Below are 67,988 nucleotides of genomic sequence, written 5' to 3'. Positions count from 1 at the left end.
AAGCCACGTGGGTCCCCAGGGCAGGTCACATGCTGTGATTCCATGCAAGCTCTTCAGCTGGGGAAACTGGGGAGGCTTCTCAGTGGAGGCGTCCTCAGCTCACTGTCTTTGCCTGGCACCCTCGATGGCTACTGTGCTCCCAGAGTCTAGGCCAGGGAGTCCTCAGACTTGGGTGGGTATCAGATTCACCTGGGGACCTTGGTAAATAAAGTGGCCAGGCCTCTCTCCTCCAAGAAACCTGGGCTTCCAGACCATTCAGCTGCACGCTGAAGTTTGACAAGGTCACCTCTGTATAGGTAAGTCCCCTGTCATAACTTGTCCAAACTCCACACCTCCTCATCCCCAGCTGCTCCCAGGCTCCTGGCACTCAGGACAGCTTTGAAAAGTCCACACGGAACTAATCCTACCTGTCGTGTCCCCAGTTTCTCCCCCGCTCGTGATTACAAACTGGGGCGGGCTGGGGGAGGCACCTGACCCTGGCTCCAGGCCTCAGAGTCTGTCTAGCACCAGTGCCCAGGGATTTCTGGGAAGGGAAGTATCTTGAAATGGACCCTAATTGGGGCGCCTCGGGTGGCTCAGTGAGTTAAGCGTCTGACTCTTGATTTAGGCTCAGATCATGATCTCACGGTTCATGAGTTCAAGCCCCACGTCAGCGCAGAGCCTGCTTGAGATTCTCTGTCTCCCTCTCTCTCTGCTCCTCCACCACTCATGTGTGCACTGTCACATGAGAGAGAGAGAGAGAGAGAGAGAGAGAGCGCACAAGCGAGGGAGGGGCAGAGAGAGAGGGAGACACAGAATCCGAAGCAGGCTCCAGGTGCTTAGCTGTCAGCACAGACTCCAACGTGGGGCTCAAACTCTTGAACTGTGAGATCATGACCTGAGCCGAAGTCCAAAACTTAACCAACTGAGACACCCAGGCGCCTCAATAAACATTTTTTCTAAATGGACCCCAAGGATCAGGAACCTGTAGGTTCCTCTTATTCTTAGCACTTTAGAAATGAGTGCAGGAGGGGAGGAGAAGAAAGGGAGAATGGAGAATGCTAGATAAGAAATGTATAACTTCACTGGGGTGTCTGGGTGGCTCAGTCAGTTGAGCAGCTGACTTCGGCTCAGGTCATGATCTCCTGGCCTGTGAGTTCGAGCCCTGCATTGGGCTCTGTGCTGATGGCTCAGAGCCTGGAGCCTGCTTCGGATTCTGTGTCTCCCTCTCTCTCTGCCCCTCCTCTGCTCACACTCTGTCTCTCTCTCTCTCTCTCAAACATAAATAAACATTAAAAAAATATTTAAAAAAAGAAATGTAACACTTCATAAAATGTCATTTGTGTGTCTGTAGGTGTGTATAGTTCTATAAACCTTTGTAAAGTTACATAAAGTTAATAATTGAGTTAGTTGGTCATGGTAACGAGTGGCAGAAGAGGACTGTTTCTGGTGTCAGCTTTCATATTTGTTCCTAAGGGACCTGGATGCCCTGGTAGGAGAAGGAAGTTCTATCGCCACTTGGTCCGGTGCCACAGAGAGGCAAGCGGGTGCCCCCAGGAGAAACAGGGGTGCCCGGGCTGGCACAGGTACACACAGGTGCATTCCTCATGCAGCTCTCAGGAGGGGCCCGGCAGTGTAAGCGCCTCTCAAGGGCTTGGGGACAAGCACACACACATAGACTTGCGAAACTGTAGAGCACGCTGTGCGCTCAGACACGCATACCAACGGCTGTAGTGGCCCCTCCACACGGGCACACAGCCGAACACCCCCGCACGCTGCGGCGGAACAGTGAGGTGGCCCCCACAGGAAGTACCAGCAGCCACGCCCACGCCTCCCAGGCTCACCTCCACAAAGAAAAGCTCCCAGATCCTGCTCCAGCGTTTTGACTCGGTGAGGGCACCGTGTGTGGCCAGGTGGCTGCCCTTGACCGTGAGCGTGTAGTGGCACACACCCAGGATGATGATGCCCAGTGCAAGGACGAGGACATTCTCAGAGCGCAGGCTTAAGAACCCTGTATAGAGGAAGGAGAGTGGGGAGAGGGGGGGAGGGGGCAGACAGGGCCTTTCTCCAGCTCCTGGAGATCTGGGTCCAAACACCCGGGTCCCCACCGCTGGAGACCAGGCCAAAGTGGGCCCAGGGCCAGGGGCGGGGTGGGGGTGGGAGGCTGCCACAGGCGGCGGTGGGGCAGGTCCCGACCAGGAGAGGTCCAGGGGAAACCCCATCCCTGGTGTTCCCCCCATAGAACATACTCCCCTCCCCCAGTCCCTCTCCTCCCTCTCAACCTTCCCCTCCACCGCCCTTCATGCCATCAGGCCTTCTCCCTCCTCCAGCGCCCCGTTCTCTGGGGACACAGGGCAGGACACTGCAATCAGACTTTCGGATCTGGGGTGTACCCCTCCTTCCGGGGTCCCGGGCACGGGCCATGTCCCCCACGCCCCAGTCCCCAGCCTCTCCCCCACCCTACCCCGCACCCCCTTCCCCAGCCGCAGCGCCGCCCTCTGTCCCCCTGTCCCGTGCTCCTCACCGGCCGGCACCGAGAGGAGGCTGAGCGCGAGGATGGCGCAGTCCACACCGTGGCGCTCCCACCAAGAGCTCGTCCTCACCACGTCCTGAACCAGCGTCTCCAGCTCACCCAGCAGCGCCTCGCCCCCGCCGTGGCCCCGGGGAGCGCCGGGTGCCGGCTCCATGAGGGGCCGCCCGGGCATCCCAGGAGGACTCGGGACGGTCTGCGGCGCCCTGCGAGGCGCTTAGTGCGGGCGGGGGTGGGCAGGGGCGGAGTCACGCGCTGGCTGGGGACACCCGCCCTCCGAGTCACGGTGCGTGCAGGGCACCCGAGCGCCTCCTGCCGCTCGCGGCGTGGGGGGGGGGGGGGGGGGTGGGAAACGGGGAGCGACCCGGCCCGGCCCCCGGGGGCGCCCTCGGGGCGGGAGGGAACAGAAAAGCCGCAGGAGGAGCGGGCAGGTCCGTGCGGGTAGGGAGGCCACCCTGGATGGAGAACCAGCCCGGGCTAGAGGGAACTCGGGCGGAGAGTGCCGCGGAGACCCCCTTGGAGAGGCGCCCACCCCACCCTCCAGACCCTTCTCGGACCGCCTGACCTCAGATCCCTTCCTCGCGTCTCCCGTCCCCGCAGCCTCTGGAGTTTGCTGTAGCATTTTTAACTCCTGGCCTGTGTATTTTTCTCAGTAGCACTTTGCAGACGCTCCCACGTGTGACCCGGGCACGTCTGTCTCCACCAACAGACTGGACGCTGGGTGCCGGCGGGCGTTACCTTGACGCCTTTGCTCAGGCCTTATCTTTAGTAGCTAGAACAGTGCTTGGCACATAAACCTTTTTGAATTCGTGGGGCAGAGAGTTCAAGGACTCACTCCATCCAGACAGATGGGGAGTGCGGGTCCCTCTGGTCCCAGCCTTTAGCAATGGTGACCCATGGAGAATTGGCTCTCCAGCCCAGCGATTTTTGGAATGAGAAGCTCCAAAAGGAAGAACCATCGAGAAGGGGATAACCATAGAGAAAACACACCCAGAGGTCACCCAGAGTGGGGTTCTGCAGTTCCAGTCGCTCAAGGGCGCCCACGGTCATGGCAAACAGCACCCACCCCCCTGCCTTGGGAGCAACACCATCCTGGCCCCTTTCCGTCAGTGTAGCCCCAACCCGGAGCTGCTGGAAGGTCTCCCGTCACAAACCACCGTGCTCTACAGACTCCCTTGTCTGCGTCTGAGGGTCTATTCTCTTTTTTCCTTGGTTTTTGCATTCCCCTTGGTTTCACATTGAAGTCCCTTTCTTTTTTTTTTTTAATGTTGATTTATTTTTGAGAAAGAGAGACACACACACAGAACAGGGGAGGGGCAGAGAGAGACACAGAATCCAAAGCAGGCTCCAGGCTCTGAGCTGTCAGCACAGAGCCTCATGCAGGGCTTAAACCCACAAACCACGAGATCATGACCTGAGCGGAAGTTAGACGCTTAACCCACTGAGCCACCCAGTCGCCCCTGAAGTCCTTTTCTAAAGGAGGTCTGGCACAGCGAGGGCTGCATTTCCAGAGGGGATCTTTGGGAAGGAGGAAAAAAAGCACGAGGAGAAGGAGGTGGAGAAAAGAAATGGAGGAGAGCTTTGTGAGGAGGTTAGGGACACTAATGACTGATTCCTCTGTCTACGGCGGCATCTTCAGTCATGAATTCTTATGAGCCAATCCCTCCAATCCTGTATAAAAGGGTAAGACTTCTTTATCAGGTCAGTATTCTAAGGGGCTTACAATCTAATAGACCAATTCTCACCTCACACACGTGCGCGTCCACACACACACCCACATCTGGCTCCTTGTAGTTTCACCACTGGTTTCCATACCCTTATTAGGTTTTGTGTTTTTCCCACAACCCCACAGGGTGGCATCATCCCCATCTGACCCACAGAGGCACAGAGAGATGAACAGATCTGCCCAACACCCACCCCAAAGTTACTAAATGGCAGAACAAGAACTCAAATCCAAATCTGTCTACTCCAAACTCAATTATCGTTTGTTTCTATCGATCCTTTTTCTTTTAATTTTTTAAAAGTTTATTGACTTTGGGAGCCCCTGGGTGGCTCAGCTGGTTAAGTGTCCGACTTCGGCCTAGGTCATGATCTCACTGTTCCTGAGTTCGAGCCCCCCCGTGGGGCTCTGTGCTGACAGCTCAGAGCCTGGAGCCTGTTTTGAATTCTGTGTCTCCCTCTCTCTATCTCTCTGTCTCTCTCTCTTTCTCTGCCCCTCCCCCATTCACACTGTTTCGCTCTCTCTCTAAAATAAATAAACATTAAAAAAATATTTTTTTAAGTTTACGTATTTTAGAGAGAGAGAGAGAGAGAACGCACGCACACGCACACACACACAGGCATGCACATGAGCGGGGGAGGGGCAGAGAGAGGGAGAGAGAGAGAGGGAGACAGAGAATCCCCATGGGTGGGCTGGGCTGGCAGCCTCCCTGGAGAGAGACAGACTTCATTTAGAACAGACTTAAACCCGCGTGAGAAGGAAGAGAACAAGATATTCTGGGTCTTCAAGACGTGGAGCAGGAGTGGGGCTTGGGAGACTGTGAGGAGAGGCAGGAGAGAAAGGCTGGGGGACCAGGAGCCGGAAGTACAGACAATGGCAGGCTGAGAAGTCTGGGCTCCCATCCTGCAGCCTTGGGGAGCCCTAGCAGCCTTTAGAGCCGGGGAGCGCCTTGTGTGATGTGTTCAGGAAGGGTCGCCCGGCACAATGGAGCAGGCACTGAGTGCAGGAGACTAGTTTGGAGACTGTTTCAGTACCCTAAAACAAGAGGGTACTGGGGATGTAGGTGGCAGGGGAGGGACGCTGCAGGACGGGAAGAGGGCGAAATCAAAATCAGGAGGCGATGGACGCACGACCAGTGAGCCTGGGAAAAGATGCTTCACATCTTTAGCCTTTAGGGAAATGCAGATTTCACCCCCCCTCAATGAGGTAGCCCTTCCAACCCACTGTACTGGCTAAAATTAAGCAGCCAGGCGACACTAAATGTGGGCAACGGGGTGTGGAGAAACTGACCTCTCATTCGTGGCTGACGGGAGCACAAGGTGGTTCCACCCCTTTGGAAAACACTTTGGCAGCTTCGTGTGAGGGTAACTACAGGCTTACCCTGTGACCCAGCCATTCAGCTCCGAGGTATTCAACCAACAGAAATAAAAACATGTGTCCCCATAAAAACCTGTGTCTCGCTGATCGTAGCAGCGTTGTTCATGACGGCCAAACTGGAAACAGCCTGAATGTCCGCCGACAGAAGAATGGATGAGCAAACGGATACATTCACGCGGCACGTGTATAAAGGAGGTTCCAGCAACAGAGCAGACGAGCGGTAGAGATGAGCTGAAGCGATCCCACGGGCCAAATGCTGAGGGCACGAAGCCAGACACAAGCAAGTAGTCACTCTGTGATTCCATTTATAGGAAGTTCGACAACAGCAGGACTAGTATATGGTGATAGAAATCAACTCAGTAGTTGCCCTGGAAGGGGTGGGTGGGGAACAGTAATTGCAAAGGGACACTGCGAAGCTTTCTGGAGGGGATGGGAGCGGTCTGTGTCTTGATTGTGCACACGTTTGTCTAAAGTCGTGGACCGACACACTTGAAATGGGTGCATTTTACTATAGTTAACGATACCTCAATAAAGCTGATTAAAGCAAAAACAAAACAGGAAGGCAGATTCTCTCTTTATTTTTTTTAAATATTTATTTATTTTTGAGACAGGGAGAGACAGAGCATGAATGGGGGAGGGTCAGAGAGAGAGGGAGACACAGAATCCGAAACAGGATCCAGGCTCCGAGCTGTCAGCACAGAGCCCGACGTGGGGCTCGAACTCACGGACCGCGAGATCATGACCTGAGCCCAAGTCAGATGCTTAACCGACTGAGCCACCCAGGTGCCCCCAGATTCTCTCTTTAAATGGAAAGAGCTTTATTAGAGCTGAACACAGGCATGCCCTGGGTATATACTCAGCAGAAATGCAAAGAAATATACAAAAATGTTCGTAGCCACAATACTCAAAATAGGCCAAAAAAAAAAAAGTGTTGGGGGGGGGAACAACTCAGGTATCTCCCAACAATAGAATGATAAATAAAATGTGAAATGTGGATGCCAGGGTGTGTTAGACAGCCCAAGCCTAATGTTGAGTAAACCGAGCGAGACACAACAGAGCACAGACTTCGTTTGACTCCATTCCTACAAAATTCAAAAACAGGCTTAGGATGGCCATTACTGATAGAGGTAGTCACAGAAGGGGGTACATAGGGGTTTCTGGGGGCTGCTGAGTGTTTTTGTTTCTTGATCTGGGTGTTACCCTTTGTAAAAATTCATCATGCTACTATTATGTGGGCATTTTTCTCTATGTATGTTCTGTTTTATAAATGTTTAATGTTTATTTATTTTTGAGAGAGAGAGAGAGAGAGAGAGAGATCACACGAGCAGGGGAGGGGCGGAGAGAGGAGATACAGAATCTGAAGCAGGCTCCAGGCTCTGAGCTGTCAGCACAGAGCCCAACATGGGGCTCAAACCCACAAACTGTGAGATCATGACCTGAGCTGAAGTCGGATACTTAGCCTACTGAGCCACCCAGGTGCCCCTGTATGTTCTATTTTAATTAAAACATTTGTTTTATGTTTCTAGCTGGTAAGAAGTTTTTGTTTTTGTTTTTGTTTTCTAAGAGATAAAAATCAGGGGCACCTGGGTGACTCAGTCAGTTGAGCATCCGACTTCGGCTCAGGTCACGATCTCATAGTTTGTGGGTTCGAGCCCTGCATCGGGCTCTGTGCTGACAGCTTGCTCAGAGCCTGGACCATACTTCAGATTCTGTGTTTCCTTCTCTCTCTGCCCCTCCCCTGCTTGCGCTCTCTCTCTCTCCCTCTCAAAAATAAATAAATGTTAAAAAAAAAAAGAGATAAAAGTCAGGAAGTAGACATCATCTGTAAATCCAGCAACAGTGAAGCGTGGGAAAGCAGGTTGGGGCTGGTATCTCCGTTCTCCTGGCCATGGGGGTTGGCAGCTGGGCATGTGGGGTTGGGAGAAGCACCTGGTCTGCCAGACTCTGTCCCATTCCTCTCTGGACCCCACACACACCTTCCTTATGTTTCCTGAGCTTCCTCCATAACCTTCAATCATACTTACACACCCATCACGCCTGGCTGATGTTTACCAGCTGATGGACAGACCAGTGTGAGTCAAAACAGGTTGCCCGAAGGAGAAGGGGCTGGGGCTTGGCACACAGACAGTCCCTCCTGTTCTCTGGATGACACCCATTCCCTGGGGTCTCACACAGTGGGTGGCACATAGTAAGTATTCAGTAAACATTGGTTGAATAAATGAATAGATGCATGAGTGGAAAGATTAGGAAGACAGGCTCAGGAGAAAGGAAGGAGGAGATCAAAGTTAAAAAAATTAGATGATGGGGGCGCCTGGGTGGCTGGGTAGATTGAATGTCCGACTCTTGATTTCAGCTCCGGTCATGATCTCATGGTTCGCAGGTTCGAGCTCCGCATCAGGCTTCATGCTGACAGTGCGGAGCCTGCTTGGGATTCTCTCTCTCTGCTCCTCCCCTGCTTGTGCTGTCTCTCTCTCTCTCAAAATAAATAAATAAACTTAAAAAAGACACGGGTCCTAACTTGAGACGGGTGAGCCCTCCTCCCAGGCCCCAATGGGCAGGGTGCCAGGGGACCTACCCAGGCAAAACTGGGGGGCAGGGGGGCTGTATAGGGATGGTGTTAGAAGATGCTGGTTTTGGCCTTCCAGGGACCTCTGGAGTTCCCCACCCGGGGGCAGCTATGATTCCTCCCTTTTGCAATTCACATATTTATTTGCTGGGGTTCATTGGGGTTAATTATCATTGTGGTTGGGGTGGGGTGGGAAGGAGCCTTGCCCCAGCCCCAGGGCCTGGAAGGGGATCGTGAGAATCAGAGATAGGTTTGGAACCTGGAAGGTGGGTACTGGGAGGCTTGGGGTGGGGGTGGGGGGGGCCATGGGGTGGATTAGAATGGCACCTCCCACCAGCAATGCACCCATTTCTAGGCTCCAGGCCTGGGTGGCTGGATCTGTAAGCCTTCCTTGTCTTCCGCCCATTCATGCTACCCCCCCAAATCATCAAAGCCCAGCGAGGCTCGACTCCAGGAGGCAAGCGGCATTATTCACAGGGGTGGGGCCGAGCACTCTGGAGGACAAGTGGCCAGGCCGGGGCTCAGATCTTGATCGGCTGAGAGTGGGACCGGCATCCCAGGTGCCCTTGGCTCCAGCAGGGCAGTGCCACACCGATGGACTGTCAGCATCAGCCTCACCTCCAAGGACCCTAGCCCTGGCCCGCCACAGCTGCCTGTACTGTGCATCCCACGTTCTAGGCCACCAGCCGCTCTGCAGGGACGAAGCCAGGTTGGTGATGGCCCAGAGGGGCAGGCCAGGGAGTGAGACAGGTGAGGGAAAGGGGGCCAGCCTCGAGCTGGTGGGGATGCTGCTAAGGCTCTGAGACTGTCAGCCTGTCCCCACCTGGCGGGAAAGGACACTGAGACCCAGGCCACCTTTCCAAGTTATAGAGCAAGCTAAGTCCTTGAAAATCCAAGGCTGGAATTGTTAGCAACCCAGACTCCCGACCGGTGAGGTTTTCCAAGGATCCCTTGGTCCCTCTCACCATGTCAGGTCAGCACCACAGTCCAGTGTGTGTGAGTGACTTTGGGGCATAGATTAGCCTGAAGGGTGTGTTGTTGGGCCTGGTGGGGCCAGCGCCAGGGCTGGAAAAGGAATGAGGGCCACGATTCTTACACAGTGTGGAGGCGACTGAGAACAGTCTACTGTCTGCTACAGCAGGGCTCTGGACTCAAACACACCCATGTTTGTTCTTGCTGTGTGACCTTAAGTGAGTTGCTTGACCTCTCTGAGCCTCAGGTCTCTGACAAGGTGATTTGCAGTGGATGAGGGTGATACTACCTAGCTTACTGGGTCGCTGGAGAGAGTAATAAGATCACTTCTGTACTACGGATATCAATGGACCATAGGGCCAGTGCTCACGGTAATGGCATCGCTAAGCCATTCCTTGTGCTATGGTAATTATAACATTATTGTAATGCTGAATATTGATATGACTGAAATCTAACATCTATTGGCTGGGGTTCAGGGGCATGATGCCTCCTCCCACTTCTGTTCTACGATACTGAACCGGCTGTACAGAAGGTGTGGAGACCAGGGAAGAGGGAGTTGCGGACAACCCGGCATGTGGGTTCTCGGTGCTTCCAGCTCAGGGATGCCCAGGCCTGGCTGATGCCCACCGAGCCCTCCCCATCCCCAGATTCCTGTCGACCAGGTCCTCCGCCTACAGGGTGTCACGACCTGAGCTAAGGGCTTCATATAGTGTAGCCTCCCAACAGGCCTACAACGTGGGGTTTGGTTAACTCCACTCACAGGTGGAAACTTGGAGGCTTGGAAAGGCAGCTTAGCCTTCCCAGCAAGTGGCACAGCTCAGCATCCCAACTGGACACCCCGGCTCAGGGGAAGTTGCCCACCCAGGCCCCTGGGGTTCTGACCCCCAGCAAACCAGTCACCCAGAGAGGGTTTGGGGAAAGTTTGGTGGGAACCCCCGATTCAAGACAAGGGATGGGATGAGGACAGGTGGTGTGGGTGGCTGGGGCTTCAACCTTCCACTAAAGGAGCTGCAGCTCTAAATATAATAAGTGAGAGAAGGAGTTGAAATATAGACTGTAGACAAAGTCATGGAGTCCTCTGTGAGTGTGTATGCACATACGTGCACACACATGCACACACACACGTGCACATGCCCCTCTCCCGGGAAACTTGGCCCTGAAACAAAGATCAGCGAGCAAAACCACAGACACACACAAGCACGCTCAGCTCGCAGGAGAGCTCTGGGTCCACTGCACTCACCCTGGGCTTGCATAGAGTCAGTGCCCTCACGCCCATCACACACACACACACACACACACAGGCGCACAGGGGCACACAGTGGAAAGCAGTCAGGAGTAGATCTCGAGGCTGAGCAGGAGTGAGGTAAACAGGAATGGAGGAAGAGGGAGAGACAGTGAGTCCAGCCTGTCCCTCCTCCCCCCTCCCCAAATCCTGCCCGCTGAGCCCGTTCTGACCTGGGGAACCCACGAGCTGCCCTTGTGCCAGGTGAGAGCCTGGGGAGGTGGCTCAGGGAATGGGGTAGAAAGAACCAGGGTTTGGGGTTTGAATCCCACAGCCCTGACATTTGTGCTCTTAGGGGCTTGGAAAAATGACCTAACAGACCTGAGTCCTGGTTTCCTTACCCATGAGGCGGGGCAATGATGCTGTGCTCAAGGGTTTGCCGTGCCTGGTATACGAAAGTGCTAGATTTATGCTCTGAGAAGACAGCTAGCAGGGAGTTGCAGTGCAAATGCACCAGAATTGACACCCTGGTTTGGGCACTTGCTGGCGGGTCATTGGCTCTCCTGAATCTCAGTTGCCCCATCTGAGAAATGGGGCTAGTAAAGAATGCCTTCCTGCCCTTGCCCACTTGAAGAGACTGTGAGGGTGCTGTGACTCTGTGGAAAGGGGGCAGTGGTGTTGGGGGTCAGGGGTCAGACTGGCAGCTACTGTTGTCCCCGCCCCCTCTCCTCCCAGAGCAAGCCCCTTCCCCTGCTGACCAGGGCCCCATCAACTACTGTTCAGGGTCCAGAGGAAACACTTCTCAGGAGTGTGCATATTCAGAGCAGGGAGAGGGTCCCACAGCCCCCCAAAATGCCCATGCAGACCCACGTGGGCCCATGGAACAAAGAAGCCACAGTGAGAGAAGGTAAAAATGAAATTTGTAGCTTTAAAAGCTTTCCAGGGCTCACCACACTGGCACGCCCCAAGGGCCTTTCTCTAAAGACCAGGCATTAGGGGCTCTGAATGGACTTGCCAGAAGTTTCCCTACCTCGGTCTCCAAACCCCATCAGACTTAGTCATTCAGCTATAGAAACCCGGGGAGCAGCTGGTCCAGAGTGCAGCTATGCAGAGTCAGACAGACAAGGAGTCAGGCCCTGTGTGTGCTCTTACTGGCTGTATGAGCCACACAACAACCTAGTGTTCTTGAGTCTCGGTTTTCTCCTCTGTCAAATGGGTTAATTGACCCCCTGTAATTATTAAATGAGGCTGTCATGTGAATTCATAGCCATCACAGATGTAAAGTGCTGACATACAGCAGGTGCTCGATAAATGCTCACCATCATGATGAGACATGGCACAGACAGGAGCCAGCCTGTCTGGGTTGGAGCCCTAGCTCCACCACCGCCAGCCCTGTGAGCTTGGGCACGTTTTACAAACATCTCTGTGCCTTGGTTTCCTCATCTGAAAACAAGGAATCACAACAGCCCTGGAGACCATGTGACTAACACACTTGAAATGCTTGGGTCATACCGCGTGTTACTACTATTATGGATGGGAGGTGAGACTCAGGTCAGAGACCCGTGCTGTGTGCCTGCTGGGTGCCAGACAGCTCTCATACAGGACCCCCAACAGAGAACCCACTTCGCAGATGGGCCTGGGTGGCTCAGTCGGTTAAGTGTTCAACTCTTGGTTTCAGCTCAAGTCATGACCTCACGTTTTGTGAGAGTTCAAGCCCCACATCAGGCTCTGCGCTGACAGCACAGAGCCTGCTTGGGATTCTGTGTCTCCCTCTGTCTCTGCTCCTTTCCTGCCTTTGCATGTGCACCTGTGCAGTGTCTCTCTCTCTCTTTCTCCCCCACCCCTTAAATAAATAAACTTTTTAAAAAAAATGGGGGCACCTGAGTGGCTCAGTTGGTTAAGCATCCGACTTTGGCTCAGGTCATGATCTCGCTGTCCATGAGTTCGAGCCCCATGTCAGGCTCTGTGCTGACAGCTCAGAGCCTGGACCCTGCTTTGGATTCTGTGTGTCCCTCTCGCTCTGCACCTCCCCTGCTTGCATTCTGTCTCTCTCTTAAAAATAAATAAACATTTTTTAAAATTTTTAAATTTAAGGAAGGCCATTACACGTCCATATTAAGGAAGAAGAAACACAGCAGTTAAGTGACTTGACCAAGGTCATTGCTTTGCCATGGCAGGTCTGGAATTGAACCCATATGCATAGTCACTATGCTGCCCATGTAGTTCAGTCATGACTTCAGTGGTTTTAGCGCTGGGTTCCAGGAAGCCTTAGGGATCCCTGGGGGTGCCTCGGCCTGCTGAGTTTGAGGTGTGGGGTGAGGAGAGGAGGGGCCTTTAAGGACAGGCTGGGCTCCAGAGTTCTGGTTCAACCTGAGACACGACCAGGACCAAGATGGGGAGGGGGACAAGGAGCCTGAACGCATGGGAAGACAGATTGAGAGAAAGACACCAAATCTGCTCCTCTCCTCACACTTCTGACACCAAATGTGGGCTTTTCCCCACACCAACAACCAATTCTCCAACACTGGGCACCAACCAACCTGTAATTTGATTCCATTCTGAAGTTGACTACGGGTTAGTGTCAGACTCTACAGATCCCAGGGTTCGGTGCCACAAAGACACCCTCACTTCCTGGGTCCCCGGGCTACCTGCACTTCTGCCCAACTTGGCTACAAATTTGGGGGTTCCCAGAACCTACCCCTGAGCCTCAATAACTTGCTAGAAGAGCTCACAGAGCTGAGAAAAGAGCTTTACTTACATTTATCAGTTTGTTGTAAAGTGTGTTATAATGGATCCGTATTAACAACCAGATGAGGAGATACATAGGGTCCAGAAGGCTCCTGAGTGCAGGAGCTTCTGTCCCTGTGGAGCAGACACTACTCTCTCGTAACATGGATGCATTCATCAACTCAGAAGCTCTCTGAACCCCGTAGTTTAGGGTTGCTTATAGAGGTTTCATTATGAAGGCATGATCGATCATTAATCCGATCTCCAGCTCCTCTCCCCTCCCCAAAGGATGGAGAGGCACTGAAAGTTCCAGGCTGCTAGCCATAGTGACAAGCCCCCATCCTGAATCTGTTCTGGAGCCCACCCAGAGTCACTTCATGTGAACAAAAGATATTCCTATCACCCGGGGACCTCCAAGGGACTCAGGAGCTCTGTGTCAGGAGCTGGGAGCAGTTACCAAACATACATTTCTTATTATGTGACCAACAGCAAGGGAGACAGAGGTCTAGAAAGACAAGGCAACAGAAAGAGGGGATAGAGGAGAGACTGAGCAGGTGCCCCTGTGTTACAAGGAGAGATAGGGCAGAGAGACCAAGGGATAGGGAGACAGAAAGGGGGACAGGCAGACTCCCTAGTCATGACAAAATGCTTCAGACCCTTGCTTCCCCATCTGGGCCGGCTTTTACCCTCCCACACAGCCCCCCAGTATCTTGCCCAGTGGACCCACACCCCAACTGGCCCTCTCTCAGCCCAGCCCCTCAGGACAGGTGGGTCAGCCCAGGTGCTTAGGCCACTGAAGTTGCCAGCATCCTGCCCCCACCCCGCCATGCCAGCCTGAGTCTGGCATCTGTCTAGACCAGGCACGACCAGGTCAAGGGGACCTAAAAACTCCCACCAATGGATACAAGTGCTTGGGAGGGAGGGGCGGGGGACGATATGCCATGGTTAGGCATAGTACCACGGAACTTTGTCTCTGAGGCCTGGTTTGTCCACCTAATAGCTCTGTGACCTTGGGCAATTCATATCCCTGCTCTGACCTTCTGTTTTCCCACCCATAAAATGGGGATAATAATCATAATATAGTCCTTGTTTTATAGAGCTGTGGCTTTATTGTGAGGATTGAATGTATATAAAGTAACATAAGCACCTAACACCTTATACGTTCTCAACATTAATAGTGAAAAAACATGAAAGCTTACCTCTGGAGACAGGAGTGGCTGAAGGGACCTGGTTAGGGAGCCTGAATTTTCCTTAATTTACTGGGACCTAAATATGTCACAAAACCTCTCTGATGCTCAATCTTTTCATCTATGGAGTGGGGCTAAAACTCCTCACCCACCTACCTCACAGGAATAGGGAGAGTTTTTGATAAACTCTAACGTTCAGAGAGTAGTATAATGCAGCCAGGCCAATGGACCTGTGATTCTTCCTCCGGAAAAAATGCCCAGCTCCTTGGGCAGCCCAGGAACAACTCTGATTCCCCAGGGGTCTTCCCACCGGATAGCGACCCATCCTTATCTAACCGACGATTCCTTAGCCAGTGGCTGATCCTCAACGCCCCCAGCTGGTCGGAACAGGATGCCTTCAGTACTGTCTCCAGGAGCTGGTGTGACGGGTGGGGTGGCCAATGGGGCTCAAAAAAGCAAAACTGCTCTCTGGAAAGGCCTAGGACTTACCCACGGTTGGGGGAGGGGGCCACAGATGCAGTGAGCACCTCATGGGCCCAAGACCACCGATAACTGGTCATTACTAAAGGGTATGTACTGAATACCAGGCAGGTGTGCTAAATGCTTTCTTGTGCATTAACACTGCATGATCATTTCACCTCCTAATGATCCATGGGGTTAGCACTGTGAGTATAAGTTATAACCACCTATTTCATTTGAGGAAATAGACCCAGAGAGGCTGAGTAACTTACCCAAGGCCACACAGCTGGGAAGGGCCAGAGCCAGTTTTGCCGCCCAGATCTGGCTGTCTCCTGAGTCCTGCCATGTCCTGTGCAACCCAGGCTTATCTCAGAGGTGACACAGGCATGCCCTGGGAGCACAGGGCCGTCGTGCTGTCCAGAACTGGTCTCACACGGGGATAGGAGGCAGCTGACACCATGGAAGGGCATCAGGACACTTAGTGCCACTTTGCTCTTTTGGCTGCTCTGCTATCTACTGCCAGGCCCTTGCCCTCTGGGCCTCAGTTATCTCATCTGTAAAATGAGGTTGTCCCACATACCCAGAGGCCCTTCCTGCCTGATTCATTCTGACACCTCCATCTCCATCGAATTAGTAATCCCGTTTATGATGTGACTTCAGAGCAGTCTAGGGCATCTTAACATGGGGTCCCTGGACCTCTTGGAGCTCCAGGAACTGCCTGGAATTATGAACGAAATTGTATATGAGTGTTTGCCTGCCCAGTGTGCATTTTTCCAGGGAAAGTGGCCCATATTATTAGCAGATTCTAATACCAAAAGTCTAAGAGCAATGGATTTTTCTAAACTTTCCTCGATCTAACCTCGATCTAAATTTTAAGGGGAATGGGTCGAGAGGGCTGAACCCCTTACCGTGTAAAATTCTTCCCTTCACTGTGTTTAAAGTCCCCTCAGACTTCCCACAGCTGCACCTGCTCTTGTGCCTCAGGCTTCCACCCTCGGGCCACACTGACCCATGGAGACCCCAGCCCCCAGTGCTTCGGATTAGCCCCTGCCTCTACGCTGAAGTTCCTATCTGCTGTCTTGTTATTCAGTCCTCACCCCCCATGTCCGTTCCCTGGAACAGCGGCGCCACGACTGGCGGGTCTTTCCTGAGGTAGGTGCAGTGACCAGGATGGCCAGTAGGGGTCGCAGGATGGACAACCCTGTGGAGCATCCGACAGAATCCCACCACTCCGCTGGCCCCCTTAGCAGCCTGGGGGAGGGGGGGCGCGGGCAGGAAAGTGTGGCAGCAGTCAGGAGGCTAGTGTTCTGAGTCTGGATCATCCCCTTGGTAGGCCTCCGTTTTTCCATCTGTAAAGTGGAGGGAATTGACCTAGAACCCCAGATGGTTGCTAAGCAACCTTCCCGCTGGGACATCCTCTGGACCATTCTGATTGATGCTGGAGGGAGAGAGCTGTCTTGAACTCCCTTTAGCAGAAGCACTTGACCCAGCATCCTTAGGAAATGAAATAAAATGATTCCAGGGCCCTTTCTCAGGCTTGACTGAGCAAACAGAGGCCATTGTCTTACAGCTTAAGGAGAAGCCTTACCTCTGGGACAAAGGAAGGTTCTAAATAGGGCTGCCCCAAGAGCTGCCTGGGGTGGTGAGGGAAATGGGGACTGCACTGGTGGCCTCCCAGGGTGGGCTGGGGCCTTGAGATGAGGGTTTATGCAGCCTGGGTGATGAGTGGTGGCCTCCTTGGGTACAGCTTCTGCCCATGTCTGGAGAAGGCCAGGCAGGCCCCATTGGAAATGGAGAAAGCTGTCCTTAGCAGCTTCAGCCTGGACCATCCCCCCCACTCAGCTTCCAGCTTGCCTGTCCCCATTCTTCTGAACCCTCCCTCTCCCTCAGCTCCAAATTCTGGGCCCAGAAACAGCAGGGTGAAGACCCAGGGATGAGGGAAGGCCCTGCAAGGATGCATGGGGGTGGGGCATGCCCAACCATCCATCCCTGGACCCCCTCCAGGGGGCCCATGAGGACCAAGCCCTCTTTGGTACACAAAGACCTTCTCCCTCTCCCACCCCCCAATGGTTAAAGAACGAGACACAGGCGTGACAACGATACAGAACATTCTCTACAAAAGTTATAATGAGCCTGTGGGAGGGGTACTTTGTGTGGCAGTGGGAATCCCAGAGCCTGCCCCACCCCGGGAGCTGGGAGAACAGGGAGGAGGCTGAGGCAGGACACAGACAGGGAACAGAAGAAAAAGGGCAGCACCTGGGGCTCTGAGAAAGTCGAGTCGGCACTTGGGGGCGGCCCCAGGCCCAGATGACAGGGCAAAGGACTGGCATGGGCTCAGGGTGGCAGCGACAGGCCACCAAGCCCTCTTTGTGGGAACGGAAACCGCTCCCCCGTCCCCCTCCCCCAGCACAGACACAGATGCAGAGGGAGGCCTGTGGCATTCTTTGGGTATCCCCTCATCTCCTGACCTAGCCAAGGGGGCCCAGGAAAGAGATGGGAGCTGCAGTGGTGCTCCCGGTGGGAGCGGGAGGGTCAGGGATGCGGGTCCGGGGCTGGCCTCCTCCCTGGTCTCACTGCCATCACAGAGCAGGGACACATACTGATCTCCTGCTGACCTACCTACACAGAACCTCGCAGCTGCCCAGCCACCTCCAGACCCGGAGGGAAAGCCACCAGCCAGCCCCCAGCACAGACACACATGCACAGGGCCCTGGGGACCTGGAGACAGTCAGCAGCTTAGATTATCCACATCCCCAGTCTCTTCCATGTCCCAGGACTCGCCCAAACTAGGCTAGACACCCAGCTGAGGCTGTTGGCAGATGCCTTTCTCCAGCCCAGGACACGCCCACCAGGCCTCGGGGCCATAATACTGCAGATTATTGCTCTAGCACCTTGCATCTATTGGCCTGACCCTCTGGGGTCCCTGGAGGGGGACCAGGCTGGAGGCCTGAGCGTGAGGAGGGCAGAGTCAGGCCAGGCCCCACCACCAGGTGAGCTGGTAAGGGTGCCAGTCACCCCCACTTCATGCCAGCCTGGCGCTCCAACTCCCGGACATGGCCAATAGGTGAAGGAGAAGGGGGCTGGCTTGGGGCAGGAGTGGGGACCAAAGTCAGGGCATTTGGCTGAAGAGTCTAGCCAGGAACCTCCTCTCTGCGGCATGGGGGGGAGGGGAGGGAGCCAGCCCAAACTCTTCCCTTCACAAAAATGTAAGAAGTGAGCAAGTCTCCAGCCTGAGCACAGCAGGACCCTCAGAGGAGGGGTGGGGAGAGACAGTGGCCCCTGGGACAGGCCATGTCCCCTCCACACACACTCCCATCCAGCTCTAATGGGTATGTCGTCTATCCCCTGGGACCCCAGGGGTCCCCTCCCCTTCCTCTGGAGCTGGCCTTCCAGGAATCCACATGTCCTTTAGGGCCATTCAGATGGGAGTGGCTCAAGGGCTCCTGGACCCCTTGCTGGTACCTCCAGGCTACACCTCCGTTGTGGAGTGTGGACAGGCTTTCAAGGGAGATGACCCACACGGTCTTTGCTCCTGGGGAGGGGCCGGGGGGGGCTTCAGGGCTGGCGACCGTGAGGACCTCATGGCCTCACGGTGGGTTGTGGCAACTCGCAATTCATTTGGTCTGGAGAGAGGAGCCCCCTGTTACCTGGAGAGAAAGACACAGAAACAGACTTCAGGTGAGGGCTTTCAAGACATCATTTTAAACCAAGACCAGCCATTTGGATGACTGACCCTCTCCTGGCAGGCCAACGGTCAGGGATGGGGACATTGGCCTAGGGGTTTCCTCCCCATCCCCGGAACTCTAAACCAGACTGCCTCCCCACACCCACCCCTGCCCAGCCATGCAGGGTAAAAGCCATAGACACCAAAAGGGGGCAGCAGCATTTGCTGGGCTTGTGGGATGCCCTGAGAAAGGGATCAGGGCAGGGACGGCCACCCCACCAGTGCGGTAGCAGACTTGAGCTCTCCCTGACAGCTTTTGAACGTGACAACTCTCCTTCCATGGGAGTCACCTAGTCCCCAGGCTCTAGAGCCACACAGACCAGGGATCAAGCAGCAGCAGGCCCTTGGGGTGAGCCGCTCAAACCCTCTGAGCCTCCCCTTGCTCCCCTGGAAAATGGGGATGATACAGCCCCTGCACCCAGGAGCTGGGGAAGACTCAATTAAGGGACACATGCAGCGGTATCTCCAGCACCCAGTAGATGGGAGGGCTCAAAACATCCGGGCTCTGATTACTATGACTACTGGATCTCAACTGTCCTAAGACACCCATTTGGGGGCATTTTGATTATCTCCAAAGTCAAGGTGCATTTTACATTAGCTGTGATAAGAAGGCTTCCTCCCTTGTCATGAAACTGGCAGCTTCATTTTCAGAATTGGGGGTAAACAAATTCAGTGGGACCTCTTGTAATGGATGGGGACTTAGATTTTATGAAATACGGTATTGACCCCCTCCCCCACCCCCTGCCTCCACATTCCCGAAAAGGCAGATACCACCCGCAAGGCCTTCTGACCCCTTTTCCCATCCCCCAAAGCCCAGGACACTCACAACTCTGTGTCCTCCAGAGCAGGCGGGCGTTCCAGCGCCTGCCTCCTCCTCCTCACGGCCCCCAGAATCTTCTTGCGGGGCCCCAGGGGGACGCTGATGCTGCGGAGGTCAAGGTCGGAGCACAGCATCAGCGCTTCGAGGTCAATCTTCTCCTGCCGCAGGAGGGAGGCGAAGTCGTCCATGTGCAGAGAGGCCAGGAAGGTGTCCAGCGGGCTCGTCTCGGGCTCCAGGTCCTCATCCAGGCCCAGGTCCAGCTCGTCCCAGGGCAGCTCCTCCCCGCAGCTGCGGTCCTGCAGGCTGTTGGCACTGCCCAGGCTGTCGTCGTCCAGGCTGGGGGAGCTCTGCAGCCGGCCTCGCGGCGCGCCCCCGCCGTCCAGCGCCGCGTCCTCGCGGCCCAGCCCGTGCAGCCCGCTGGTCAGGTAGTTCCGGCGGAACACCATGGTGCCCAGGCCGGGCCGCGTAAACAGGGAGTCGTGGCCTGAGTCGGTGCTGACCTCCGAGTGGGCAGGCTCGGCCGCCAGCGTGGCACGGGAGACGCTGTCCTCGTCCGAGAGGAACATGTCCCGGAGCGGGGAGCGGCCCCACTCCTTGGGGTTGGCGTAGGTGCCCTGGCGCACGAACATCACGTCGCTGCCCAGCTGCAGGCCCGAGAGCGAGCGCACGCTCTTGCGGCCGTCCTCGGAGATCTTGAAGGTGCCCTCGCCGCCCTGCTTGCGCCGCTCCAGCTTCCGCTGGATCTTGGCCTTGCCCCTGGCCGTGCCGTGCAGCGTGGCCTGCGAGTAGGGCGGGTGGCTGCCCAGCGCCAGGTGCTGCAGCCGGCGGCTCAGGGTGCTGGACGTGAGGCTGGAGAAGCTGAGCGTGTCCGACCGCTCGGCCAGCTCGCGCCGGTAGCGCCGCTCCATGCGCTCGTGGTGCTTGCGCTGCATCTTGGCGCACTCGCGGATGCGCCGCTCCGCCTCGCGGAAGGCCTTGTCCTTCAGCTTGCCCACCAGCTTGGGGTTGAGGCTGCTCTGCTTGGCCGCGATGGAGTCCAGGTAGCGCACGCACTCCATGTGGCCCTTCATGGCGGCCATGTCCAGCGGCGTGTGGTAGTCGTTGTCCAGGCACCAGATGTTGGCCCCGAAGGACACCAGGAAGGAGAGGCAGTGCAGGTGGCCATTGGAAGCCGCCAGGTGCAGGGGCGTGTTGCCCCAGATGTCGCACTTGTCTGGGTCACCCCTGCAGGGAGGACACGCGAGGAAGGGTGATGAACCAACACCATTTGGGGCGGGCAGGCGGCACTGGCTGCAGGTGTAGGGAGCTCCCGGCCCGTGTGGGCCGCCCCACGGGCACACCGGCGGGACCCGAGGGCCCGAGATGTCTCCTCTGACTCGGGAGACACCAGGCAGACCTAGACAGAGCCCGGGGGGCGGGGGGAGTGGCCCCAGACTCGCAAGGGGCGGGGCGACCGAAAAGGCGGGGCCGGGGCGGGGCCTTCCCCAAGAGAACTGATGGCTGGGAATCTCAGGGGATAAATATTTGATGCCCAGAGAGACAGGAGTGAATTATTCATGGAGCCCAGTGGGGAGCTGGCCCAGAGAGGTGGTGGGCCAGGGCGAGTCTGGGTCTCTAGGCAGGCGTGGTGGTGAGTGTGGCTGCGGGTGCAGGGTGCCCACAAAAGAGGAGGAGAGGGTGATGGGTGCCGAGCCTGAGCCCTGGGTGAGTGTGTGTGAGAGTGTGTGCCTGGGCGTCGGCGGGCACGGCCACGTCTGCAGGGAGCAGGGCCAGGCCTGGCAAGGCTGCGTGTGAGAGCAGGTGTCGGGTCTTGGCCTGGGCTGGGAGGGGAGTGTGGGGGCAGCCAGGTCGGAAGGGGAGGAGGAGGTGAGTCTGCAACCTGGGCCCAGCAGCCCTCCCTTCCCGGGGCTGCCCCGTCTTTGGGAGCCCTGTCAGGCAGGCTGGCTTGAGCCTGCCCAGGGGACCCACCCAGCACCCTCCAATCCCCTCCGCCACCAGACCGTGCCCCCTTGGGCATGCTCCGGCTGGCTTCTCCAAGCGCTCCCCTCCGGCAGGGGCCTAGCTCACACTAATGAGGCCACGAGGCCACCCCGCAAGGCTGGAGGAAGAATCACCCCCTTGTCTCAACAGTTCCCCCCACACACACAACCCTCTCCACGCTTCTCCCACTGGTGCCAAGTCCTGCAGGACAATGTGGCAAGGAGCTGCTTGGCATCTGGCCCATGCCCCATCCAACACCAACCCTTGCTTTCCGTAGGAGTTGGGGGACTTGGTGCACCGGGAAGCCACCGTTTTCCCCTCCTCCCATGGACCTCTCTGATGGGAGGAGCAGGACGGCAGGATCGCTGTGTGCTCTCTTGGTGTGGGAAGGCGCCGGCCTTGGCTTCTTGGAACGCGGCTTAGCTGCCTGGTGTCAGGGGCTGCTCCCACCTGCTGCCCGCCTGAGGAGCGGGGCCTCGGAGGGAGGGCAAGGGGGCTCCCCAGCCACCACACCCCACGCACCACATGTTCAGGCCACAGGCCAGCATCGGGCACCAGGGCCAGCTGGGCCCCTTTTGTCTCCACCGTGATTTCCCAGGGCCTGAGATGCTCATAGTAACCCTCCTGGGGCACGTCTTCCACTCCTTTTCCCTGGCCAGGCTGCCCAGGTGTCCAGTTCAACCAGGTGACCTCTCCGTAGAAAACCGTGGAAGCTGGAGAAGTTGTCCACAGTGTCATTCAGCCCCGGGAGCCCACGTCAGCAGCCCTGGACCCCGAATTCCTTAATCGCTACCTTCAAACCACTTCCCTGGCTCTGACACCTGGACTCTATGCCCACTCTTCCCCCCAAACAACTCCTAAGCGGGGGAGAGGGAGGCCATCGTGGGGGAGGGGTACAGAGGGAGTTAATGAGGTGGCTGTGCGGAGTGACATTTGGTGCTGTGGACAGTGCCCATAAATCCCGAGAATGAGCTGGGAGAGAGCTGTGTGAGCCCTGGCCTGCAGGGAGGTACAGCACCGGCTGGGGGGGGGCGGGTGCCCTTTGGACCCCAGGCCCTCCCGAGTAAGGAGCCTGTCCTGCCACCACTTCTGCCCCTTCTCTCCCATCCCCACTCTCGCTTCCAGGTGTGACCCAACCCAGGAAATCTCTCCCACCTTCCCCTCACTCTGCAACCCCTCCCGCAATCGTGGGCCCCCAAATCCCAGTCGCTCCCCTCCTAGCCCCACATCCAGGTCACCAGGGTCACATGCCTCAAGTTGTGCCCCCTCCCACCACCGCGAGGCTCCAAGCTTCCACCTTAGCGTCAGTAGAGAAGAGGGTGGCTCAGAGGAGTGGGGGGAAGGTACCTTGGAGTCTTGGGGACTGCGTCTCAGGGTCTGGGAAGGGGCCCAGGACTCTCTTCTCCCTCCACCACCCCCTCCACCCCCGGGCTTAGGCAGGGCCCGAGTGGGCACTCACCCTCGGCTCACGATGAGACGCAGCGACTCCAGGTTGCCATGGTAGGCAGCCCAGAGGGTGGGAGTCATGCCATCCTCGTCGGGGGCGTTCAGCTCCTTCCTGGTGGCCTCTTTGAGGAGCTCCAGGTAGCCGTCCCGGGCCGCCCGGTGGTACTGGTCGTTCATGGCGCCTGACTTGGACGGGGAGGGCAGGGGGCACCAGGAAATGCCCCCCGCGGGGGAGGGCGGAGGGGTTAGGGCTGAGGCATGGGGTTGGGGGAGGGGGCCGGGCAGGGGCCGGGCCGCCAGCCCCCGCTGCCGCAGACGCAGGTTGCGGAGCGCCGGGAGCCGCCGCTACTCCGACATCTGAGCCGCTCGCCCCGGGAGGGAGGGGGGAGAAGGATCTCCCGCCGCCTGGGGAGCCGCCCCCGGGCGGCCCCTGGGTCCTAAACACCCTGCTCCCGAGCGCGCAGGAGTGACCCACGCGAGGCCCTGCCCTGTTCCAAAAGTGGTCACCTCAGCACCCCGTCCCATGAGGCCTAGTCTGCGGACGGTCCGGAGTCTGTCGTCACGGGAGCCCCCGCTCTGCGGCTCCCGATGTCTCCACCCGTCAAAGGGACGGGCCAAGGGCTGGGGAGGGGTGTCCGAGGGCAGTCTGGATCGCTAGGACAGTGGGCCTAGGAGGGGTCTGAGGACTGACCCCCAGACGGCGAGAAGCACCCTGCGTCCCGGCTGCCACCACCGCCACTGCCCCCCCCCCCTTACCGCGGGGTCGGGGAGCCGCGCTCCAGCAGGGGGCGCTGGAAGACTGGACGCGGACTCCGCGCGTCTCTGGCGAACTTGATACCCAAACCCGGCTGGCGGCTTCCAGCCGAGCAGAAGACTCCGGGGAGGGATAGAGGAAGTAGGAACTTCGACCACTGTGAGGGTGTCAGGGAAAGGGGCACTGGGGTCCCGATCTTGGGGCAGCAGCAGAGGGGCGCGAAGGTATAGGGTGCGCCGGGGCTGGGAGGGCGTCCGGGTGCCTGTGAGCCCTCGGGGCGTGTATCGAGCATCATCAGTGCTCGGGGCTCTGGGCGGCCGGGGTCGCGGAGCCCGAGGGCGCGGTGGGCGCCCGGGGCGGGGTGCCCTCTGGGTGTCGCAGTGCGGGGCTGCGCCCGAGCCATGCCGCTCCGAGGTGACGGGACGGCGGGGGCGGGGGAGGGGGGCGCCTCTTAACGGGTAAATATAAATCTTACCTTATCTGGCTCCCGCGCGCTCTTCCCTAAATTCAGCTCGGAGAAAAGATGGATCATGTGAGTGGGGCTGAGAGATTTATGGAGCTGAGCTCCCGCGGCTGTAAATCACCCTGCCCTCCCCGGTATAAAGCGCCCGTCCAGCCCACTGTGGGAAAGAGGAGACGCTCGTCACCCCCTGACCCCCAGCTCAGCGCGGGCTCCCGGCCCAGCCAGGTGGGTGCCCGGACCAGACGGAAAACGGATTGGGGAGTGGGGAGTGGGGACTTAGGACGGGGTCCGACGGGGCTGCCCGCCGCCGCCTTTCTTTCCCTCTGCCCTCGAGCCAGAGACCCGAAGGGTCGCAGTGCCCCCGGGGTTGACCCGGGGTCCTGTTCGCTCCTCCTCCACAGTGACCCCCTCCAACCTCGTCCAGTCGCCCCTGCCATGTCCGAGGAGCTGGCCCAGGGACCCAAGGAGAGCCCGCTGGCGCCGAGGGCAGGCTCCCGCGAGGTGTGGAAGAAGGGCGGCCGCCTGCTGTCGGTGCTGCTGGCCGTGAACGTGCTGCTCCTTGCCTGCACGCTCATCAGCGGCGGCGCCTTCAACAAGGTAGCGGTGTACGACACGGACGTGTTCGCGCTGCTCACCACCATGATGCTGCTCGCCTCCCTCTGGACCCTCTTCTACCTCCTCCGGACCGTGCGCTGTCCCAACGCCGTCCCCTACCGGGACGCGCACGCCGGCCCCATCTGGCTTCGAGGTGCCAGGGGAGGTGGTGGGGGGAGGAAGTGGGAGGCAGGCGGGGAGCCAGAGGCTGGGACTCTCAGAGGAACTGTGGAGTCCGCGTCAAGGTAGGGGGCTGAGAAGTCCCTCCCCTCCGTCCCCCACACACGCACACACCCGGGGACTAGATGTGGCTGAGAATACCATGGGCTGCGGTTGTGAGAGAAGAGGAAGAGAAAGAATCTTGGAAGAAGAGTGAAGTGAGGGGTGGGAGGGGATTTCTCCACCCTTTCTAAAGATTGAAAGAGGGTGGTCATGGAAGAGCCTTTGCCACCCATTCATCTTTCCATCCATCCATTTATCCATCCATCCATCCGTCCCTCCATCGTCCAACCATCCACCCATCCAGCCAGCCATCTATCCATCCCCTCACCCACCCCATTCATCTGTCCCTTGATCCTCCCACCTGCCCCACTCATTCATCCATCCACCCAACCATCCAACCCACCACCCATCTAGCCATCCATCGTCAGATCTATAAACCGTTGCCTCTGACCCATCCCCCACCCCTCACTCCCAGGCGGGCTGGTGCTGTTTGGGATCTGCACTCTCGTCATGGATGTCTTCAAGACTGGCTACTACTCCAGTTTCTTTGAGTGCCAGTCAGCCATCAAGATCCTGCACCCTCTCACCCAGGCCGTGTTTGTCATCGTCCAGGTGGGTGGGAAGAGTGTTCCTGAGTGTGGTGGAAGGAGCCAGCATCTGGCATGAGGTCAGGAGATCTCCACTCCTCTTCGACCCTGAGCAATCAAATAAGGTGGGGATAGGACTGTAGTGTGTATGATATGAGTCCATAAATCCGGAAGCACTCAGTAAAGAAGTAATATCCAAATGTGAGCTCCTACTTAGGGGTCTTGTGATTTCATTTCAACCTAAGCAGTGACAATATCAACATCTAGGATGTCTGGGTTGTGGCAGCTGCCATGTCTCCTAGAACCTGGCTTGCCCTCCCTGGGTGCCGGTAGAGGGCATCATTCTCAGCCCAGGATCCCGCTGTGGGCATGGCCTGTTTGGCCTCAGCTACTGCCCATATGTTCTTTATTTGTTCAGGAAATAGGGTTCAAACAAGTTCAAGTATATATATTTTTTTATTTGTTGCATAAATAACACTGAAAGGTCTCATGATTGAGCTGAGGCAGGACTGGTCTTACATGGGACCGGATCAGGTAGATCTCAGCCCTGTATCATGACCAGAATGACCACATGTAGGGTTCCATCTCCTGAAACATCACCCCTGCTGTGCAGATTTCCACAGTTCAACGTACTTATGACTTTGGTACTTATATAGTTTTACTCTTTTACATTTTATGGGTTTGAAGGGTACTTGGGTAAAATGAAATTGCAGATACCCCCACATCAACAAATACCATGACAAGGATTTATTGGCAACCAGGTGAGAGCAAGCATTTCAAGGAAACAAAGGACGGAGGTGGGGCAGGGGATGTTGACCCCCAAAATGCCAAGAGTTTACAGGTAACGGTTTGCAGACTCTGAAAGAACACGAAAACTATTTTATATAAACTGTTCCATAGAAAGAAAGAAAGCTCCCAACTCCTTTTGTAAAAACTTGGTAAGCTAGTATGGGTGGTTCTTGAGGTAGAGAGAACATTCTGCTGGGTTTGGACATGGGAACTCCAGAGTTTAGCCCATCTGCAGAGTGAGTGACCTCTCCCCCCCCCCTGCCGCTCTCTCTCAACAGACTTACTTTCTCTGGGTCTCCGCTAAGGACTGTATTCACGTCCACCTGGATCTGACCCGGTGAGTCCCTGCTCCACAGCTCAATGCCCATCTGGCATGAGAGATGAGGGCTTTCCAACCTGGGGCATGGGGTCCACTTTCTGCCGCCTGGGTGTGGTTTCAACCAAGGCCCCTTTGCTTCACCAGCAAGATTTCCACCATTTTGTCCTGTGCTGTGTGTGCTGTGTATATGTGTGTGCCTGTGTGTTTTGGTGGGATGGGTTGTGTGGTAACTTATATGTGCTTTCCTCTAGAAGAGGGAGCAGCAGTGGCCTGAGCCTCTGAACCCCTTCCCCGCCCCATGCCCTCTCTTGGGTAGCATCCTGGCCAGACTTAGAGTGCCTTCCAAACTCAACTTCTCTGTTCACACAGGGGCCTGACCGCTTTCTTGCTTCCCGGCATCATCTCCTAGTCTAGCTCCCCAGTTCTCCATCTGCCCCAGGGACCCACGATGGGCCAGACTCCCACTGGCCTCTTTGCTCCCCCTCTCCAAACAGGTGTGGTCTCATGTTCACCCTCACCACCAACCTGGCCATCTGGATGGCGGCCGTGGTGGACGAGTCCGTGCACCAGACTCACTCCTATGACAGTTCCCACAGCAACACCAGCCACCACCGCTTCGTTCCTGACCGTGAGTGTTCACTCCAGATTAACCCTGGTCTGGGACTTCTAGGCCTTGGGTTGGATGCTTGTGCACCAGGACAGTCAGTCTCCCTTGCCCTCCCAAGGGAGGAGAGCCTCCCCTCCTCCAGGCTCCATACAGGCGCAGGTGACACCTGAGGGAGGGTGTCAGGGGGCATCTTCTCATTCTGGAGGATGCGGTCTTGGCCCCATGGTTCAGGTCTCCATTCCACCAAAGACGTGGGCTCCAGAATGAAAAGGCAAGGGTGATCAAAGTGGAGAGAAGGGAAGGGAGGCAGAGTTGGCTTGATGGCAGAAGCATGGGCTAGAGCCTGTCAAGAAGAAGCTAGAAAGAATAATCACAACGACAATAGTGACATTTTACTGACTCTGTATGTCAGGTGCTGTGCTAAGTGTCCTAGACACTTGGTCTTACTTAACCCTCACAACTTCCCAGTGAGATGGGCACTATTATTATTCCCATTTTACAGATACAGAAAGTAAGGCATAGAAGGTTAAATAGTTTACTCAAGGTCACAGAGCTTGAAATTGGAGAACTAGTGTTGAGATCCATCTTTGCTTTGAACCAATATGCTATACTGAGGAAAAATAGGGTCCATAGGCCCCCTGGTCCTAGTTCTCTCGACTTCTGCAGGGTCTCCCACCAACCAGGACCAGACTAGATGACTAGGTCCAACTGGACTTTGCCTGAACACACACACGCACACAGATGCGCACGCGTGCACACACACACACACACACACACACAGGATGGAAGGGTCCAGGAACGGAAAGCATAGAGGAGAGCCCAGCCCAGCAGGACTGATAAAGGGCCACCTTGCACATACAGAGAGTTCCTGAGGATGGTTTAAAACAACCCGAAGAGGTGGCCAACTTAACATACTGGGGCCCCAGGGGTGCAGAGAGGCGCATTAGAAAGGCATCTACCCAGGGGTTGGGAGGTAGGTCAATAGCTCTGCCCTCACAAGCCACACTTTACTTATGTGAGCCTCAGTTTCTGCACCTGCAAACCCAGCGGGCATAGTTCTGGGGATTGAAAGAGATGTTTGCCAAGATCCAAGGCATTCTATAAAGTGCACTCTGGACACTGCAAGGTTCTTATAGATGGGCTGCAAACCAAAATGAGGGGAGGTCACAGGAGACTCCCGGGCAAAGCAGCTCACATTCTGGGCTGAGTCGGATGTTGGGGAGAGCTGCAAGGAAGCTTGAACTTTCGGGGTTCCCAGGAGGGCCACCATCTCTCAGGACCAGAATTCTCCTATGCTGGGGAGCCAGGGGTGATTACTAGCTGGGAAGGATTGGAAATGTTTGCCTAAAGGACACAGGGCAGTTCTGCAGTACAGATGTGTGTTCATCGAGCGCCAACTATTATTGTTTACTGACATCTCTGGCACATAGTAGGCGCTCAATAAATACCTGGTACAATGAATGAACATGCCAGGCCCAGTGCAGGTGTTTGGGATAAGGTAGTGAACATGTCCAACTGTGATTCCACCCTAACAAAAGTCACAGTCTAAAGGCGAGGCTCTTCAGGTGGGGTGCCTCCAGGAAGGCGGGAGGGCAGTCCAGCTCTGTGCCCCTCTCTCCACAGCGGAGCGTGCAGGCAGCTCGGTGGGAGGAGACTGTCCGTGCAACACAGCCATCTGCCAGATCTTCCAGCAGGGTTATTTCTACCTGTATCCCTTTAACATTGAGTACAGCCTCTTTGCTTCCACCATGCTGTATGTCATGTGGAAGAATGTGGGCAGGCTGCTGGCCTCCTCCACCCATGGCCACGGCCACACCCCGTCCCGGGTCAGCCTCTTCCGGGAGACCTTTTTCGCTGGCCCAATCCTGGGCCTGATGCTCTTTGTGGTGGGGCTGGCCGTCTTCATCATCTACGAGGTCCAAGTGAGTGGGGAGGGGGGCCGCACCCAGCAGGCCCTGGTCATCTATTACAGCTTCAACATCATCTGTCTGGGCCTCATGACCTTGGTCAGCCTGAGTGGCTCAGTCATCTACCGTTTTGATCGCCGGGCCATGGATCACCATAAGAACCCCACTCGAACCCTGGACGTGGCGCTGTTGATGGGTGCCGCCCTGGGTCAATACGCTATTTCCTACTACTCTATTGTAGCTGTGGTGGTGGGCGCACCCAGGGACCTACTCGGGGGGCTCAACCTAGCCCATGCTCTGCTCATGATTGCCCAGCACACCTTCCAGAATGTGTTCATCATCGAGAGCCTCCACCGGGGACCACCCGGGGTTGAGCCTCGTGATACCACCCCCAAGGAGCCCTGCCATGGCCTGACCTTTGCCAACCTGGATGCCCTCCACACCTTGCCTGCCTGCCCATCCACCCCCAGGCTGGTTGGTCCCAGCCCAGAGGGCGCTCAGGAAGCAGTGGCCGTCATCTTGGCCCCCAGGGGACACTGGAGACGCCGGTGCCTGAAAGACATTTCTCTGTTTCTCCTGCTTTGCAATGTCATCGTGAGTAACTGAGGGTCGGGGTTGGGTGGAGAGATGGGGATGGGCTGGGGGGAAGAGAAAGCCAAGGAAGGATGTTCTTCCAAGTTTATTCACTAGGCCTTCTCTGTCTTGCCCCCAGCCCACTCAAAAACACTAAAGCTCTGTAGGAGAAAAAGAGGTTCAGAGAGGGTCAGATGCAGCCCCCAGGCAAACAGCATCTCAGGGCAGAGAGGGAAAATGAAATCCCAGCCTTCTGGTGTCTAGGCTGCAGATGGAACTGAAAGGGCCCCGGGAAATGCTGGCATGGGGGCTGGGTGGAGGCGAGAGGGAGCTGTGATGTGGAGTGGGGGTGCCCTCACCCCTAGGTAGAAGGTGTGACTTCTCCTGGGAACTTGTGACCAGCCTGTTTCTCAGGATAATTGGAGCAGCATCAGGAAGTAGCAGAGACCAGCATAAGTGCGAGCAGTCTCAGCAGAGCGCAGCTGCGGGCTGGCCTGGAAGGGGGGGTGTTCACAACAGCGCCCCCTCCCTGCTAATTCAGCAAAACCCCTTACTAAGAGAAACTCCTGTGTTAGCAACAGACTCCACTCCAGGGCAAAAACACTCTCCATGAAGGCACACCCCGATCAGGAAGTACCCCTCGTGTGGCTATAACCTAATAGAGAAATACTCCAGTATGGATCTAATCCCCAGGAAGGAAAGTTCTCATATGTAAACATGTACGCGTGTGAGCACATCCCACATAAAGAACACGTCTTCTGAAGCTTCATTCGATATAAAAATGGCCCTCTCAGCTGCAACCTCCAACAGAATAAGATCCCTAATATACAAACACCCCTAATGTGGGTCTATCCCGATGTTGGGCACATCTCCAGAGTGATTCCACACCAGTGCACGCTATGGAAAATATACCAACAGGCCTGCCTTGGGTGCATTCTTAGTGTGTCCCCACTGTGAATACTTCCCAACCAGCAGATAATCTGTTAAAGAAAAAAAAAGAAGAAGAAGAAGAAGAAGGAAAAGAGTGATCACCAATCTTTGACCCTCCAGTAAAAGCAATAAGGCTCAAAACCTCCTTATATCTTGGGCCAACCTGGAAGCCCGCCCCCAGCCCGGCCCCGCCCTCACCTTCTGTCCCCAGGTCCCAACTGCAGGCTGAGAACCACCTTCTGGGAGGCTGTTTTTCTCCAGGTATCTGTTCCTGGGTCAACTCTAGGAACATCGTCTCCAACCCCTTCATTTCGCATGACCCAAAGAGGCTCAGAAAGGGGCTGTGTGTGTCCAAGGGCACAGTGAACTGGGGTTGAAGAGGGTGGGGCTGGCCCAGAAGCCGTCATTCTTTGCCTCATACCCCACACCCCAACCGTCTGAGCTCCAGCCAGAAAGGAAGCATGATTCCAGCTTTCACATCCTCCCAGACCTGGGAAAGGGGTGGAGCTGGAGAACAGAGATCATGGAGGGTGGTGGGGGGTACACTTCTGGGTGGATCCTGACATACCCCCTCCCCCGCCCTGAGCCTGTCTGGCTCCACCAACACCGGGCATACATCTCTCCAGGGCAGAGCTGCTGATTTAGCCATTTGTACCAAATTCTCACATCATCTATTTTCCCCACCTCCGCATCTCACAAATGAGCCATAATAACAGGGTAGATGTGATCACAGGGGGAGCCCCAGCCTGGGGGTGAGCAAATTCAGTTGGCTGCATTTCCTGAGCTGCTTAAGTGAGTGCCAGGTCCTACCCAAGACGCCAAAGGTCCCCACTCACCAACACCCAGCCCTTGCCGTCCAACAAACTGGAGGGCTGGGACCCCCATCTTGCCACACCCCTGCCCCAGCAAAGCCCACAGAAATGACCCTCAAGGCCAGCCGGGCCAGGTCCTGATGCGCCCCTCTCTCTGCACAGCTGTGGATCATGCCTGCTTTCGGAGCCCGTCCTCACTTCAGCAACACTGTGGAAGTGGACTTCTATGGCTACTCGCTCTGGGCAGCCATCGTCAACATCTGCCTGCCTTTCGGCATCTTCTACCGTATGCACGCTGTCTCCAGCCTGCTGGAGGTCTACGTGTTGTCTTGAAGCCCCCAAGAGAGACACGCACAGGGGTGGGGCTTGGCTTGTGTGTCTATTCAGAGACCCCCACCCCCCCAGGAGAGAACCCCAGGCTGGCAGTCACTGTGCCACATTACCACCCATTCCCCACTGGCCCCAGGGTAGAATTTTCACAAAAGTTATTTTTCCAGGATGAGTTTTTAAATCATAGTCAGGACATACCCACCCACCCCAGCAGGACCCTGGGGTATGGAGTGACCAGGGAAGGGAGACCTCTCCCCATAGTATCTAGGACCAGGCAAGATCTGCAAGTGTCCGTGGCTCTGGTGCCACCCCTAATCCCAGCCTTGTGGCCTGGCCGGGACTGCTGCCTGGAGCTGGAAACACCTGCAGTTTGCCCCTCCGCCCCCCGCTTCTTGTCTCAGCTTCCCTGTCTGAGCTGATTGCCAGAGAGGCTCTTGTGGGTCAGAGCTGGAAGGAACCCTGGAGATTCTCAAGTCTCAAGCTTTTCAGTGGGTGAACCAAGTGTGAGTTATAGACTGGCTACAGACCAGTACCTGGATGCCTGGGAGGGGCTGGACGGGGTACCCAGGCTGCCGTCTTCCTCTTCCCCTTATTCTCAAATGACAAATACATTTGTTTATGTGTTCCGTGAGCCATGAAAGGTTAGGAAGGACTGACCTGGTCAACTACCATTTTACAAAGAAAGTAACAGAGGCCCAGAGAGGCAAAGTGACTTGCCCAAGGTCACAGAGCCTTTCTGCTAAGCATAATGATTTTCAAACAGCAGAACTTCTTTTTCCTCAAATAAAATATTTCAGGAACCCAAGTTTATAACATAAACAGGGCTGTTCTAGTTTAAAAGGTGTCGGGGGACACAGAACCTTACAACAGGTCCTTCTCTTACCCACCACTCCGACTCCATGGGCTTCTAATCTAGGAAAGGCATAGGTAGACTTAGCAGCATGAGAACATGAGGAAGTCAGGCAGAGATTGAAGAGAAGACCCTGCCAGCTAGAAGAGGGGGAAGATTCGGTGTCCAGCCACAGCGAGGTGAAGGGGGACAGGCTAGAGGGGCCGAAGGGTCACTTCGGTGACCACTTCGGTGGACAGCGGTGGGGGCTGGGGTGTGGGGAGTGTGGGGGCAGCAGCACGTAGAACACAGGGAGCTTAAGAGGAAGCCTCCCCCGGACTCTGCCCGCAGAATGAGACGGGCAGGTCTCAGAGGCTGCAGGAGGAGTGAGGAGGGCCAGAGGGGGCGGCTGCCCCCCACCCCACCCGCCTCCTGTGGGTTGGAATGAGGTCTCTTCTGCCTCAAGTTCACGTTCGACTTAGGGAGACAGAGTGGAGTGGCGAGGTTGCTGCAAGACCGCACCCCTACCAGGTGCTGGGTGGGGTACAGGAAAAGGCGACACCAAACCTGGGGGGGGGGTGTCCAGTCTGTTCCCTGCTTGGCTGCCGTAGGAAAGTGTGGCCTGAGCCCCGCAGAGCCTTTGCCGAGGGCTAATGGCCTAAGGACGGTGCACCCCAGTCCACCCCGGAGGCGGGCGGCCGCGGGTCCTCTGACCCTGAGGCCCTAAGCCCGCACGGCCTCCGGCCCCGCCCGCCCGCCGAGCTGCCTCGCTATTGGCTGCACCGTCTGGGAGCCCCTGGCTGGGTAATTAACGAAGGATTAATGAGATCCCCAAAGTCAACAGAAAAATCAATGGGCCACGGAGCCTGAGCAGCGGCTGCGCAGTCCCGCAGGGGAGGGCGTCGGGGGCATCGGTGCGGGCCCGGGGGCCTCACCTGGACTGAAGATCCGCGCTGCGCCGGCAGTCGGTCAGCCGGGGGCGATGCCAGGCCAGGCCTCAGGTAAGGCTCCCGGCGGCGGCGCCAGGCCCCGGAGCTCCCTTCGACTGCCGGCGGGACTTCCCGGGCGGGCCCATCCTTGACATTTACACCTGCTTCGGGTTCAAGGACTAGGGACTGTAGGGGTAAGGGAGGGAGGGCGGGATGGCTAGGGGGAGGCCAACCCCTGGCGACCTGAGAACCAACCCTTCTCTATAACGCACCCCAACCCTGGCTCCGCTGCCCACCTTCTTTCCGCGAATAGGGGGCACACAAAAATCAGCAGGGGGGTCCCACCCCAGCCGGTCTGGGGGCGCACAGCCAAAAGTGGGTGCTAAGGCCAGGAAGAAGCAAAACCCAGGATGGCTGGGTAAAGGGCTGTGGGGTTGGGGCTGCCTGGACATCTGGTCTGAGGTATATGTGTAGCAGCTGCCCCGGGCACCACAGTCCCTCGAGTGGCTGGGAGAGAAACCCCCAAGGTCCCAGGCCGCGCTCAGCTGCCTCCTCCCGAGCTGGTCCTGCGGCTCCGGGCCAGGCGCCACGCCCCGACGGCTCCGCGGCTTTCATCATCACCTGTCTCTAATCGCGACCCACAAACCAGTTTGGTGTCCGGGCCCTCCCTTGGACTGGCGTCGCGCCAAGGGACGTGCCAGAGGGCGGCGGATTCCTCCTTGTCAGTCCTGGGTGCCCTAGCCTCTTTCCCGCGCCCCCCACTTGTCCCACCCTGGCACCCTCCCCGCCGCAGACCGAATTCGACCACTTCCAGGACTCCCTCTAGCGGCCGTTGGAGGGTAGGATTTGGGGGTGGGGAGGGCAGGGAAGAGGACCCTGAAGAGAGAGGACCTGGAACCTTGTCCTGAAGTGTCCCCTCTAGGCCTGCAGTCCAAGCAAAAACCACCCCTGAAATTTACCAGTAATCCTGACCCTTCCAGTCTCTCCAGGACCTCCACAGAACTGAAAAGAAAGACACAGATAACTAACACTGAGAGTTTTCTGTGTGTCAGACATGGCTCTATATGCATTTACAAGCATTAAATCATTTAATTTTCACGAAACCCCAATGAGGTAGGCATTATGCATTAAGTGCTTCATTTATTCTTTCAAGAAATCTTAACTGAGTATCTTCTATGCACCAGGTACTATTCCATAGTTGTACATCCATTTTACATATGAGGAAACTGAGGCACAGAGAGTCTCAGTAGCTTATCCAAGATCACAGAGATAGTAAGTGCCAGAACTGGGCTCATTAGGCTCTACTGCCCTGGGAAGATGAGGGACATTGTGGGGAAGGCAAGAAGAAGGAGTCAGGGTTGAGACAAAAGGAGCAGGGAGGTGTCCCTGTGAGTCTCATGCTTGCTCAACTTGGAGGACAGATAAAGATTATCTCTAAAGTCTCTGGGATTGGGTCCGGATGGAAAGCATTTAATGGGAAGGGTCTCTGTCCATGGCTGTGGTGCTGAAAGTTCCCCCAGAAAATGGCAGAGTCGGTCAGCAAGAGCAGCGTGCCTGTGATAGGTTTGGAGGGTTCAAGTTCAGCAGGACCTGGTCCCTGCCCTGGAGGCTCTCCTGGCTTTGAGGGGGTCCAGCCATGCCCACAGCGCCTCACCAGACAGTGCACATGCACTCCCAATAGATGCTTGGGCAGGGAAAGAATGCTTCCCGGGAGAGGTTCTTAAGGTAGGTGGAGAAGATGGGCAAGAGCCATTGGTGGAAGGTAACAGGTGAGGCAGAGGAACAGCAGCCTCCAGAAGTGATGCGGGGGAGGGGTGTGGGAAGCCACACAAGGATGGATGGAGCCTTGGAGCCTTCTGGCTGGGCCTGGATCGACAGGGGGAGTAGGTGTCCAGAGTGTGACGAGGGGGCTGGACAGGGAGAGGGCAAAAAACGACAGAGAGGACTGGGAAAGGGGGACAAAATCACTTGTAGAATCTTGAAGAGAGGACCAAGTGTTATTCTATTTGTCGTAACAGAACCACAGAAGGTATGAATATTGAGCAAAGAGCACATGGGAGCCTGGGGGTTTGGAAAGGCTGTCTTTTAGAGCCAAATGTGGTGAGGGTCTTCTGGTGGTTACAGAGAAGGAAAAGCTGAAGCTCCTGAAGCTGAGTTAAAGGGTAGAGACAGAGCAAAGAGCAGTGAGTTAGAAGAGAATGAGCATGACAGGTGATGCCCCAGGGGGGGCCATGGGGCACCCAGTGTAGCCTTGGCCTGGGGCTCAGGGAAGGCTGCTTAGAGGAGGTGGAGTTCTGATCTAAGCTGCAGTCAGCCAAAGGGCAAGGGGGTGGGCATTATGGGCAAAAGGCGGCATGGGGAGACGGGGTGGTGAACAAAAGCAGGCACATTCTGGGAGCTACAGCAGGGTGACACAGTCCGTGGCAGGCAGTGGGGTCTAAGGACAGTGCTAGAAAGCTAAGTCAAGGCCAGACCAGGAAGCAAAAGCAGCTAGCCTCCAAGCCTGTACTAAACATGCACCGTAAGTTTTCATTTTGAAAGGCAGTGCAGGCCGTGCTAGATAGTTTGGACTTTATACTGAGGGCAATTGTCTTATTTTTATTTTTATTTCTTTAGTTCCATTGTAATTAGCATACAGTGTTATATTAGTTTCAGATGTCCAAATAGTGATTCAACAACTCTATACATTCAGCAGTGCTCGTCACAGTAACTATACTCTTAATCCCCATCACCTATTTCACCCATTCCCCCCACCCACCTCCCATCACCACCAATTTGTTCTCTACATTTAAGAGTCTAATTTTTCATTTGTCTCCTTTTTGCTTTATCTGTTTTGTTTCTTAAATTCCATATATGAGTGAGATCTTACAGTATTTGTCTTTCTCTGATTGACTCATTTCCCCTCAGCAATTGGGAGCCTTGGCGGGCTTACAGTAGGGGAGAGGCACAGTGGGTAGGGAGACCAGTGCAGGAGAGAGCAGAAGAGGCCCTGAACTAGGGTAGAGGTTGAGGTCAAGAAAAATCTAAGGGAGGGGCGCCTAGGTGACTCAGTCGTTGAGCATCCGACTTTGGTTCAGGTCATGATCTCACAGTTCGTGGGTTCGAGCCCCGTGTTGGGCTCTGTGCTGACAGCTCAGAGCCTGGAGACTGCTTCAGATTCTGTGTCTCCCTCTCTTTCCCTGCTCCTCCCTTGCTTGTGCTCTCTCTCTCTCTCTGTCAAAAATAAATAAACATTTAAAAGTTTTTTTTAATAAACATTAAAATGTTTTAATAAAAATAATAAAATAAAACAGTAAGTAAAGAAAGAACAATCTAAGAGAGGTTTGCAGGCTGGAATGGACAGGCTTAGACCTGAGAGGTTGATAGGGGAGAGGCGAGGAGGGTACCTGGCTACCTGCTGGGAGAGGTGGGAATGGAGAGGCCTCTGACTGAGGTAGTTAAGAAGCAGACCTCCTGCCCGCCTGGAGGATGGGGACAGAGAGCACTTGGCACCCTGAGCCCAGAGTACCAGGGATGTGGGCAGTGGCAGCACCAAGGGAGAGCTTCAGAGGTGGCCGGGGATGGCGAGAGGGCCTCCCGGGTCAGCTCAGGAGAAGCCCTCCACGGGGACGGCACCCGGAACCACCAGGCCATCCTCTCTGTCTAGTGTAGCTTCAGCCCCACAAGGAATGAGTACCCAAAGGGCCCACCGGGGATCATGCTGGACTTCCAGCCTGTCCTGTGTTCACAGCGGATATTGAAAGTCAATCCCAGAACTTTGCCCCTAAATCTTAATGTGCTTTAAAATTACTTTCAATCCCATTAAAAATGTGCCCTTAAAAACTAGAGCATTGGGGGGCGCCTGAGTGGCTCAGTCAGTTAAGTGTCCGACTTCAGCTCAGGTCACGATCTCACGGTCCATGAGTTCGAGCCCCGCGTCGGGCTCTGGGCTGACAGCTCAGAGCCTGGAGCCTGCTTCCGATTCTGTGTCTCCCTCTCTCTCTCTGCCCCTCCCCCGTTCATACCCTGTCTCTCTCTGTCCCAAAAAAAAAATAAATAAACGTTAAAAAAAAAAAAAAAACTAGAGCATTGGGGCACCTGGGTGGCTCAGTCGGTTAAATGTCCAACTCTTGGTTCAGGCTCAGGTTTGTGAATTCGAGCCACACGTATGGCTCTGTGCTGACAGTGCAGATCCTGATTGGGGTTGTCTCTCTCTCCCTCTCTCTCTGCCCCTCCCCTGCTCACACACACACACACACACACACACTCAAAATAAATAAATAAGCTTTAAAAAAAATACAAAATAGAAACTAGAGCGTTAAACCACTCCCAATCCTAGTACCCTACTCCCTTCCCTAGAAGAAACTCCTATTGTGAATCTGGTGGATGTCTTCTAGACTTTTATTCTTTTTTTGATGTTTATTTATTTATTTTGGAGAGAAGGAGGGAGGGAGGAGCAGACAGAGTGGGAGAGAGAGAATCCCAAGCAGGCTCTGCACTATCAGCACAGAGCCTGACCTGGGGCTTGCTCACAAGAACTGTGAGATCAGAACCTGAGCTGAAATCGAGAGTCAGATGTTTAACCAACTGAGCCACCCAGGTGCCCCTCCTCTAGACTTTTAAAAGTAATTTTATATATACACATATACATCCATAATCAAGTATCACTTCAAATCACAGCATTCTTTCCCACCAACCTCACACTCAGCCTCAGGATCCTTCTCAACACATTGTAGGCAAACATTACCCAGCTAATCAAAGTCAGAACAAGAGAGGACACCTTCTTGCTCTCCCTGCCTTCCAGAGGGAAATTCCTCCCAGAAGTCAGCAGAACACAATCTGCCATTTAGTGGTAACAAGTCACAAAATGTCCAGTGGCCAGACATTATGCAGATGCCCCTGGCTCCCTTGACAGAGTTATTTTCCGTCTTCAGATCAGGCACTGAGGCAGAAAGCGGGATAACCTTGCAGGGCGTTGGGAGGGAGGTATTCCTCAAACCAGTCGAAATAATCCCTATCTATTTGGAGCACAAAGGATTCCCATATCCCCTGGTTTGTTTTTTGTTTTTTGTTTTTATTTTAGAGAGAGAGAGCACAAGCAGGGGAGAGGGGCGGAGGGAGAGAGAATCCTAAGCAGGTTCCGCACTCAGCACAGAGCCCGACGTGGGGCTCGACCCCACGGCCCTGGGATCATGACCCGAGCCAAAATCAAGAGCCAGATACTCAACTGACTGAGACACCCCTGGTCTGCGTGAACCTCCTCAGGTCCTGTAAAATAGACAAGGAAGCTGCTATTATTTCCAGTGTCTGACCAGGGAGGTTGCATAGCTTGCCCTAGGTCACACAGCAGTTAAGGGCAGGGGTAGAATGAAACCAGGAAAGCCTGGCAGCCAACCAGGACCCTGTGTCCCCAGCCCCTTCTCAGCCTGCATCCATGGCCTCTCCAGAAGCACAGAAGACTGGAGCGGCCCCGGCCGAGGAGAACCAAGTCGGCACGGGGACCGAGAAAATGGGAGCTCCTGCCCCCCCGTACCGGAAGTCCTGGCTGGCGCGGCATTTCTCACTGCTGCGGAGAGACAGGCAGGCCCAGAAGGCAGGGCAGCTCTTCTCGGGGCTCCTGGCCCTCAATGTGGTGTTCCTGGGTGGAGCCTTCATCTGTAGCATGATCTTCAACAACGTGGCTGTCACGCTGGGCGACGTGTGGATCCTGCTGGCCGCCCTGAAGGCCCTGTCCCTTCTCTGGCTCCTCTATTACGCCACCTGCACCACCCGCCACACACACGCCATGCTCTTCCGGGACCCTCATGCAGGATCCATTTGGGTGCGGGGTGAGTGTTGGGGCACGGGGTGGCCGGAGAGGGGTGGGGAGGGAGAGCCGGGTCCAGGGAAGGCGCCAACGGCCACCTGGCCCGGCCAGGCTCCCTGGTGCTCTTCGGCAGCTGTGCCATCTGCCTGAACGTCTTCCGAGTGGGCTACGACGTGAGCCACATCCACTGCAAGTCGCAGCTGGAACTCATCTTCCCCGTCATCGAGATTGTCTTCATCGGCGCCCAGGTGACAGGCCTCTCCCGTCCCCATGCCGCATGCACACACACACCCCGACCATGCCTAGGCGCAGCTTGCAGGGCCTAGCATATGTGCACACAGGCCGCAGCCCCCCACTAATGCCTGCCTCCACATACCCACGTCCATGCACAGCTACGTGTACCTGCATCACTGAAATGCAGACCCCTGTAAATACACCTGCCTGTGCATACTTGCATATCCCTAAATCCACACCCCCCATGAATACAGAGCTACTCTTAGGAACCAACATCCCTCACACTCCTGAGTCCCTGTCCTGTGCCGGGCATTGTGCTGGCCGTTTCTTTGCATCATCCCGTCCATTTCTCCGATAAGTAGGCATTCCCCTAAGAGGTGGGCATTTTAGCCCCATTTTAGAGATGAGGAGACTGAGCCTCTGAGATATTTTGCCACTGGCCCAAGACGACGCAGCAAGGGAACGGCAGAGCCAGGATTCCAATCCAGACGTCCTCACTGTCACTTCCATTGTACATACATACAAGCAACTGGGGCACATACCCCACGCTCCCGCCACCCCTGCCCCCAGCCCCTGGGCTCAAGGCCTCATCTCTTTCAGACCTGGGTGCTCTGGAAACACTGTAAGGACTGTGTTCAGGTCCAGACCAATTTCACTAGGTAAGATGGGGTACCTTCTCTCCCTCCAACCCCTGGGGCTCCCTGTCCCCTGCCAGTGCCTGCTCCCACAGCTTCCTTGGACAGGGTGTCCCTGGGGTGGCATGTTGGTCTGGGAAGGGGTCCCAAGGGGCCTCTAGGGCTGCCTCTCCTGAAGTCCTAATGCCAGATGGGATCTGGCTTTGGGAGAGAGCTGTCTCCCCCAAGGCAGTGATGGTGAGGGCAGAGCACGCGGGAGCCAGCCAGGCTGTGTGGACACAGTGTGGCACCTCCTCCAGGTGTGGCCTGATGCTGACCCTGGCCACAAACCTGCTGCTGTGGGTTCTGGCTGTCACCAACGACTCCATGCACCGCGAGATCAAGGCTGAGCTCAGCGCCCTTGTGGAAAACTTCTCAGGTACAGAGGAGACATGATCCCCAGCCCCAAATGCACACACACACACACACACACACACTCGCACGCACGTGCACATTCCCTCCCAGAGTGGGAGCAAACTCTGGATCGTGACTACACGCTGGTCCTCATCCTGCCCCATCGGTGCTGGCACCATGCAGCCTGGCTCCAGACATCTAGCTGTCACCTTAGCTAGCCACAAATCCTGGCTGAACTACTCACTGATAAGTCCAGGTATGCGCCCCACCCCTAGCATTTGCATTTTGCTTGCAAGAAACTAAAAGGCTTCAGGACTGAAAGGAACGGATGTCTTCCTAACACAGTTGTGGATCCCCGGACATATCAGGAGAGACAGAAGATTTCTGGGCAGAAGGCCTTCCTCCCGCAGATTGTTCCATGACCAGTCCCCTACCTGTACAGTCTGCCCTTAGAGGCTACATCCCACACACCTACATGGGGGTTTCAGCCACACCTATATGTGTAAAGCACACCCCCCCCCCCAGGTGGCATCACCATCCTGACCTGTGTACAGCCAAGCCTTCCCAGAACATTCATGCATTTGCACCCCCGCTGCAAAAATCACAGCCTGCCTATGGACTGCGGACATTCTTTAGACTCAGATACATTTTTCAGAAGAGCTGTGCTGAGAATTTTTGACAAGTGACACCACGGATTCTTTTAGTACTAAAAAAGTCATACAGATGAGTAAAAAAACGGGATATACCCATCACCTAGAGGTAATCATTATTAACATGTTGCTATAATTTCAATGTCTTGCCGAATTACATCATGGAGATCACAGCATTTCATCTCAAAACATTTTCATGCACATCTCTTTAAAATAAGTATATTTCCCTCCACTACCACAATGTTATAATTTCTTTTTTTTTAATTTTTTTAATGTTTATTTATTTTTTGAGAGAGAGAGTGCAAGCAGGGGAGGGGCAGGGAGAGAGGGAGACACAGAATCCGAAGCAGGCTCCAGGCTCCGAGCTGTCAGCACAGAGCCTGATGTAGGGCTCAAACCCACGAACCATGAGAAATGACCTGAGCCGGGTCATAATTTCTAACAGAATTCCTCAACATGATCCCCATCCTCTCCATCGACCTGTTCAGCTTTCCCCAACCAGCCTGTGAAATGTCTCCTACGATGCTGTGTTCAAACATGGTTCCGTCTCTTACGTCTCTGTTTTCCTAATGGCATTGAGGTTTGTCAGGCTGCTTCCTAGTGGTGGCATTTGACTTGTTCTCCTCTTCCCTGCTCAGCCTGCCACCTGGAAGTATGGACCAAAGCCTCGATCAGATCCAGGTTAAACGCTTTGGACACTGGCATTCCACAGTTGATGCTGTGAGCTTTGCAAGGGACCTCATCACGAGGCAAGATGTCTGATTGCCCCACAGAGCATGTAGCCGAGGGTTCAGATGCAGCAGCCAGATCCTCCTGTTGTAAAGTCATAGACTTCCCCTCGTGCCCAAGACGTAATCTGTTGAGGTGACATTTGGCCCCAAAGACATGATGTGTCTTTACAAAAGCTTGGCTCCTGAAGTCTGAAATCCCTTTGTAAAGAAACGACCATCCCGCGATTTCTGGTTTCTATCTCTGGACCTCAGTTTCCAAGTCTGTAAAATGGGTGGCATACTCCAGGAGTATGGGACTGATTGGTGCGGCCGGTTTCCTCAGAACGAGGTCCACCTGAACAACTGTCCCTTCCCACCCTGCCCCCTCCCAGGCAATGACACCAACACCTGCGTGTGCCTCAATGCCACGGTGTGCGAGGTCTTCCAGAAGGGCTATCTGATGCTCTACCCCTTCAGCACCGAGTACTGCCTCATCTGCTGTGCCGTGCTCTTTGTCATGTGGAAGAACGTGGGCCGCCGCCTGGCACCCCACGCAGGTGCCCGCCCCGGCACGCCTCCCTTCCACCTGCACGGGGCCATCTTCGGGCCACTGCTTGGCCTGCTGGCCCTGGTGGCAGGCGTGTGCGTCTTCGTGCTCTTCCAGATCGAAGCAAGTGGCCTCGCCATCGCACGCCAATACTTCATCCTCTACTATGCCTTCTACGTAGCCGTGCTGCCTGCCATGAGCCTGGCGTGCTTGGCGGGCACGGCCATCCACGGGCTGGAGGAGCGAGAGCTGGACACGCTCAAGAACCCCACCCGCAGCCTGGACGTGGTGCTGCTGATGGGCGCGGCGCTGGGCCAGATGGGCATCGCCTACTTTTCCATCGTGGCCATCGTGGCCACTCGCCCCCACGAGCTGCTCAACCGCCTCATCCTGGCCTACTCGCTGCTGATCATCTTGCAGTACATCGCCCAGAACCTCTTCATCATCGAGGGCCTGCATCGGCGTCCGCTCTGGGAGACGGCAGGGAAGCAGGAGGACGAGCCGCCCCGCCGGGGCTCCCTGCTGGAGCTGGGCCAGGACCTGCGGCGGGCCTCGCTGGCCTACATCCACTCCTACAGCCACCTCAACTGGAAGCGGCGGGCGCTCAAGGAGATCTGTCTCTTCCTCATCCTCTGCAATCTCACAGTGAGTGGACAGGGCGGGAGCGTGGGGACAGAGCTGCCCGGGTGGCCTCAGGGACCCTCAGGAAGGAAGGAATGGTGTGTTCGTTGAGCATCGACTGTCCCAAGGGCAACTGGCCTGTCCCTTTTATTGTCGGGACACATGCATCTTTCCCACCAGCTCCATGCTGAGAGCAGTGTCCCCCAGCTCTCTGTAAGGTGCCCGCATGAATGAACGTGCCAAGCATATAGCTAAGTGCTCTTTACAAACATGTAAGATTTCCACCCTCAGGAAGTGTACTGTCCAGCTGGAGAGACACCAGGGGGCCAGTGAGGGAATTGCCAAATAATTGATCATCCACTGAATTGGGTCAAAGGGCAGAGATCATCAAGTGCCTGGTTTCCCAAAAGCTCTCTAGGGGAAGGTGTTGACGATGGCTGCTGGCTGTCTGGCAGCTAAAGTCTCATGTCCACCTCCCCATGCTGTAGCTCAGCTCCTCACTGAATCATCACAGGAAACCCCTGCAGCAGCCACCGTTATGCACCATCACTGTCCCCGTTTGACAGATGGGGAAACGGAGGCTTAGGTTGTCCCACGGCCCGTCAGGGGCAGTGCCGGGACACCCAGGGTGGTCGGCATGATGAACACATTCTAGGCACACCGTGCTGGAAACACCTCAGGTGGTGAAGCCCCTGACACAGGCCACCATACATCATCACCTGGCCCTAACGTGCAGTAGGAGTTCAGAGAAGGAAATGTGGGCCCGATGGGCCAAGGAAGGCCTCATGAAGATTTAATCTGGGTCTTGAGAAAGGGGCAGAATTTGGACAGAAGACAGGACCAGGTAGAGAGAGCAGAGAGTCAAGACTGGCAGAGAAATGGAGGCAGAGCGGAAGAAGGTGGTTGAGGTCAAGGCACAGGGGAGCCCAGAGCAGGTTGGGCCATGGCTGGTGGCAACGTGAGGCCACATGATCCACCTAGAGTTCAGGCTGGCAAGCCAGGGAGGTGGCTGTGGTACAGGGTGGGGAATGTAGGGAGGAATGGCTTGCTTTGAAAGCCCAGGGCTGAAGGGATGAAGGGCTGAAGGGGGGGGGGGGTGTGCTAGCAGCTTTTGGGGCCTGCCTCCCCTGGGTGGAGTGCCCGTGGACGCAGAGAGCCCTCTCCCTCACTCAACCCCCTCCTCTCCTCCCCAGTTGTGGATGATGCCCGCGTTTGGTATACACCCGGAGTTTGAGAACGGGCTGGAAAAGGACTTCTATGGCTACCGGACTTGGTTCACCATCGTCAACTTCGGTTTGCCTCTGGGGGTCTTCTACCGTATGCATTCTGTTGGAGGGCTGGTGGAGGTCTACTTGGAGGCCTGAGGCTGCCCAAGGACCCACCCCTGGCAGAACACCAAAGTGCCAAGGCTGGGCAGAGGGTAGCCCAGAGTCTCTGAGCAAACACTCCATTTCAGGGGGACCTAGACCAGACTGGATTCCCCAAAGCCTCCCCCTCCCCCAGATCCTCACTGATGTGGGAGGTACCGTCTGCAGCCCAAGACCAAGGGCAGGGCCTGGACACCGAGCTTCTGATGCTCACACCCAGGACTGGGCACGTGCCTGCCCCTGTTCACCACCACAATCAGTACAGCCCAGGGGACATCCCAGGAAGCCCCCCACGGCTACTCTCCAGGACCGACAGCCCTAAATGATGGAGTCTGGTGGGGGGGGGGGGCGGCGCTGCCACCCAGACTGATCTCAGGGGTCTGCCTCATTCTGTGGGGAGGGTACTTGGTTCAAGCTCAGCCCAGGACATTCTAGAAGCTTGCAGCCCAGCGAGCGGGCCTGGCCCTCCCTCCCCACATACGCTGTCTCCTAATGAGCTCATTAATTAGCTACCAGGAAGAGTTCAACAGCTCTCTCCTGCTGCCATAAACCCTGTTTGTTTGATCGATTACATTCAAGCTTCGTGACATTTGTTCTCAGGGACAGAGCTGTCAATTCGAGTATGGTAGGAAGGGACAGTCTTCCTGGTCAGGGCTCTGGTGCCGGGATGGTCCATTTCTGGGCCAGGAGGTGTCTAACCCAGTCCCTCCCTTGCCTGGTTCATGGGAGGAGGTGAGGAGAGGGGCTAGGGCTCTCACATGCCCCCACCCCTCACTAACACGCTCCTCCCTGGCACAGAGCCCCAGGTGACTTTCTGCACCTGGCTTAGCACAGGGACTGCAGACTCTGGCCCGCTGGATCCTCTGAGCCACTGGGTGGAAGGGGCAGAGGCGCTGACGGCCCATCCATCACCCTGAGCCCAGTGCAAACAGTGGGCCGGGCCCCAGGTGAAGCCCAGGGTGAGGCTCAGGGAGGGCAGCCCAGGCTTTGCAGGCCTCTGGGCCCCTCCCCATGATGCTGGGCACTGCCAGGCACAGGGCCGCAGCCCCAGGGGCCCCCAGTGCTGTTTTGGTGGCTTCCTGGGACCAGCACAGCCCCTGGGGGCCGTGCAGAAGGCTGGGAGGCAAGCCTCTGTCCTCTCCTGCCTGGGCGCTTTCTCCGGGTGGCCAGAGCCCAGGGGGCCGCATCCTGGGTGAGAGGATGCAAGCCTCCATTTCCCCACCTGAGAAAATGATAAATGCTGGTTCCCAGGCATATGCTGAGGGCCCTCTGGGGACTGACTTTGGGAGACAGAGTCCCCAGCTCCCCTGAAGACAAGAGCCATGGCCCGAGCCCCTCCCCTCCAAGCACAAAGAGCCAGGACATGGAGAGGACGGTTTATTGTGTAAAGAGGCCGATTGTACACAGCAAAGATTGTACTGACACAAATAGGGTGAGGGAGACCCAGAGGCCAGAGCTGGAGGGTGGAGGGGTAGCATCCTGCCCCCTCCGCCCCCCAGTCATCCAGGCAGCGGGTGGGGGCAGGGAGGATCGAATGGTTCCCTCCCCACCCTTCTCTGCCCCTACTGGATAAGAGAGTCAGGCTATATCCATTGACCAGAGAGAATATAGCAGGAGACCCTCAACACCCCACTCCAAACCCCTAAAATGCAGGAGATCCCCCAGTCTGGCTTCTGCAGTCTAGTAGCCCCTGGTCTTCTCCTCAAGTGACCCGGACACTGTCCTTCCTCCTTTGGGCCCCAGCAGCAAGCCTGGTCCTGGACCAGGTGGTTCCAGGTTAGGAGGCTTGGAAAGGCTCCCCTGTCCCTGCCAGGTGCCTTAAGGGACAGCTCACAGCTCCCTGTAGGGCAGCCCATTAGGGCACCGTGGCCCCTGGGGGTGGGTAGCACAGAAAAGGGGTCTTGAGGGGGAATCAGAGTGAGGCAGGGGCTCTGGCCAGGGCCTGAAGCCCTGGAGACAGGAGGCTCCTGTGAGTCCACAGCCACCCAGATGCCCCTGTGGGGAGGGGGAGGGCAGGGAAAGGGGTTTGATCACAGCCTGTCCCCACCATCCCAGCTACAAGGGGCCTTTAGAGCCTGCCCCCCAGGACTCAGCCACTCTGTCAGCCCCGGCTCTGATTGTGGTCATTTAAAGCCCAGAACATGGAGTCAGGGGAGCATCAAGGGGCCAGGGCCCCCACCCTCCCCCGGTCCCAGCCTCACACCCGCTGGATCTCAAAGAGCTTCACATCCGTGTCGTACCAGACAGGTGGGTCCACATTCCTGCGGAGGGAGTCGGCTGTCACGGGGGTGATGGGAGGCCTTGCAGGAAAGACTGGGGAGGAGCTAGGACGTGGTACAGCCCAAACCCCTTCCACCCTGCTGTCCCACCCTAGGCAGTGGGAGCCCACCCTCGACTAGACGAGACCCTCCTGGTTGACCGTCTCAACATTAAGCCTACTGCCATGCCGGGACCCAGAGCGGAGCCCCCCCCCCCCCCCCCCCGCTGAGTCCCCGCCGCCCCCACCCCCGCCGGGCAGACCCACCTCAGGTAGATGACGCCCCACATGTAGGTGCGGAACCACATGGCCGTGCCCGAATTGGCCTGGTACTTGCGGATGAGGATGGGGTGGGGCACGGGCAGCAGCCCCACCAGGGTGCCATGCTGCAGGAACCTCAGGATCTCTGACTCGTCCGTCAGGCCCCTGCCAGGAAGAGGGGATGGTTTCCAACGTGCCCACATGGGGAAACCCACCCTGAAAGTCGAGGGGAGCATGGGACCCATGCCCCCGGTCACACCCAGCCCCGCCCCGGCCCACCTGCTGCCCCCCCCCCTCCCCAGGCCTCACTTGTCAATGCAGATCTTCTCCACCTGGGGAACCAGCACCTGAAGCAGCCTCATGATGGTCTGCAGTGGCAGCTTGGACTTCCACGAAAGAACCTGGGGGAGGGACGGGGGTTCCTGGAGCTGGGAGAGCAGCCCCCACCGGCGAGGGGATAGGCCTGACCCCTGACCCAGAAGCACGGGCTCCCCGGGGCAGAAAGGGTCCCCGCTCACCACAACAAGGGCCTGGCCCAGGGCAGGGCCCATGAACACTGACGGTTATTCATGGCAAGAGCTGTGGCCTGTCATCGAGCATAAACTACGTGCCAAAAGCTGTCCCCTTGGATCCTCACAATGACATGACCAAGTAGGACGTTTATCCCCACTGAAGCACAATTAGTAGTGATCACAGGACACACACAAGGGAGCGGACAAGTGAACTGGGGGAGGAAGCTGGAAAGGAAAGCTTAGTAAGGAAGCCAGCGCTGTGGGCAAGTGGAGTTCAACCCTGCAGCATATTCCGGAACAATGTAGACAGAGGAAGCAACCCAGCCAGAGAGTCCAAGGTCACCCAGCCGGAAGGAGTGATCTGGAGCCTGGCTCCCAGGCTCGTTTTTGGATTTGGACACATCCCCCTCCGAGCCTTCACTGAGCTGTTTGTAGGGCCAAGAGCCCCCGCCCCGCCCCCACCTCAGAGCCACCTGCCCAAACCCTCACCCACTCCGATGTTGGGCTCCACTGCCCACTGGCTGACGCGCTGGACAGTCGCCGCTGCTCTCGCCATGCCTGGCCGGGCTCCTGCACCGAGGGAAGGGACAGGAGTGAGGGGTACAGGGAGCAGGCATGGGGCAGAGGACAGAGGGAAAGCCCTTCTTCCCAGGCCCTCCCATAGCCTGGAATCTAGGAGGCAATGACACTGGCCCCTTTGGTGGGGGGCTCACTCCGAACGGTGGGGACAGCCCAGCCCAGTACCCTTTGCCCTGGGTTTCAGGCCCTGCCCGACCCAGCCCAGCCTGATGACAGGTTTCAGGCTAGGGGCTGACTGGGCTGGTCGGGTAAAGGCCAGCTCAGCTCAGATAAGATTGATGGATGAGGAGTCTGAAGGCCAAGGGCTTAAGCCTGGGACCAGTAAACAAGGGAGAGGTCTGCGAAAGCACCCCCAGTCCCCAGATGCCCTGGGCACTGGGTTTCTGCCCTCTGTTGCAGGTAATCCCAGAGCACCCTGGCCCGGCCCCCACCGCAGAGGCTGGGGAGAAAGGGAAGTCCCAACCTCACCCCACTGTGGGAGTCCCCGTCACCCACCTCTGCAGTGGGACTGCCATCCGCCGAGCTCTGCTGGGACGTGGGCTCCAGGGATCGCAAGGTGCCATCCTCTGACACCTGGGACTTCTCCGTCAGCTTGTCAATGCCTGAGGGTGGGGGCAGGTGGGTGTGAGGACACCTGCTGTGGGGCCCCTCCGAGGAAGCATCTGCGCTGGGCCCCGCGAGGCCCCCTCTTTCCCCCACTTTAGCGATGCCATGCCTGACCCCCGCACACCCAGTTCTGAGGCGCAGTCCCACCCCCCAACCAAGCTAGTCCTCCTCCGCCTCCCAATATCCTCACCCCCACCCCTGCAGCCATTCCCGTACCCTCGGCTTCCCAACTCAGGCCATGCCCTTTGCCAGAGATTGCATGACATCCCAGAGACCCTGTCTGTCCCCCAACCACGCAGGCACCCACACCCCCCTGCCACCCGCCGGGGCCAGACCTGGGGTGGCCACCAGGCTGGTCTTGAGAGTGCCGGGCTCGGCGGGGGCGGCAGGGTAGGAGCCCTCCATGGAGGCGCCCTCTTGTGAGCCGGTTCGGGACAAGGGCTCAGCCGTCCGTCGGCGCCGTTGCAAGGCCTTGTGGATGGCAGGCGGGTCGGTGGGCAGGTTGGCCAGCTGGTGGAAGACGCTGCGCTTTCGGATGATGGCGTAGACCAGGTTGGAGTTTCCTGTAGAGAGGGAGCACGCCTCACCTCGGGGAGGCCCCCTCGCCTCCCCCTCCAGCCGGGCAGGTTTCTGGGAGGGGGAGTCTGAAGGACAGGAGGGCGTCTGACCCCAGAGGTAGGAGAGGGTACAGGGCGCCCAAGAGACGGAGCTGCAGAAGGACTGGCACCCGGCAGTGGGGGTGGCAGTGGCTATACCGAGATGTCACATTGTTGGAGAAGAGCTTCTGGGATGAGCTCCCCCCGTGCCCCTCCCCAGTCCCTTCCAGACCCCCTCACGGCCCAGCACACTAAGGGGTAACACTGGCAAAATGGGGCAGGCCCAGCGTGTCAGCGTCCACACCAAGCCAGCTGTTCAATATTTTGATCACGTCCTTAAGCCAGGTCACCAGGAAGGAAGGACAATAAGGACAATATGGCCTGGGCCTGTGCTCTGCTGCCCACACTGAATCCCCTCGGCTCTGGGCCTTCAATGCCCCATCCAGCTCTCTAGTCCTGCCTCTCACTACACTGTTCTGCTTTCAGTTCAGCATCTCACCCCAGGGCCTTTGCATATGCTGCCACCCCACATGATGCTTTTCTACCCTCCCCCACCCCCATTCCTCCCTCACGATCAGTGCAAATATTCCTTTTGGAAACAATAATAACCACTAATATGGAAGTCGCCAGACACTCTGCTAAATGCTTCTTGTGGGTTATTATTTATTCTTAAAGCCTCCCTCAGTGCCTCCATCCCCAGCTGGGAGCTCCGTAGGGGAGGAAGCATTCTGCTTTGCTCTCCACCGTATCCCCTCCACCCAGCACTGAGCTTGGTATACAGCAGGTGCTTAATAAATGCATGTTGCATGGACTGGGGGCAGCGGGACAGGGAGCTGTGTCCTCCTTAGACGGGAAGGTGTCCTTGCGCACTGCCCGCCCTGATTCCCATCCAGGCCAGGGGCTCGGGCTGCTGCCTCACCATCAAACTGGTACTGGATGATGTTGTTGAAGGCCTCCAGGAGGAAGAAGACCAGGTGGTGGTTCTGGGCAGCAGAGAAGAGGAACCAGGTGGTGGAGAAGGCCTCCAGCAGGTGCAGGAGCTTATTGGCAGCTACCATGGACAGGCTCTTGAGGTAGGGGGACACTGCAGGGGAGGAGCCGGCTCACTCCTGGGGCCCCCGCCAGTCCTCCCTGCACACCCCCAGCCCGAACAGGACGAGATGTTCCTGCTTCAAACCCCTGCCTGCCCCTTGCCTGTAAAGCCCCTCACAAAGCCAGGAAGAACGAGTCCTCAGAGACCAAGGCCACACTGGCCATGCCTTCTACAGGACTCCAGGGGGACAGCCCTACTGTTCACAGAGCCACTCACACATGGCCTCTCGCCCACTCCTCGCCACACCTCTGAAAGGTGGGGGGCGGGGGGGGCGGGTCCGGACACAGATGAAACCATCCCCATTTTTATACAGACTCGGAGAGGTTTGTAAACTTGCCCAAAGTTCCCCGTTATAAAATGATTGAGCAGGGATACAAACTCAGGATCCGTGAGTCTTTCTGGAATATGAAACGGATACTCCAAGCATAATTAGAAACTTATTTTTTGCAGGGCCTGTGAGGGGAGTCAGAGATAAAGCGCTGTGCATGGCATGAAGCCATATATCGATCTGTGAGCTTCTTTGTCTCGTGTCTTTCTCCCTCACCAGGCTGGGGCAGGGACGGTGGCTTTCTCGTTCACAAATGCATTTCTCAGAAGCAGCTACACTTAGACAGTGCTCAGTTAAAATGTGTGAAACAGAGCCGGGGAGTGAACCAGTAAGGGAAGGTGCGGTTCTGGCCCTAGAGCTCAGGGTGCACCTAGGGGCCCCCAGGGCCCAGCTCCGGCCCATCAACTCTGGAGTCCAGTCCACTCCCTCCCAAGACGTCCTCTCCAAAAGTCAGCCGCACATAAGTCATCCTGCCTCAGCCCACAGCCACCCTGCTTCCTGGGCCCGGCACACCAGCCAGCCTGAGCCCCTCCCCTGGGACACAGGGGTCTGCAGTCCTCGCGGGAGGCTGGGGCACATCCTGATGCCCTGAGACCACACTGTCCAAATCCGTGCTGTCCAGCACAGTCACCACAAGCTGTTTGTGGCCATTAAACACTTGAAACAAAGCTACTTCTAACCGAGATGTGCTGCACATGTGAAATACACAAGATTTTGGAGACTGGATGTAAAAAAGAATATAAAATATCCCAATAATTTGGGGGGGCGCCTGCATGGCTCTGATTTTTTAGTTTGGCTCAGGTCATGATCTCACGGTTTGTGAGATTGCTGAAAGCACAAAGCCTGCTCCAGATTCTCTCTATCCCCCTCTCTCTGCCCCTCCCCCGCTCGTTCGTTTTGTTTTGTTTTGTTTTTTCCTCTCTCTCTCTCTCTCTCTCTCTCTCAAAAATAAATAAATTTAAGGAGCGCTTGGGTGGCTCAGTTGGTTAAATGTCTGACTTCAGCTCAGGTCATGATCCCAAGTTTGTTGGGTTCAAGTCCCGTATCAGGCTTTGTGCTGCCAGCTCAGTGCCTAGTGCCTGCTTTGGATTCTGTGTCTCCCTCTCTGTCTGCCCGTTCCCCTGCTCACGCTCTGTCTCCCTCTCTCTCTCTCTCTCTCTCTCTCTCAAAAATAAACATTTTAAAACTTTTATATAAATAAGTAAATTTTAAAAATTAAGAAATGTATATCCTAATAATTTGCATGGGGTATAATTATATGTTGAAATGATGGTATTTTGGATAGAGTGGATTACATAAAATATATTATAAAACTATTGTCACCTGCTTCTGTTTTGTTGTTGTTACTGTTGTTGTTGTTGTTTTTAATGTGGCTACTAGAAAATTGACCAGTGTAAAGGAAGCTACCATCATACTGCTATTGGAAGGGAGGGGTTTGAGCCAGGGAGGCACGGCCGGTCAGCCCGTGGCCTGGCGCCACCTGGTGGTGAGCACTGGGAAGGCGGGCTCCCAGCCCCCCTACCGTTGACCACGATGGTGAGCAGGCAGTCGAAGAGGGGTTGCAGCCGCTGGTGACCGCTGGTGATGATCTTGTGGAATACCTGTACGAGGAGGCAGAGGGGTGGCCGTGGGGTCCCCTCCACCTCCAGACTGGGCCAAAAGGACATCCCCCCCGTCCCCAGGCCCTGGCTGAGGGAGGCCCCTCACCACAATGAGCAGGTCTGCGTGGGTACCGGTAAAGACCGGGATGTCCATGGGCACGCGCACTGAGTAGGGCTTGTTGAGCCGCACCCCAAAGTTCCGCTCGCCGCTCAGAAGCAACAGGATGAAGACTCCGATGTGCATCAGGCCCACCCGAGCTGCGGCAGGCGGTAATGAGAGAAGTCACCACACAGGGTGCGGAGGGGAGGAAGGGAGCCCGGGGCAGAGACCCATCTCAGAAGCCCAGGAAGAAGTCCCTTCTGGGAGGTCAGAGCCCCAAGCCTGAGCTCCCGGGGGGGGGGGGGGCAGCACAGACCGGCCCGACCCACCCCTCTACAAGGAAGCCCCCCTCCCCCCCCGGATCTCATGCCCGCCCCCAGCCTTACACTGATCCGCTCGGGCATCATTGAGGAAATAGAGGGTGGGGACCAGGATGTCCAGCACATCACTGCTCTTCAGCACAAAGAAGAGGAATTTCTGGGTGGGGTGGGGGACAGGTGGGCAGGGTCAGGGGGGAGACAGCTCTGCCCCACCCCCTCCCCATCCTGGGAGTGTCCCCAGACACTGTCCCCAACACTGGGCTATCCAGAGTGGCCACTCCCCATCTCAGGGGAGACTGCTGCCCGCCAGGCCAGGTCCCCGAGGCCAGCCCACCTTATTGAAGTCACAGAGCTTCCAGAAGAGGACCAGCAGCTCCTGATGGAACTGGATCTTCTTGGTGGAGTTGGGCAAATAGGTCTGGAGCAGAGGGTTGGAGAGTAGCCGGGCTATGCCCTTGAGGATGAACTGAAAGTCCTGAGTGGGGGACAGCGGGAACCTGTCCAGTCCAGCCCTCTGTGGCTGCGGCTTCCCCACAAACGCCTCCTCATTCCCCCGGAGCCTGGTCCCACCTCTAGAGCCTGAAAGGCCCAGGTTCTGTCATCAATAGCTGTCCTGATGCAGGCCCCTCAGGAAGCTGAGTCCAGGGCAGGTCCGGAGGGAACTCCTGCCCCTCCCCCAGACCACAGGCTCCCCTGTCCCCGAGCAAGGCTGCTTTTAGTGACCCCCCACACCCACACTCTGAACTGGACTCTGTGTTAACCGATGCTATGCCCCCACCCCTCCCCATCGCCCTGTCACACCGGAGGCACACTCTACTATTCTCAAAGAGCGGTCACTCACTCAGCACCCGCTACAAGAAATCCTCTCAACAAGGCAAGGGGGCAGTTACTGTTTCCATGTTACAGCCGCAGAAGCCAGCGCTCTGGGAACACAAGAACCTCCCCCAAGGTCCCAGGACACAAGAACTCAGGTCTGCCTGGCCTCTAAGGCCACTGTCATTCCCCTGACCAAAACCTGACCTCAGAGCCACCTCCTCCTGGAAGCCTGCCCAGTTGTCCTTACCCAGTTGAGGCCATCAGCCCTTTTCTGCATCTCAAAACCCTCGAAGTCCTGCCATCACAGTTTCACCAGGGGTGGCCAAGTCCACAGGGACCCTGGTTCCTTCCTGTAGGGGTCAGGACTCCCCCTACCCCATCTCGTCTCCAACCCCTCGCCCCCCTGCAAGGCCATAACCATTGTGGGGGGTGGGCATTGAGAATCCACCGGAGCAAGAGGAGTGTTCAACTCACCTCTTCACGATGGATGCGGGACAGGTAGTTCACAAACAGGTTCTCAGGTCCTGGAGGCTGCCAAGAGTGGAGCCTGGGATAAGCGGGTGGCTTCACCCTTGCCCCTACCCCAGGGCTCCCTCAGACATCCCCAGGCTCACCATGAGGTGCCCACCTGGTATCCCTTGCCCAGCTCTGCTAAAGAGAGTGTCCCGAGCCTGGCAGGGCCAGCTGCCCTCCCCCCACTCCCATCCTTACGTCCGCGTCATCCATGGCAGTGCCTGTCGTGGTGCCGTCCACGGTGGGGCTGGCGCTGGTGGCACTGTCATGGTCCAAGGTGACAATGAGCACCTGGGCAGCCTCCTCCACCAGGGGTTCCCGGTAGTCGGAGAAGAGCAGGTGGTTGTAGGGGATCCCGTAGCCCACAGGGTCATAGGCACACACGGTGTTGAGGAGGGAAGTAAACAGGGGCAGGGCATGTCTGCGGCAGAGGAGGGGCGAGGCTGTGGAGACCACGAGACCAGCCCTCGTCCACCTCCCAGGAGGGTCAGCCAGGCCACCCCCTCGTTCCACAAGTGTTCCGGCGCTCGCCCTAGGCTGGGAACCAGATTACAGAACCAGGCTGATCCCCTCCTGAGTTAAGAGAGACACCCCGCCTTGTCCTTGCCTGCATCCAGAACCCAGGCCAGGCTGGGCCAAGCGCAGAGGAATGTATTACCAAGAGTGGGATGGCCAGTTATATGGGAAATCGTGTCGATACCCCTTAGATTTTTCTCCCAAGGGCTAAAGCCTATTTTTTTTTTTAAATGTAAGACTATTTTTAGAGCAGTTTTAGTTCACAGCAAAAATCACAAGGAAGGAACAGAGATTCCCCTGTACCCCCTGCACCCACACACGCACAGCCTCCCGCACTACCGATAGCCCACGCCAGAGCGGCTCTTTGCCACACCGAACCTACGTGGACACATCATCAAAGCCCATAGTTTACATCAGGGTCCATTCTTGGCACTGCACCATCTACAGGCTTGACAATGACCCTCAGGTCTTTGAGAGGCAGATACCCTCCCTTGGGACTTCAAAAAATGGGCTGGGGTCCCACAGGGTGAGGGGCTTCCCCTCAGGGAGCCTCCTGAGCTGCCTGCACCATCCTGGGCACAGCTCTGCACAGCATGTGTAGCTGCTAAGTCCCACCATGTGCCCCCAGAGCCCAGGGACGCCCCCACGTGGGCCAGGCTTCCCCATCCTTCGGGGTATTTCACGATGCCTTCTCCCCAGCCACTCTTCAGTGGCACTGCTGGATACAAGCCACGTGTAGCCGTTGAGAGTTTACAACGTGGCTGGTCTGAATGCAGATGTAAGTATAAACTACATGGCGGATGTTGAAAACTTAGCATGAAGGGAATGTAAAACCTCTCAATAATTCTGCACACTGGTTACATGCTAAATGGTAGTAGTATTTTGGATATATTCAGTTAAATGAAATATTAGAATTAAGTCCACCTGTTTCTTTTTTATTCTTTTACTGTCACTACTGGAAATGTTCTACTTGCATATGAGGTTGGCGTTATATTTCTACGGGACAGCACAGCTCTAGATGGAGGACCCAGGCACCATTCCCCTACACCCGCCCCCCCCCCCCCCCAGTTGGGACCTTGGACTTTGAGAGCACAACGTGTGGCAGGTACATTACAAGCCATCACCACCAGGGGGAAGCACCTCCCCTCAACTAAGACTCGGGGCTGGAGAGCAGCCTCCTCTCCCAGCTGCCTGGAACCAGAAGAATGGAAAGAAAGGCCAGGGCCCCTCACCTGTTCTCCGTGGAACAAAAGAACTGCACCCACGGGTTGGTACTGCCACTGTCCGGAGCTGGGGGCAGGTACATGGCCTCAGAGAAGCATGTCAGCAGCAGTTTCAATAGCTCCATCCTTAGGGAGGGGGGGTTACGGCAGGGGGTTCAGTACCTGAGGATGGCAATTCTCCTGTAGGAGGGCATGCCCACCCTGCCCGGCCCCAGCTCAAGTCCATGAAAAGTAATGACCCCACGTTATTTCTATCAGATTGATGTTGGGTCCCAAGTGGACAGGGTCTCCTTGAAAGACCCCATGCGTGGTTCCCTCTCTGAGCCGGGGAGTGGGGGGAAGGCCTGGGGTCCAGTCACACTGTGGGCTCCGGGTCCAACCAAAGCTCACCGGTTCACATCATGAATGTAGTTGGGCTGGGGAGAGTGAGCAAAGCCCACGCCAGCCTCCCAGATGTATTCACAGCTGTCCAGAGAGTGGACATCCTCTGCCGAGTCCTGGGGACACGGTCAGAGAGTGATCAGGCTGGGAGTGAGTGATCAAGACCCCCCATTGTCACCCCTGGGGGCAGAGACCCTCATATTATCCTAAAGACAGATCTTTTTTTTTTTTTTTTTTTTAATTTTTTTTCAACGTTTTTTATTTATTTTTGGGACAGAGAGAGACAGAGCATGAACGGGGGAGGGGCAGAGAGAGAGGGAGACACAGAATCGGAAACAGGCTCCAGGCTCCGAGCCATCAGCCCAGAGCCTGACGCGGGGCTCGAACTCACGGACCGCGAGATCGTGACCTGGCTGAAGTCGGACGCTTAACCGACTGCGCCACCCAGGCGCCCCTAAAGACAGATCCTTAACATCCCCCAGGTGATAATGCCCAAGGGAAGAAATTAATGTTCTTGAAAGCTCATTTTTCTCCTCTGGTTCTTTTACTTGCTCGGTCCAGCTTGAGGCAGGGAGAGAGAGAGGGGGCGGGAAGGGAACGGAATTGGGTGCACCTGGTGGTGCGTGGGGGGGGGGGGGCAGAGAACACTCAAGGTCGAGTCCATGGGCCCCCAGGAAGTGAGAGGGCCAGACCTCCTCCGTCCAAGCCCCACACCCCCCACCCACTGCCTAGGCGAGGACAATGGGTGCTTGTGCCAGCCTCCCGGATACAGGGGGCAGGGCCAGGCACCAGCTGGCTCCTCTCCAGCTGTACCAGCCACCAGCCCTTCCCAGACCTGCCCGGCTCTCCCAGAGCAGCCCCTGCCCTCACAGCGTCCCGCCCCAGGGAACTTCAACCAGCCCCAACCCAGGACCAGAGCCCTCCCCGGTCTGGGGGGTGGAAGACTGGGGGGCTCTCACCACAGTGCTCCTGCGGTGGCTCTGGACAGTGAAATCTGGGCAGAAGAGAAGGTCAGCGATGGCCAGAAGCAAGGACTCAGCCAAGGGCCGGGCATTCTCATCGTCGTCCTCTCCCTGCTAGGGACATAACATATAGGCCCCCTCAGTGGTCGCTGGCCAAGGAGAGGTGGCCCCAGAAGGCGGTTGGGATCTGGGCCCAGGCAGGCACCCATGGGCAGTGGGATGAAGGTAGAGGCAGAAGAGAAAGGAAGTAGATTCCCAATCACCTCAAACCTCCTTAGGCAGAAGGGGGCCAGAGCAGGAGCAGGGCTGGGACCCTGGGAGGAAAAACCCTCCCCACTGACTGGGAGGAGCCAGGCCAGGTCCCTAAAACTCTAGAGCGTCAGGCCTGCTGGGAATCACTGGGGTCCTGTCCTCGGCCCGGGAGGGGGCAGCCAGGGAGGGCAAGTGCCCAGCTTCCCTGCCCCACATCTGCCCAGCTGCAGGGGCAGAGACCCCTGTGGGAGAAGCCCCCTCCTCAGTAGCACCCCCTACTCGCCTACTCTCGTACTTCCCAAACGCCACAAGAGATTTGGAGGAATATGACCAACCCCAAATGGGTTCTCTCCCTGTCTCCCCGTCACCTCCCACCCAGCCCCACAGCCAGGCCCACAGACCCCTCCTCGCCCTGCCCCGGGCACTGTGGACCAGAAGAAGCCCCTCCAGTCAGGGTCCTCAAAGATGTAGGGCAGCACACGGGTGAGAAGCCGGCTGCAGTTCAGAACGATCTGCTTCTCCTTCTCCGAATGGCAGCCGCTCTCCGCTCCCTGCACCAGCTTCTCCACGGCCTGTGGGGACACGCAGAGGGGTACACTAGAAGGGTGGGGAGTGGGGCTCTGACACTTGGGGTCACTCCAGGCTTTGCAGGGGTAGAGGCAGACTGGCTCAGTCAGCCCAGGGGGACGGGAAGTGGCCCAGAGAGCAGCCTCACTGGAGAGCCCAGCCCGCCGCTCACTGGCTGAGACCTTGCTAAGTGACCACCTCTCTGAATCTGTCTCGTCATCTGTAAAATGGTGACAGTAACAGCATCCACCACACAGGATGAGCTGAATAAGTGGATGTGTGGGAAGGTGCTCAGCAAGGTGGGGGCCGGAGGAAGCCCTCACAGGGAGTGGGTGCCAGGATCACTTCCCTGCCAGAGCCCAGCCAGCGGGTCCAGGTGGGTGCCACCTTGAGACTGCCCAGAACTGGGCAGGCGGGATGTCATGGGGACCTGCTCTCTAGGTCCCCAGGGCTGGGCCAGCTTCTGCGCCCCCCTGGGAGGGTGGGAAATGGCCCAGCAGGGAGTGGCAGCGAGGGACGGGGTACCTTGCGCTCACCTTGTAGCACAGAGTGGCCAGGTTGGAGGGTGACTCCTCCCGCACAGCCCGGATCTCTGCCGCTGGCACCAGGGCAAAGACATCCTGCACCGAGGTGGCCGTGTCCGCCCAGAACTGGTCCCAAAAGGCATCATCGGTGGCTTCCACAGGCTGTGGGGGGACCCAGCGTGTCCAGAGTGATTACACTATCCCTTGCCGACAGGCCCACAGTTTGACCAGTCTGTAGCCAAAGGAGCCCCAGCAAGGAAGCCACGGTCCCCTTGTGCCATCCCTGCTGGTGCCCAGGAGCCCTCCCATGTGGGGGCCATGCTTCAGCCATCACGAGCCCGGGCTGGCACAGGCAGGCTGGAGACACTTGGTGCGGATGCCAGAGGTCAGCCGGGCACTGAGTTCGGCAGCCAAAGCCTAACTCAGTCCCTGAGGGACAGGGAAACTCACCGTCCTCCTCTGGCAGGGCCTCCCCACCTGGGGACCTCCCCAGGCCAAGCTTCTAGGTCAAGTGCCTGGGGACCAGACCCAGGTCATGCCCCTCCCCAAGGAAGAAGACAAGACGATGGATGATCGATGGATGATCATTTCGCCTAAGCCCAGCCTCACCGTCTCCCCTCGCCCCGGCTTCCACCCTCTCCCGGCGCACCCGAGTCTAAAGGAGTCAACCCGCATGGCTCTCTGATTGCCCCTGCTCCTCTCAGCACTCACTGCCAGCACCACAGCTCGGTCCACTCTTGCCAGGGCCCCACCTCCAAATTTATCTCCTCAATCCTGCCTCCACACTGCCCCCAACCCATGTTCAAAGCACAACACCGAAGGCACTGTTCCCTCCACAGAGACCTTTAGGGCTCCCCACTGCCTGCAGGACTGAGTCCAGACCTGGGCCAGACAGTCAGCCAAGATCTGACCTAACATACCTACATGCGTGCACACATGTGTCCACATGTATCTACACACGTATGCACACACACACATATTGTACACGGACACACACACACACCAGTATGTACTATCCCTATGACACAACCCTGTCACAGCTTCTCTTTGCCTCTGCTCGGACTGTCCCCTCTTCCCCGCATGCCCACCCTTCTAGCACATTCCAAAGTCCCACTGGTCCTAGGGAAGTGACACACCTTAAACACAGTTGCGCATTTTGAATCACATAGGCAGTTCACAGAGGGCACCAATTTGAATCATCAATTCCACTTCTAGAAACCCTAAAGAAATGATCAGACAGGTGCACGTATAAGGATGCTCACTGACGTGCTATGGTTGATAATAGTGAGAAGTTGGAATCGACCTAACTAGCCAACAATCAGGGAACACTCAAAAAGTTAAAACACTTCCATATAACAGGTTATTATGCAAACCACCAGAACCGTGTTCCCAAGGAGTGTTAATGAAGGAAAAACACTCAACGTACAACACTGTGTGGAAAAGATAAGGTAAAAACTAACTACAAGGTGGTCACAGTCTTTGCTAAATTATACAGCAATAAAAGCCTAGAAGAAAATGACAGAATGTTCACAGAGATTAACTCTCTGGGTGGTTTTTATTTTTTAACTGATATTTTTTGGCAAGCGCACGTATCACTACTTTTTCCTTTTGAATGTTCACCTGCTGAGGGCCAGGGTGTCCGAGGCACCCTCTGAACAGCAGCTCCCACAAGAGACCCTGGTTGCTCCATCAACCCAGCCTTCTCCCTTCTCTGAAAGCGCTGACAAATGCCCTGCTACCACACAAATCCACACACAGTGTGCATTACTCTTACCATCAAAATATATCTCATTTAAAAATAACTCCGTCCTCTGAATCCCCTTCTTCCAAGAATTCTCCCAAAGCTCTAGATCCAGACAGGATTGTTTCCACCTTGGAACCCTGCTCCCCACCCTCAGTCACTCATCATAGGCCCTGACTCCAGGGTCTCAATGCACCTGCCTCAAGGCCCCATTAGCCCACCAGCCCTGTTTCCTTGACCCTGCACTTGGGGCATATGGCAGATGTTCAGCCAATATTTGTTCAGGGAAAGGCCATCATTAGTCCTAGAGATCGCTTCAATCTAGTCCCTGGGCAGGGCTGAGCACCAGTGGGGCTGTCCAAGCTCCGGGTGGGGTAGAAAGCCTCACCAAGGTCCACGTGTACCCTGGCCCACTCCCCCAGCAGCGCCCCCCACCTTCCAAGTTACAGGAGAGCACTTGGGGGACAGCACGTGGCCATGGCCCTCAGGCCAGGCCTGGTACCAGGGCCTGCTCAGTCTCAGAACTGGTAGAGCAAGTTAGCTGGGGGAGAAGAACAAAGGCCAAAGGAGGGGCCCTGGGGCTGGGGTTTGCTGGCCCTCCTGCCCTCAGCCAGGACAGCCCTCTGACAGTCACTGGAGTCACAGGATGCCACAACCCCCCCCCCACACACACACACACAGTGTGGGTGACCAGGATGGGGGTGGGGAAGGACATCCTAGAAAACCTGGGAGCACCTCTGGGAAGCCCCCATCTCTGACACTTTCCCCACCAGCCAGGTGGTTACTACCCCCTTAAAGGGGCAGAAACTCATCTGAGCACCAGTGGACTTGACCTCTGGCCCAGTTCATCAGGCAAGTATCACCTAGGGACTGAATTCAAAATGAGGAGAGAGACTTAGAAGGAAACTTAGGAGGCCCCAGGCTACTCCAACCAAGAAGCAGAAGAGAGTCCCAGCTCTCTGGCTCCCATTGCGGCTCGGTCACCATCACCTGGCTTCAGCTTGGTCACCATCACCTGGCTACCCCAGGCTGGCCTGATACTATGGGTATTGGCCAGGGTCACTGGAGCCTCTCAGGCTTCTGAGGGGAGAAACACAGCTTAGCTCCGGTCCCAGTTACCTGAGCTGGGCTCCACACAACTCGCGGAAGCTTCTAGAGTCCAAGCCAGTCTTTTTTGAAAAGAGTATTTTTGCTGGAGGTAGGAACGCTCTTGCTGCCAGGGCATAGGAACTGAACTACCCTGGTGGGAAACCAGATATTCTTAGCCCGGTTTTGCCAACATCTGCTCAGGCCAGACCCCCCACCAGCTTAGGGGCCCAGCTACATCTTTTCAACTTGCTGGGGGTGAGAGGGAAGGAAGGACCACAAGTGCTCTAGTCTGCTAAGGGTGACCTGTCCTGGAGGACCGTGTCACCACAGGTTCACACGCACATATATGTGCACACACGTAAACATGGACCCACCAGGTTTCACCTGGCCTACAGAGAGAATCTCCAAAAAGGCAGGATCTAGGGGAGGGTTCCGGGTCCAGGAAGGTCCTCCTTCTAGCGCCCCACCCATCCTAGGGAAGGTTCAGGAAACACAGCCCAAATTGCTAAGTCTCAGGACCAGGGTCGGGCCTAGCCCAGGGCAGGAAGAAAACAGGATGCAGTGCAGGAAGACAGGGAAGGCCCAGCAGTGGTGGCTCATGTCCACGCCACAGGAAAAGGTGCTGGGTCGGCTTGTCTGTGGCCCAGAACAAACATCTGTGTTCACAGCACAGCCTCTAAGGATCTGAGACTGGAGGACACCCTGTGAACCACTGGCCTGAGTCTCCTTGGGGATTCTGAGTGGCAAGGTCTGGAACAACCAACTGGGATCTGGTCTTCACTCCCCAGCTGCCCAAGCCAAGTCACTCTGCAGGACCAGAGGCTTCAGGGTCTCTCCCTCAGGCCACCCCAGGTCCCTTCCCACCTGCAGGGCCTCTCTGGAGGGAGACCCAGGCTAGTCTCCGGCTCCAGTCTTGACCCAAGCCAACTCACTGTCCTCAGCTGGGAAATGGGACAGTAGCATCGCAGCCAGCTCCATAACAGGGCTGGGAAAGCCATGGGCACACTGTATTTTGGGGAGAGGGCCAGCGCAGGTAGGAATCTAATCTACCCAGATCCTTTGGGACCTGGCTGAGCTAGTCCTGCTGGTCTGGCAAAGGACCCTGCCTGCTGAGCCAACAGCCCATAGTTCATTCCTCCAACAAGGTGTTTCCTTCCCCTGGTAGGTAAACATGGGAGTCTGCCTCCCTCCCTCCTCTCCCTGTGGCCCCACACAGAGGGACTGGCCCACTTCCCACCCATAGACCTAGAAGCCCCATCCCCAAAAAGCCAAGTGCTAGAATGAATCAGGAGCCATCAGGGAAGTGGCTGAGAAGCAAATCTGGTTTCTATCAAATGCCTCTTAGCTGGGTCTGGACTGTCCAGAGGCCCTGGGCATTTGCCAGGCACCTGACCTATCTCTCGTGGGAATGAGAGAGTATAAGACGAGAGGCCCAGCCTCTGGAGCTGTGACCAGCTGGCTGTGGGGAGATGCCTCCCTCAGTCCCACTCTAACTGCCATGAGCAAGAGAGAGCCCTTGGGGGTAAGGGTAAGAGGAAAGTCCCAGACAGTAGCAAGTCCTGACTCCCTTGAAAGTGGGGGATCTGTGGAATCAAGGCTGGGCATCTCTGTAGCCAGGGCAGCCTGGTTCAAGGGGTAAGGAGAGAAGGGGTAGGCAGAGAAGCAGCCTTGCTGGGGCCAGGTCCTATATGTTGGGGGCAAGGAGGTGATCCCTGTGCCACTTGTGAATTCAGGGGAGTGTGCAGGCATGGACTAGGCTGAAAGACATCCCCAGGCCCCACACCAGCCAGTCAAAGACAACTTGGAGGGTTGTCAGCCCTGACCCAGAAAACAGAGGGTACCTGAAAACACAGCCATCCCCACCGCTGGGCCTCAGAGGAGGAGCCCCCTGGAGCAGTGATCCCCAGCTGGGAAACCGGACTTCATGGGCCTGGGAACAGGTCTCTTTGCTAGGCTGCAGTGCTGCCCGCCACTCTTTGCACGTTCTCAGGAAGACCCGGGCCTTCCCTTGCTGTGGACATCGACCTGGGCCCAGAGAGGCCGCTACCAGCGCGCACCAGCTGTTTTCCCCGACCCGGCAGGCGCCGGCCCGGCTTTGTTTGCATTGAATCAGCCAGGGTCTGTGCGTCTGGGAACCTCGGGCACCGAGGGGCAGGGAGGGGAGCAGGGAGGTGGATGGGTGGATGGGGGCGGGAAGGGGGGGAAGCTGGAGATGCGAGGCTGGAGGGGCGGGAGCGGGGGTGGGGTGGGGGGAGGGGGCGGGACAGGTGGCGGACAGCAGCGCTGCCGGCTCTGGGAGTAGGCACACGTCAGCCTAAGGTGGCAACAGCGGCTGCGGATAGAGGGATATTCCCGGGAGAGGAGGCTGGGGGTGAGGGACTAGGGCTAGGGGATGAAGCCTTGGGCTACAGGCCAAGGGTCCCACTCCGGCCCTGGCTTCAGCGTCACCCTGCAGGCCAGCCGGTCCCCCATCTCCTGACAAGCCAAGTTCGCGCAGCCCCCCGGCCCTGCCCAGCCCCCAGCCCGGCAGGTGGGTGGGGAGGCCAGGGCCCCGGTCGCACCTGCGTCTTGGTGGTGAGCTGGATCACCGCCTTTCGGAAATTCAGCTTAGAGTCGGCCGACCCCATATCGCTGGAGCCCGCTCCGGCCCGGCCCCGGCCCCGACTCCCGCCCCGGCCCGGGCTCCGGCTCCAGCTCCAGCTCCGCGGCCCCCGCTGCTCTCGCAGAAGAGGAGCGGCGCACCCCGCCTGCGGGCCCGGCGTCGGCCCCGCCCCCTCCAGGCTCCTCCCCGCTTGGCTCCGCCCTCACGTGGCTCCGCCCCCGCACCTGCCGCGCCCCGCCCCGCCCGCTGCGTGAGCCGGGAGTCTCCCCCTCGGATCCACTGTCGCCACGCACTCCGGGCGTCCTGCTCCCCCGGACCCCGGACCTCTGCGCCCTCCCTTCGGCTTCAGAGCGCTGTCCCTGTTCCAGCTCTCCCATTTCCACTCGGCCGCCAGGGCCCGCAACCCTCCCAGCCTCCCATTCCCTGCCCCCATCCTCACCATTGGTCCCACGCAACTCTGGGCCCATACTTTCCCAGGCAGCCCTCTCCTTTGAGTTTCTTCCTTGTCAATCCCGATTCTCCCCATTCCTTTCCCCCCCCCTCGGTATTTGCTTTCCTGGTTCCCTTTTATTTGACCTGTCAAACCCACATCACCAGACAGCCCCGCTTTTTTCCAGCCACAAGCCCCAGGCTCCAGAAAAGCAGCTCCCTGGCCTGATGAGAGTGGGAGGGTCCCCCAGGTCCCACAACTCCTTTCTGGCCACCTGCCTTCCCTGAGAATGCTTGGAGGTCCATCTGTTTTCAACAAAATGTGTTGCGGGACTATTATTTACTAACACTGTGTCAAAGACAGGGACATTGGGAGCTTAAGTCATGGGGCCTGCCCTTTATGAGCAATTGGTTTGGGACAGAAACGAGGAAAGAAGTAAATATGGTTCAGCTGAGTGAGCCTTTGATAGAGGCAAATTAATATTATCAATGATGATGATGCCTCTAACACAAGAAAAACCTACCTCTGAGGTAAGTATTATCCCCATTTTACAGGAGGGGAAACTGAAGTTCAAAGCAATTACATTACTTGCCCAAAGTAATGACAACTCACACAACTGCTAAAGAACAAAACCAAAACAGCAAATCCAACTCTGGCACCAAAAGAGGCAGCATTTTTTCCATATCATCTTGCATGCTGTGTCTGGAAGCTTCTGGAAATCCTAAGATGCTTCAAAGAAAGGTGGCATTTAGCTTAAATAGGAATCCCACAGGTGAAAAATGAGGGGCGCACCATCTATCCAGTGAAAGGGTGGCACAAAGCAGGGTAGGACAGGCATGGAGGCAGAGAGGAGGGGGACAGGGATGTTGCCCTGTCACCCAAGGAGCAGACTCTGAAGGATAGCTCTGTCCTTGCTCCAGAGGTGGGTTTTCCCTGCCCTGGATGACATTCTGGGCAGGCTCTGTGGCTTTTCTAATCCCTCCAAGATAACAAAGGAATAGTGTCTTTATTTGGCATTAAAAAAAATAATTAAAATCCAGTCTACTCTACAAATCACCCAACCTCAGTCCAGGCCGCAGTGACATTAAAAATTCAGAATCTTGGGGCGCCTGGGTGGCTCAGTCGGTTGAGCGACTGACTTTGGCTCAGGTCATGATCTCACGGTTCATGAGTTCGAGCCCCACATTGGGCTCTGTGCTGACAGCTCGGAGCCTGGAGCCTGCTTTGGATTCTTTGTCTCCCTCTCTCTCTGCCCCTCCCCCTCTCACACTCTGTTTTTCTCTCTCTCTCTCAAAAATAAAATAAAACATTAAAAAAATTTTCAGAATCTTGGGGATCCTGGGTGGCTCAGTCGGTTGAGCGTCCAACTTCAGCTCAGACTGTCGAGATCTCACTCTTCATGAGGTCAAGCCCCACACTGGGCTCACTGCTGTCAGAATGGAGCCTGCTTCAAATCCTCTGTCCCCCTCGAGCTCTCTCTCTCTCAAAAATAAATAAACATTAAAAAATTTTTGTAATATTAGTCATCAAGGAGATGCAAATTGAAACCATAATATAATAATTATTACACACCTATTAGAATGGGTTAAAAAATAAAAACAACAATACCAAATACTGGTGAGGATGGGGAGCATTTATATTTTCTTATAAAGTTAAATTATACAATTACCACATGACTCACTAATCCCACTTGTGGTATTTACCCAGGAAAAATGAAGACATATATCCAAACAAAAAGCCTGTGTAATACTTACAGCAATTTCATTTATAATCACCAAAGAGTGGAAACTGCCCAAATGTCCATCATCTGGCGGATAAACGGATTGGGGGTCACCGGCACAATGGGACTAGTATTTAGCAACAAAAAGGAGCAAACCACTGATCCAGGCAGCAACAATGTGAATGAATCTCAAAAGTACTGTGCCAGACACAGAAGGCAGCTTACTGTATTATATCATTTATATGACATTCTGGAAAAAGACAAAACATTGGGACAGAAAACAAAGAAGGGATTATTGCCTTGGGCTGGGAGTAGGCTGAGAGATGGACTATGGAAAGATATGAGGAGGGGCACCTGGGTGGCTCGGCTGAGCATCTGACTTCAGCTCAGGTCATGATCTCCTGGTTTGTGAGTTTGAGCCCCGCATCAGGCTCAGAACCTGGAGCCTGCTTCAGATTCTGTGTCTCCCTCTTTCTCGGTCCCTCCCCTGCTCAGACTCTGTCTCTCACTCTCTCTCTCTCTCTCTCTCTCAAAAATAAATAAACATGAAAAAAAATTTTAGGGACGCTTGGGTGGCTCAGTCGGTTAAGCATCCGACTTCAGCTCAGGTCATGATCTCGCAGTTTGTGAGCTCAAGCCTCACGTCAGGCTTGGAGCCTGCTTCGGATTCTGTGTCTCCCTCTCTTTCTGCCCTTTCCCTGCTCACTCACTCTCTCAGGAATAAATAAACATTTTTAAAAAACTGTAAAAAAATTTTTTTGAAAAGAAAAAAAAAGGTATGAGGAAACTTTTTGGGGTGATGGAAACATTCTGTGCTATGATCATGGTGGTAGTTCAATGACTGCATATGTTTGTCGAAGTTCGCATACACCTAAGAGGGATAGATTTTATGGTATGTAAACTATGCCTCAATAAATTTTACTTCCAAAAAAACAAAAACCAAGAGCAGGTGTTAAGTGGCCATCCCAAGGGAGTAATTATGAGCCCTTTGGTCTTGTCCATCACTGGGAGCCATTTCAGGGATTTGCAACCAGGAACTCCCAACGGCACCAAAATATTACTCAACATCCAGAGACCTTGCTCCTCCCATCAGCTTTCACAGGATGGATTTAAATAAATCCACTTATCCTCCTCCAACCTCAGGAGGTCTTCTCCTGTTCACTGGGTACTCTGCTCCTCAGGAAATCTTGGTGTCCATCTTGAGGAAATCTTATAAGGTCCCTGGGCACTCTTGCCCCTATAGGCTGGAAAAAATATTATCTTGAGGAAAGTGACCACTGATACATCTAGGTGGAAAGATATCCATTTATCCCTACCACGTATTTACTGTCTCTAGGTTAAACTTAACATCCTCCTTAATCCCACCAACGATTGTTATTTAAGTTTATTTATTTATTTATTTTGAGAGAGAGAGAGAGAGAGAGAGAGCAGGCAAGCAGGGGAGGGGCAGAGAGAGAAGGAGAGGGAGGATCCCAAGCAGTCTCTGCGCTGATCAGCACAGAGCTGGACGCGGGGCTCGAACACACAAACCGCAAGATCGTGACTTAAGCCGAAACCAAGAGTTGGGTGCTTAAACGACTGAGCCACCCAGACGCCACCCAGTGATTGCTTTTTAACCGCTGTTGGTATTGTTTAGTGCATATACTGAAGAGAGGCAAGGTGGCCTAATGACCAGGGTTTGCTCCGAAATACTGTAGCAAAGAAAACACAAGACGGAGAACACACAGGCAAGAGGAGGCAAATGTGTCCGTCTTGGTCACTGTGGAACCTGTGGAGTCTGTGGAGATTCGCTGTTCTCTCTACTTTTGTGCATGTGCTTGAAAACTCATGTAGTCAAAATCTTTAAGGAAAAAGACTAGATTTATACAGGAAAAATAGTAGTCAAGCAGAGCTTTTAAAACTTTAAAGAAATTAGTTGGGGTGTCTGGGGGGCTCAGTCCATTGAGCAGCTGACTTGGGCTCAGGTCATGATCTCATGGTTGGTGAGTTCGAGCCCCACATCGGGCTCTGTGCTGATGGCTCGGAGCCTGGAGCCTGCTTCGGATTCTGTGTCTCCCTCTCTCTCTGCCCTTCTCCTGCTCACACTCTGTGTCTCTCTCAAAA

At 56.1% G+C, this 67,988-nt stretch overlaps 5 protein-coding genes across 9 annotated transcripts in view; 2 read left to right on the top strand and 3 right to left on the bottom strand.

Moving 5' to 3' along the window:
• Positions 1–2,831, bottom strand: part of FADS6 (fatty acid desaturase 6) — a 15,482-nt gene extending 12,651 nt beyond the window's left edge. Inside the window, exons 1-2 of one of the 2 annotated variants that reach the window (XM_049635798.1) lie at positions 2,504–2,831; positions 1,824–1,990 (exon numbers count right to left, since the gene is read on the bottom strand). In XM_049635798.1, coding sequence (XP_049491755.1) covers positions 1,824–1,990; positions 2,504–2,684 — 348 coding nt within the window. In that variant the 5' untranslated portion in view covers positions 2,685–2,831. Of the gene's footprint in view, positions 1–1,823; positions 2,463–2,503 lie in introns of those variants that run through there. The other variant, XM_049635797.1, reaches the window with a different exon arrangement.
• Positions 2,832–16,832: 14,001 nt separating this feature from the next.
• On the bottom strand, positions 16,833–23,296 carry USH1G (USH1 protein network component sans). 2 transcript variants are annotated; one of them, XM_049635795.1, is made up of 3 exons: positions 22,723–23,296; positions 19,290–20,507; positions 16,833–18,386 (listed from the first exon to the last, which is right to left on the bottom strand). In XM_049635795.1, exons 1-3 carry the CDS (start codon positions 22,884–22,886, stop codon positions 18,383–18,385), a joined length of 1,386 nt encoding a protein of 461 aa, XP_049491752.1. In that variant the 5' UTR covers positions 22,887–23,296; the 3' UTR covers positions 16,833–18,382. The 2 variants fall into 2 exon arrangements, with proteins under 2 accessions (XP_049491752.1, XP_049491753.1); XM_049635796.1 differs by lacking the exon at positions 16,833–18,386 and having other exon boundaries at positions 19,286–20,507.
• A 998-nt stretch (positions 23,297–24,294) lies between these two features.
• Positions 24,295–31,703, top strand: OTOP2 (otopetrin 2). The gene is made up of 6 exons (XM_049635794.1): positions 24,295–24,674; positions 25,218–25,354; positions 26,397–26,455; positions 26,932–27,065; positions 28,668–29,545; positions 31,429–31,703. Exons 1-6 carry the CDS (start codon positions 24,362–24,364, stop codon positions 31,597–31,599), a joined length of 1,692 nt encoding a protein of 563 aa, XP_049491751.1. The 5' UTR covers positions 24,295–24,361; the 3' UTR covers positions 31,600–31,703.
• A 1,704-nt stretch (positions 31,704–33,407) lies between these two features.
• Positions 33,408–44,368, top strand: OTOP3 (otopetrin 3). Its single transcript, XM_049638145.1, has 7 exons — positions 33,408–33,426; positions 38,724–39,161; positions 39,251–39,387; positions 39,974–40,032; positions 40,308–40,426; positions 42,154–42,953; positions 44,123–44,368. Exons 1-7 carry the CDS (start codon positions 33,408–33,410, stop codon positions 44,291–44,293), a joined length of 1,743 nt encoding a protein of 580 aa, XP_049494102.1. The 3' UTR covers positions 44,294–44,368.
• A 1,292-nt stretch (positions 44,369–45,660) lies between these two features.
• HID1 (HID1 domain containing) lies at positions 45,661–63,901 on the bottom strand. Of its 3 annotated transcripts, none has more exons than XM_049635789.1 (20): positions 63,695–63,901; positions 58,316–58,465; positions 57,614–57,784; positions 56,958–57,074; positions 56,008–56,114; positions 55,627–55,743; positions 54,077–54,299; positions 53,840–53,896; positions 52,884–53,024; positions 52,616–52,706; positions 52,236–52,387; positions 52,051–52,129; positions 50,027–50,191; positions 48,847–49,074; positions 48,401–48,507; positions 47,816–47,896; positions 47,124–47,215; positions 46,821–46,979; positions 46,500–46,557; positions 45,661–46,053 (listed from the first exon to the last, which is right to left on the bottom strand). In XM_049635789.1, exons 1-20 carry the CDS (start codon positions 63,758–63,760, stop codon positions 45,880–45,882), a joined length of 2,535 nt encoding a protein of 844 aa, XP_049491746.1. In that variant the 5' UTR covers positions 63,761–63,901; the 3' UTR covers positions 45,661–45,879. The 3 variants fall into 3 exon arrangements, with proteins under 3 accessions (XP_049491746.1, XP_049491749.1, XP_049491750.1); XM_049635792.1 differs by having other exon boundaries at positions 45,901–46,053; positions 46,537–46,557; XM_049635793.1 differs by having other exon boundaries at positions 46,025–46,557.
• Positions 63,902–67,988: the final 4,087 nt, after the last annotated feature.

The sequence above is a fragment of the Panthera uncia genome, chromosome E1, assembly GCF_023721935.1.
Source record: "Panthera uncia isolate 11264 chromosome E1, Puncia_PCG_1.0, whole genome shotgun sequence".
NCBI lineage: Eukaryota > Metazoa > Chordata > Mammalia > Carnivora > Felidae > Panthera > Panthera uncia.
Note: the sequence above shows the minus strand (reverse complement) of the source record. Positions and strands in the feature narration are given on the sequence as shown.

Coding starts and splice junctions, on each gene's coding strand:
- USH1G (XM_049635795.1), bottom strand. CDS start 22,886: ATGAACGACCAGTACCACCGGGCGGCCCGGGACGGCTACCTGGAGCTC. Junction 20,508..22,722: donor CGTCTCATCGTGAGCCGAGG/GTGAGTGCCCAC, acceptor TCCTCCCTGCAG/GGGTGACCCAGACAAGTGCG.
- OTOP2 (XM_049635794.1), top strand. CDS start 24,362: ATGTCCGAGGAGCTGGCCCAGGGACCCAAGGAGAGCCCGCTGGCGCCG. Junction 26,456..26,931: donor GTCCACCTGGATCTGACCCG/GTGAGTCCCTGC, acceptor CTCTCCAAACAG/GTGTGGTCTCATGTTCACCC. Junction 27,066..28,667: donor CCACCGCTTCGTTCCTGACC/GTGAGTGTTCAC, acceptor CTCTCTCCACAG/CGGAGCGTGCAGGCAGCTCG.
- OTOP3 (XM_049638145.1), top strand. Junction 40,033..40,307: donor GTCCAGACCAATTTCACTAG/GTAAGATGGGGT, acceptor CACCTCCTCCAG/GTGTGGCCTGATGCTGACCC. Junction 40,427..42,153: donor CCTTGTGGAAAACTTCTCAG/GTACAGAGGAGA, acceptor GCCCCCTCCCAG/GCAATGACACCAACACCTGC.
- HID1 (XM_049635789.1), bottom strand. CDS start 63,760: ATGGGGTCGGCCGACTCTAAGCTGAATTTCCGAAAGGCGGTGATCCAG. Junction 52,707..52,883: donor AGCTCTGTGACTTCAATAAG/GTGGGCTGGCCT, acceptor CACCCCACCCAG/AAATTCCTCTTCTTTGTGCT. Junction 49,075..50,026: donor CATCCAGTACCAGTTTGATG/GTGAGGCAGCAG, acceptor CCCTCTCTACAG/GAAACTCCAACCTGGTCTAC.